Source organism: Pongo pygmaeus, chromosome X, assembly GCF_028885625.2.
Source record: "Pongo pygmaeus isolate AG05252 chromosome X, NHGRI_mPonPyg2-v2.0_pri, whole genome shotgun sequence".
Classification (NCBI taxonomy): Eukaryota; Metazoa; Chordata; class Mammalia; order Primates; family Hominidae; genus Pongo; species Pongo pygmaeus.
This window is the reverse complement of record NC_072396.2, coordinates 86,227,851-86,299,939: the sequence shown is the minus strand read 5'-3', so window position 1 is coordinate 86,299,939 and position 72,089 is coordinate 86,227,851. Positions and strand designations below refer to the sequence as shown.

The 72,089-nt window shown below is 35.8% G+C and overlaps 1 non-coding gene across 1 annotated transcript; it reads right to left on the bottom strand.

The window, feature by feature from the left end:
• Positions 1–42,618: 42,618 nt before the first annotated feature.
• LOC129025550 (small nucleolar RNA SNORA4) lies at positions 42,619–42,765 on the bottom strand. Its single transcript, XR_008497298.1, has one exon. It is a non-coding gene; the product is annotated as a small nucleolar RNA SNORA4 (small nucleolar RNA).
• Between the last annotated feature and the right edge of the window lie 29,324 nt (positions 42,766–72,089).

Genomic DNA, 72,089 nt, shown 5'->3' with positions numbered 1-72,089 from the left:
GCAGACTCAAACACAATAATAGCTGAAGATTTCAATACCACGCTTCCCAGACAGAAAGTCAACAAAGAAATATCAGACTTACTCTGCATTATAGATCAAATAGATCTAATATTTAAAGAACATTTCATCCAACAGCTGAAGAATACATATTCTTTCCCTCAGCACATGGAACATTCTCAAGGATAGACCATATGTTAGGTCACAAAAAGTCTTAAAACAATAAAAGTTTGAAATATCTTCCCTGACCATGTTAGAATAAAACTAGAAATCAATAACAAAAGGAATTTTGGAAACTACACAAAGACATGGAAATTTAAAAAGATGCTCTTGAATCACCAGTGGATCTGTGAAGAAATTAACAAGGAAACTGTACAATTGATTGAAGCAAAGGATAATGGAATGCAGCATAGCAAAACATATGAAATACAAAAAAAAAAAAATAGTACTAAGAGGGAAGCTGATAACTATAAGTGCCTACATCAAAAAAAGAAGAAAAACGTTAAATAAATAACCTAATAATATATCTTGAATAACTAGAAAAGCAAGAGCAAATGAGACCCAAGATTAGTGGGAGAAAAGAAATAATAAAGACCAGAGCAGAAATAAATGAAATCGAAATTAAAAAAACAATGCAAGATATCAATGAAACAAAAGGTTTTTTTGAGGTTAAACGTGACAAACGATTAGCCAGAGTAACTAAGAAAAAAGAAGATACAAGTAAATGAAATCAGAAATGAAAAATGAGACATTGAAGCTTATTCCACAGAAATTGGAAGGATCATTTATGAATACTCTGAGTAACTACATGCTAAGAAATGGAAAAATCTGAAAGAAATTGGCAAATTCTGTGACACATACAATGTACCAAGATTGAACCAGGAAGAAACAAAAAACCTGAACAGATCAATAACAAATAACAAAATCCAAGTCATAATAAAAACTCTCCCAGTAGAGAAAAGCCTAAAGACTTCACTACTAAATTCTACCAAACATTTAAAGAATAATTATTACCATACTACGCAAACTATTCTGAAAAAAAGAGTAGGAGAAAATACCTCCAAACCCATTCTATGAATCCAGGATTACCCTGATACCCTAACCAGACAAAAACACATCAAAATAAAAACTACAGGCCAATATCTCTGATAATATCTCTGATGATTGATGAAAAACTTCTGAACAAACTGAATTAAATAATACATAAAAAATATTTATCCTGATTGAGTAGAATTTATCCCTCAGATGCAAGGATGGTTTAACATATGCAAATCAATCAACATGATACATCATATCAACAGAATAAAGTGAGAAAATCCATATAATCATTTCAAATGATACTAAAAAAGCATTAGATAAAATTAAATATCCTTCATGATAAAAACACTGAAAAAAATGAGTATAGAAGAAACATAACTCAACACAATAAAAACTATAAATGACAGACCCACAGCTAGTATTATAGTGAATGAAAAAAACTGAAAGTCTTTCCTCCTTAGATCTGGAATGAGAGAAGAATGCCCACTTTCATGATTGTTATTCAACATAGGACTGAAAGTCCTAGCTAGGGCAATGAGACAAGAAAAAAATACAAAGGACATCCAAATTAAAAAAAAAAGAAATTATCTTTGTTTGCATCTCGTGCTTTACAATTTGTCACACTGTCTTTTCATTGAAGCATGTAGGCCATTTACTTTCAAAGTTAGTATTTATATGTGAGTTTATTTCCTTCATAATGTTTTTAACTAATAGTTTTGTAGTCTTCATTTGGTACTTGCTTTATTAGGTCTTTGGGATATGTACTTATGTGTGCTTTTGTGGTAACAGGCATCATTCTTTTGTGTCTATATTGAGAATTCCCTTAACCAGCTCCCGTATGGAGGCTCTGGCCATGACAAATCCTCTTAGCATTTGCTTATCTTAGAAAGACTTTATTTCTCTTTAGTTTTTGAAGCTCAGTTTGGTAGAATATGAAAATCTTGGTTGGTACGTCTTTTCTTTAAGAATGCCAAAGATAGACCCTCAATATCTTCTGGCTTGTAAGCTTTGCACTGAGATATCTGCTATCAGTCTGATGGGATTCTCTTTACAGGTAATTTGACTTTGTTCTCTAGCTGCATTTAAGATTTTTTTCTTCCATCTTGAAACTGGAAAGTCTGACAACTATGTGCCTAGAGGATGGTCATCTTGTATAGAAACTTACATGAGTTCTCTTTTATCTTTTATCTGCCTGTTAACATCTATAGCAAGATTGGGTATATTTTTCTGAATTATACCTTCATATATGTTGTCCAATTTGCTTACTTTCTCTTCTTCTCTTCAGGAATGCCAATAAGTCTCAGGTTTGGTCATTTTACATAATCCCATGTTTCTCAAAGATAGTGTTCATTTTTAAAAAAACTTTTTTTTGTCTAACTGGGTTCATTGAAAGGACCAGTATTCAAGTTCTTTAACTTTTTCTTCTGCTTGGTCTAGTCTGTTGTTAAGATTTTCAACTGTATTTTGAAATTCTTGTAGTAATTTTTTTAGTTCTGGAAGTTATGTTTGGTTCTTTCTTTCTTTTCTTGTTTCTTTTTTGGAGACAGAGTCTCACTCTGTTGCCCAGGCTGGAGTGCAGTAGTGTGATCCCTGCTCACTGCAACCTCTGCCTCTCTGGTTCAAGCTATTCTCCTGCCTCAGCCTCCTGAGTAGCTGGGATTACAGGCGAGCGTCACCACGCCCAGTTAATTTTTGTATTTTTAGTAGAGACGGGGTTTCATCATGTTGGTCAGGCTGATCTCGAACTCCTGACCTCGTGATCTGCCCGCCTCGGCCTCCCAAAGTGCTGGGATTACAGGCATGAGCCACCACGTCCAGCTGGTTCTTTCTTATTATAGCTGTATCTTCTTTTACAGCTTGGATCATTTTCCTTGCTTCTTTGTATTGGATTTTTACTTTTTCTTGGATCTCATTGAGTTTCCTTGTCATTAATATTCTGATTTCTATATCTCTCATTTCAAACATTTCAATTTGGTTATGATCCATTGGGGAGAAGCTAAGGCAATCCTTTGGCGGTGATTAAACATTCTGGCTTTTTTGTATTGCCAGAGTTATTGTGCTGTTTTCTTCTCATATGAGGGAACCTAAGCTTCTTTCTTTCTTTCTTTGAATTTGCTATTGTTTGAATGGGGATTTTTATTTATTTTTTCCCTTGAGGCTATGACTGTGGTGTATGTTGTGTATGATCAATTGGCTTTATTTCTGGGTGCTTTCAGAGGGCCAGTGCTCTGTAGGGTTACCTTGCCTGCAGATATATTCATGTGATTTATTTATCAAATGCTGCTTGTTGTAGTGAGGCATTTTTCTTTGGTGGTATAATTCAGGTTGCAGTCCAGTAGATAATGATTAAGAGTAAGATCCAGAAGGTAGGATCTTGTTCAGTGTGCTCACTCTCATTGGGGGTGGAGCTGCCTGAGAAGTGTGAAGAGCATACTCACAAAGAGCGTGTTTTCCTTTGGTAGGGGTAGAGCCACCAGAAATGTGTGAAAAGCAGTTTCATTCAGGGCACACTCAATAGGCCTCAATGGGAAGACCCACTGATGTGTCTACAACAGTGCACTGGTGAGTGGGATGGGGGATGGAGTTGACTCCCTCTCCATGTCTATTCCCAGGCTTTGATGGTGCCCCCTTAAGCGGCTGCTGCCATATCCATATTTCCTTTGTCCTATGGGTGGTCTTGGAAGGCCGTGCTCCCCCATCCCTAAAGGGTTTCCACAATTAAAGTTAAATATTCAGGTGACCTACAACTCACTGGGGACTCACTGGTCCTCTATCCTTGCCAAACTCAGAGTGGGTTGTGGGGTATGGCTGCAGGTGGTGTGGTGGTGCAGTGGCTCAAAGGCAAAAGATTCCTGGGAAGGGCAGTGGCACAATGAGTGCATAACCAGTAGGGCATCTGCTGTCTCAGCCTGGGTTTAAGGAGAGATGTGGCATGGCCACACGAGCTGACCACCTAGTTCTGGCCACACGAGCTGACCACCTAGTTCTCTGTTCCCATGAAGATCTCTAATCACCACCAATATTGTTGCTCTGAGTTGCAGGGGCATAGGTCTCCCCAATACTTGAGTGATCAGCAGATTGTGAGAATTGTGAGGAGCGCAGACCTACTCCTACTTACCCTTTCCACTGAGCTTTAAGCTCCTTTGGGGTTGATTTCAGCCAGACTTTTGCTTCTTTTTTCTTTGCATCACAGTCTCTTCCCATGGGTGTTTGGACAGGTCCTTCCTCTTCTCCCTCTGTTTTCCTCTTAAAACTTGACCATACACTTTCACCTTTTTTCTTCCTTCAGAGGAGAACTAGCCAGTATAGATTTTAAAGGCAATCACATCCAGAAATTGCCAAATTTAGTCTTTATTGGCAATTGAACTACATTTTCCTCTTATTTCTATCTAGCCAATTCCAGTCTGGTTCTCAATTCAGCTCAAGTTTTATTTCTTCCATGGGGTGTTTAACAACTCCAGCCCAGATAAGGTCTTTAGAAAAAATACTTGGTGGAAAGTGTGGACGTAGTGCATGATGAAGGATATGGCAACGAAGCACGTTGTCTAATGAGGCAGAATATTTGGGTTTGACTTCTGGCTCCAATATTTCTAACTTAAATCTTTAGCAAGTAGCATCAATCTAAATTTCCTTATATATAAAATGGTGAGGAAAATAGTAAAGATTGTCAGGATGCTTAAATGAATGCACATGAATTTAAAAAAATCATTCCAGGCTGAGAAAAAATGTTTCGCAAACATCGTTATTATTATTTTCTCTTCTGTGTGCTCCTTGAGAATGTGAGCTCCTTTATAGTGGGGGTGTGTGCTTCATTCATGTATACATTTCCAAGGCTTGGTTTATTTCTTGGCACTGAGTACGCTTTCAGTGATTTTTCTTTTAGTTGTTGAAGACTATGCTAAAGAGCAGGAAGAGACAGATCTCTAGTAAAATAATTGAGTTTCATAAGAGAAAGATCCCATTAGAGTTATATCATCTTTATTCTACAATCTTTTATTGCATACCTATCAAATGCAAGTACTTCAGTAAAAATTTCTCACTTTATAAAATTTTGATCTTTATTATTTTCTAAGAATTTTCACATCAGTTGACAACTTTGGTCCTCAAAATAACGCTGTGAAGTAAATGTGGAAGTAATTATTATCCCCACTCTACATATGAGGAAAATTGTGGAACATAAAAATTATATATTTTGTCCCCTAAGGATACATAGTAGCAAAGCAAGACTTAGCATCCAGATATTGGTTCCCATCTACTTCTCACAGCTACTACATTATCAAATGCTCACAAAGCCAAAAATATCTCTATAATTGTTAGTAATTCACATCTGAAAAGCTACATTCTGCATTCCTATGTTTTTCATGTATTTTTAACAACAAAATATACATTACATGAGGTAAAATTCAGCCTTTTGTTGTATAGCTCCATGTGATCTCACAAATGGATAGTATTGTATAACCACCAGCATAATCAAGACATAGAATACTTCTACAATCACAAAAATTGTAGTCCTTCATAGTCAACACCCTCTTCTCTCCCAGACCCTAGCAAGCACTCATCTGTTCTCTATAACTACTGTTTCCTTTGCTGTTTATACAAATGAAATAATATATTATATTGCCTTTTGAGTGGGCCTATTTTCACTTAGTATAATGCATTTGAGATTTATCCATGCTGCTGTGTGCATCAATAGTTTGTTTTTCTATTGTTGAGTAGTATTCCAATGTATAGAAGAACTACATTTTTTTTTCTGTTCTCGTGATGGAAAATATTTTCTTGGTTTTTTTTTAATTTTTTAAACTATAAATGGAGACACCATAAACGTTGTTGTTTAGATATTTATGTGAATATCAGTTTTCCATTTACCTGAGTTTACATCTAGGAGTGCAATAACAATGTCATATGGAAAGTGTATACTTAATATTACGGGAAGCTTCCAAACTGCTTTCCAGAGTTTTTGTCCTATTTTGCATCCCCTTCATCAATGTCAAGAATGTCAGCACTTGATATTATCAGTTAGTTTTATTTTAGCCATTCTAATAGGCTAGAATATGATAGTATCTCATTTTGATTTCAATTTGTATTTTCCCAATGGCTAATGCTATAGGACATATTTTTACGTGCTCATTTATGATTTTTATTTTCTTTTTTGGTGAAGTGTCTGCTCATGTCTTTCTCACCCTTAAAAATGTTTCTTTTTAATTATTTTGAGTTTTGAATATTATTTATATATTCTGGATACAAGTCTTTTATGATTATGTTTGCTAATATTTTCCCCTTATCTGTAATTTAAACTGTAGTTCTCTTAACAGTGTCTTTGGAGTGCAAAATATTTTTTAAATTAAGTTCAATTGATCATTGTTTTCCTTTTACAGAATCTGATTTTGATGTTGTGCCTAAGCATCACTGCCTGATACAAAATCATAAAGATTTCCTCCTATATATCTTTTTAAAAATAGTAAATTCCTCCAGATCACTAAGAATCTTTCTATGCTCTTCATTTATTCAACATATAGCATATTTATGCTACATATTTTCAGAAATGCTGATAAAAATTAACTACTCATGTGGATTTAATTTTATGGCACAAAAATTACTTACCTGGTTCCAAGCTACTTGAAAATTCCCACATGAATCTGCCGCATAGGGTTAGTAAATTTAGGATATATCATTTCAAATTCCAGGATAGTTTTATCCATAAAGTCATACAGTTGCTCAAGTCATTGAAAAAATAGTATGTTTAATCAGTTATTTCAATAATTTGATGGTTTGATTCAAGCTCTGTCTATATTCAGTCATTGGCTTGATTTCTGCTTAACTTGATACATGAGTAGTCAAATCAATTTGGGAGTTTACATGTAACGCTGAGTGAATTTAGATGTAATCCTGACCTCGATAGTCACAAGTAAATACAACATATATGTAGAATAAAACCTGAGTTTTTTTCAAAAACAACTTGCTTTTATGTGGTTTTCAGCTGTGTATCTAATCCAGTATCAAAAGATACAGGCTAGGCCCACTAAATATATTTTTATATATTTCAGAAAAGCACTCTTTTCCTCTTCCTCCCACATATTGTCTAACTTCACCTCAGGCTATGGAGAGAGTGGGTGACTGAAGGCAGAATAAATTATAGTAATGAGTCATTGAGTTCAAGAGCTTGTATGAGGTTGAAGCAGGAAAGTGAACCCCTAAATATACATTCCCTATTTCTCTACTCCTGGCCAGAGAATGACCATTCTCTAATAGGGATGGTCATCCCCTTCCAGCAGTGTAAGCTTTGAGACAGATGTACTTGGGGGCAGCAAAGTTGGATGGGGCCACCTATTTCAAAAGCCTGATCATCGAAGTCACCTCTGGCAATCAATGCAGTAACAGATGTCTCAGTCTGATTGATCACATGCCTAGGCATAATTGGTAGACTAATAAATGTCACCTGTGATATGTGGTAACATTGGACTAGGATTAACTACATTATTATGACTGAATGTAATGAGTAACATATAAATAAAGTGACAAAAGAAAAGCAAACATCTAAGTAAAACTAAAAAATTATACCATATAGTACCCAGTGAAATTTGACATACTATAGAAGGATTTTTTTGTTGTTATTGTTGCTCCATTGAGAAAACTTAAATTTTTGCAAATGCTGTCCTCCAACCACAAACATTAGGGATTTCACATTTTTAGCTAGAATTCTTAAATATCAGAGGAAAAATGTGACTTATAGGCCAACTCCTCTACACCTTAAATTTCTTTATTACATACAAAAGCTGAGGCCTTGAGAAAAGAATTTCTTCCTGTTTGCAGTTAATGAGTGCAAAACTGGAAAAAACTGGTTTTAAAACTTAGCTCCCTGATTTGCTCATGGTACTTTCCTCTAACTCTCATTTTGACTTCCTACTGCTATGAGCTATCATAATTTATTGAATTTAGTAAGTGTTGCTGAATGATTAAAACTTTTGGATGTGACTTCAGGTTTTTGAAGTGAAAAATATTTATGTTTAAGAAAAATTCTATTCAACACATTTTGTATAGTCATGTATAGACATAACAACATTCTTAGAAACAGGTAAAGTTACAGTTCTGCTTCTCTGGGATATACTGCTTCTTGAGATTGTGCATCAACCATTGAAACACTATATATGGCAAAAATTTTAAATAACAAAACACACTTTAGGGTTGTTACAAAATTCTGCTACTTCAGACATGTTCTGTTAAATTATGTAGTAGCCAAGGAGTAGAAAATCAGATTATAAGAGCCAACTTACCATAATAACAAAACGTATTTCTAATTTTAGTACAACATAAATGTCTAGCCCATTGTTTTCCAAACTGTCTTATATAGAACAGTTGCTCTGTAGAAAATTATAATTATTCTTGGGATGAAAAAGTTACTTTTGTGATCAAATAAATATTGGAAGTGTTGGATGACGTAAAGTTTGCAAGGTTTCTTTATCACAATATTTCTAAAGAAGTGTACACTAAAGTAGCTATAGTCCAGATGGCATAGGACCTGTTATAGTATTGATTGTTTTTACTATTCTAAGTTTTATGAAGAGTTTTAAATAGGAAAATGAAACAATTTTCAATGATACCAATTAAGAAAATATTGCAATAATTTAGGCAAGATATAATGGAGATCTGGACCAGGATAGTGGCAACATTCAACGTGGTCACATTCTAGCTATATTTTTAAGTTACAGTCAACAAAGAGCCAATAAAATTCACTAACAGAATTGATACAGGATATGAGAGATCAAGAGAAGTCAAGAAAGCCTATTAGGTTTTGGATCTAATCAACTGGCAAATGGTTATGTTACTGAGGCAGGGATGACTAAAAGAGGTGTGGGAGTTGCTATTAGGAGGTGGGGTTGGGAGCAATTATTTATTTTTGAACATGTGAAATTTGAGATGCCTATAAGTCATCCAGGTAGAAATGTGAACTAGGCAGTCAGAAATATAAGTCTGAAGGTCAAGGGTGAGTTGATGTCGGAGATATAAATTTTGGAGTCAGTCATGTAAATGTAGAATTTAAAAGCCATGAAACTAGAAAGAATAATCTAAGAAGACAGTACAAACTGAAAATAATTTTAAGGAATAATTCTTGAAATATTCCAAAATTTATTATTCAGGGAGGTGAGGATGAGTCAACAAATGATACTGAATAATAATTATCAGATGAGTTAAGAGCAAAACAAGAAAAGTGTGGTGTCTCAGAACCTTACTCAAAGTGTTTTAAAGAGAAGCGATTGATCCTTTGTGCCAAATGCTGCTCAGAAATCAAAGAAGATGAAGACTGAGACATGACTACTTGGTAACATGAATTTCTGTAACATGAGTACAGTTTTGAGGTGAGAACAAAATCCTGATTGGAGTAGGATGGGAAGGCAAATAAATGGAAATTATAAATATAAACTACTATGTAAGGAGTTTTGCTATGATAAAAAGAGAAATTGGATTTGAAGAATAAAAGGGGTTGAATGACTGAGTCTTTTAGGTTCTCATTGTTTTGCTTTTTGTTTTCTGTTGTTTTGTTTTAACGTGGGAGAAAATACAGCATTTTGTTTGCTTATGGGAAAGATCCTCTAGTGAGGGGGAAAACATGGTGCAGAAGGGACGAGACAAGTAGTGACACCCTTGAGTGCTTCCCAGGTGGAAGAGTTGGAGTTAGGTAGAAACCTAGTTTATCCCTAATAATAAGGAAGCAACACGAAGTAAATATCAACATATGCAAGTATGCAGGTATACTCAATGGTCGGAAGATGAAGCAGCACTCTTCTGATGCCTTGTATTTTCTCAGATATATAAAACAAGATCATCAGTTCAGAGTGGGGAGGAAGAGAGGAAGGACTAGAGTACTAAAGAAAGGAAAGGAAATGTAAAATAGCCACCTTTGGAAACAGGAGAGTGAATTTACTTGGGCAGGAGTTCATACAGTATGGCCTGTAATTTAATCTGGCCACTGCCTGTTTTTGTAAATAAAGTTCTATTGGAACATAGCCATGCTTATTTTTATGTGCTACCTTGGCTGCTTTACAATAGCAAATTTGAATATTTGCAAGAGACCCCATGGCCCACAATCCCTAAAATTTGTACTATTAGATCTTTTGCAGAAAATATTTGCCAATTCCTGAATTAGGGATATGTAGTTAAATTGCTTGGACCCACTTGAGACTTTCTGACATATATTGAAAGTGAGGCGAATAAACATGGTTTTATATTTCCTTTCAACCTTATTGAATTGTTCAGGGACAGTTATGGAGTAGGCAAAGAGTGGAATTTAACCAAGGTTTTATTTTTCCAAGAAATTATATGTGAGAGAAAAAAGGGTCTAAGAAGTTATGGGCCTGGGCAATTATAATAGATTATGGAATCTAGGGAAGGTAATCAATAAAGTGAGAATGAAAATGAAAAAGGGAGTCTGGGAGGGGGACATCAGCAAGATGGTGGACGAAAGCTACAGACATTTCTTTAGCCATGAAGGTAATGATTCAACAACAATACATAAACAATGTCCACTTGTGAAAAATCCACAAACCAGCTAATATGCTTTTGCACCCCCAGGTAAATACAAAACCAGCTGTATTAAAGCCAGTTCATTCATGACATCACTTGCCACAGTTCTTCCTCTTTGCTTAACGTAGAATGATCAAGAGGAAACTCTTAGCTCTCAACTTGTCTCTGGGGAGGAAAAGAGAAGACTGAAACCTACATCCAACATTCAGACTTTTTGGGGGAATGACTAGAGGATATACATCTATTTTGCTTGAATCTAAGAACTAACAGGGAAGGGTGCCCAGTTTGGCATTAAGCAAAGAAAACAGTTCAGAATAGCACAAAACACTTAACATAGTCACTCCCTCCAGTTTCAGCTTCTCCTTGAGCATGGAAAGAGTTCAATCATGAATCCAATATTCTGGCTTTTGGGGGGCTTCCTGGGGGATTTGTTTCTATCCCTCACACAATAAAACAAAGAAAAGAAAAAGAAACTGAGAGAAGATATGCAGTTAAAAACAGGTAGGATAAATACTTGAGGTGATGAATACTTCATTTACCTTGATGTGATTATTACACATTGTATACCTGTATCAAAATATTCCATATACCCTATAAATACATACACCTGGTAGATACCCACAAAAATTAAACATTTAAGAAATAGGGAGAAGAATAAGATTAGATGTTCCTGTGGGATTAAATAATTGTACAGAGGGCATAAGCATGGATAAACTGGAAAGAAGACTTAAAATTGAACAAAGTACATGTAGAACGAGGGAAATGAGTGGTTGTATATGAGGTAAAGGAAGAGAGTTTGGGAGTCAGAATGCTAAAAACATTCCCGTATTGGGATGATAGTATATACTAATCATAGAAGTAAGCCAATTTGATACTTCAAAGGAGCAAATGAGACAGCACAAAAAGTTGGTAGGGATTTTTGGTAAATAGATATTTGAATGTGGATTATGCACAATAATATTTGGGAGATGATGAATAGCATTTCAACCATTAACGAGAATTCTAGAGTTCAGTCACAGAATTCTGCCCTCAAGCCTGTACTATTTAACATTTTTGTTAAATACTTTTAGACAAATATATCTGAGGAATAACATGAAGCTAAAGGGTCCAATGTGTTATTCTGGGGCTATGCTTTGTAATAAGCTCAACCTGAAAAAAATAATATCATTCTCAATTACATTATATGTGTACTTCTGAGGAAAGAAGTATTTAAACTGTTATTTTGATCAAAATAGATACATGTGATAAGATGGGCTGATAGGATTAAAAGAAAAAGAGTCCAGAAAACTCTGTATAGATGCCATGTGGGGCCAATACAATCAAAATGCCTTTCTTGAGCAATCTTGAAGAAGTTAATTACAGTTAATTACATCCATATTCATTTATACAAGTTTTCTTCAGTCTTTCTCCCTCCTCAGGAAGGCAGCATATAGCCTTGCCAATTCATTCACCAGGAACTGCTACTTCCATTTCATCTCATCTCTGCTTTCAGGCTGATGTGTGGCAACTTTCATTGTGATCTATAACCCAAACAGAAAAATATTCCCTGTCTTTGGAAATAACTACATAAGACATTGTTAGAAATTATTTTGTAAAATACTATCTAAGTTATAGGCCTTGATAGGAGAATGTATTTTTCTTTCAGATTAATTATGAGGAAAGGCACATAAATAGTTCTAAAAATAAAAGCAGATAAAATATTTATAAAAAATGACATTTCAGAATTAAAGCCAAATTTTTCTCAAAAAGGCCTGACATTTTATAAAGTTCGAATAATATCACTGTTCCATGATACAGGTTAGCTCTCTGTTAAATTTTTAATTGTTTAAATTGAAGTGATTAACCTAACAATGACAATGAAAGCCTGAAAAACTACACAATGATATTAAGCCATAGCTAAATCTATACAAAGTGAGGTTTGTTGGCCTCTATTTTAAAGAATTTGTTTTGTCTGCTCCGCCAAATGTTCTCTGCAAATCCTGCTTACTTATTCCTCCTGATTCGACTGTCGGGGAATCTCCGTGGTGTGTACAGGAAATGACTCGCAGAACCAGTTATTATTAAAATCTGAGTTCAAAAGAGATTTCAAAAGTTCAATGAACCTCCTCAGTGGTATCATAATTTTTGTTTATTTTTATGCATGTCTATTTTTCTGCAGAAAAGACTATGGATTTTATAAGAATCTTAAGGAGGTAGATGATGTCTCCACATCTCTCCAACACAGAAAAGTTTAAAAGAAAAATTTCTCTAAACATACCGGAACTTAGTGGCCTGTTGTTGTTAGTACTCAAATTCTCTGGCACCTGAACTTTATCATAGAGCAGAAAGGGTTTATGAATTAAAAAAAAACACACACAGATTTGATGCTCATACCTACTGTACTCTGAACACTTTTAAGAAGAGTTCAAACTTTATTTTCAAATTGTGTATGTGTTTTATGGAAGGTTTCTGATGACCTGAGCAACATCCTTCGTGTTTTCATTTTGATATGGAGAAAATATAACTCCAGTAACTCGAGAAAAGCAGTTATGCAGTGCTTTGGGTTCTTAATGTGATCTTACAATCTATAATGTTTAATCTGAATTTCGTTCCTTTTGCCAAACTGTCTTCCTTTTAGTGTAGGCGGGCACAATTTCTTTGTTGTTTTTATCCATTTGAGAATGGCTATAGAAAAAATGAAAAACAAATAAAAAAATAGTTTTGACTACGCTATGGAAGGATTTATAGATGGTATCATACCACTCTTTATAAGAAAGTGATTTCAAGTTATCAAGATATACTGTTAATATAACCAGAAGGAAGGCAACAACTTCCTTAACAACTAAATTGGTTCAATCAATCCTGGCAATCATTAGGGTGCCAGATGTAACAGCCACATCACCCACACATCTCAGGAGTGGACTTGGCTTTCTTCCCATGCAGACAGCTTTAAATTCCACCCACCTGACTATACTAAGAATGCTTAATAGGCAGCTATATGATCAATTCTAACCATAGACTGCATGTTTGCAGTGTTTTAACTAAACACTATTAGAATTTCAAGTTTTATCTCAAAGTATTTTCTAGTGTTCTGATATAGGTTAATGGGTGATACATGGAGAAAGAGTTGACTAAAATGACTTTTTTCTTTTAAATATTTATATCTGTTTAAATAGTCCAGTGTTTTACATTGTAACTACCAGTGAGTTATTCTTCAGACTCTATTTCCCAAAATTTAATAATAATTACAGCCATTCAACTCTCACTTGGTTTTTCATTTTGCTTCAATGGCATTCACATGAACCCAACATAACATTTCAAATTCAAATGGGTTATTTCAGCAATAAAAAATAACACGAAAGAGTAACAAAACATAATAATATATAGATTATAGTGATGTCTTCCAAAAGGTTTGTGACATACAACTTTCACATATAAACCAGTTGTAGATAGTAAAATAGAAACTCAGCCAATCCTAACCCCTTCTCTGCTTTGGCACCAACTCATTACATTTCTGTGTATTTGTATAACTAACTAAGCATATCATCTCATTCGTTCTTCATAAGAAGCCTATGAAGGAGGCAGAGCAAGGATTACATTTACCCAAACTCAGTTCTGGCAACATGGATAGAATTGGAGGCCATTATCTTAAGTGAAATGACTAAAACACAGAAAGACAAATACTGCATGTTCTCAGTTATAAGTGAGAGCTAAACAGTGTACACAAATGTAGGTGGAGTGCTGAATGATAGACAATGGAGACTCAGAAAGGTGGAGGGTGGGAGGGGGGTGGAAGATAAGAAATTACTTAATAAGTACAATGTACATTATACAGGTGATGGATACCCTAAAAACATTGGCTTTACTATGCAATCTATTCATGTAAAAAATTACACTTGTAACCTATAAATTTATGTGAATAAAAATAATAAAAAATAAATGATCAATTAAAAACAAGTAAACAGCAATACTGTGACTAGATCTGGGTCTTTGCATAAGAATATAAGTTATCAATTTTAATGTATTCTTAATTTCTTATGTATGTTGGTCTTGTCATCTTAAATAGATTAGAAAATAAACTCTATGAAATGAAAATGATGTCTGGTACTTTAGGATCCCTTCAACAGTTTCCACCATTATGCTTTGAATCAGCTGAGAACTCAATAAATCATTGTTGATTTCATTTAAGACAAGCTATGGAGACAAACCACTTTAATGTGGTTTTAAATATGAAGACTGAAGGCTTGTAAAGATAAAATGCAACATGTATATTTATAAATGGGGATTCTTGGGATTCTTAAATCTAAAAAGTTAAAAATTATCTCTTCTCCTTAAAAAGTCAACTTCTAATATTTTTACCCTTAAACTGGCATTGGATTAACACAGACTTTATGAAGTAATGTCAGAGATAATGCCTTTTAGTGACATTATTGACTATGATTTAACATTATTTATAAATAAACTATCAAATCTTAATTTTGTAATTCATTGTATAGGTCACAATTTTTCCATATTAAGATGCATATTTCATTGAATATGAACACTGATTTAAGGGAGCTGTTTAAAAAAAGAACTTCCTGGGTACCATGCTGACACAATAGCCTAGTTACTTCATGAATGGGCTTTTAATAAGATCCATTAAATTCTGACATTGAGACTGTTTACTGTGAATACATATTAAGTTTCATATTAGAGGCAAGTACTTCTTTTCTTGATGTGACTCTTATAATAAATCAGCTGAATCCAAGATAAATAAAAAGAATGGTGTTTTCTGAACAAGCTGCCCTGTCAATTTATTCATATGTACAAAAGTAACTGCTATTGTGGCATATAGAGTATGTTTTATCATTTTTCTCCTCTTTGGGCCATGAGAGGAAGAAGAAGAAAGAAAAAAAAACTTTACTGTGTATAAAACCTTTTGCACTTTGACATAAGTCCTTCCAGCCAAACTCTTTTGGATTGAAACAAACTTAAACCATATTCCATTTCAGAAAAGCAAAATGTGCTGAACATGTGGTTTTCAAAATAGAAGCATGTGCATCAACTGTTCTACATGAAGATCCTTTCTGAGAAAGGTCTCTGGGGAAAGTTCATTACCTAAAACTAGAGTACAGGAAAAGAGTGAAACAGACTGAGATCAAGCCTTCCCTTAAGTGGATGGCCCAGGCAGAGGCATAAGTGATATTTAATATGCACACCCAGGGCTCCTGTTGAGTGCCCTGTTTGGTAACCCGGATCAGGATGCTTGTTTAGTGGATAAAAGTGTAACTTTAGAAATTGGCAGGAACTCTTGTGCTTGGCCACCTGTATTCTCAGCCAGAGATGGTGGAAGAAGTTTTAAACAAGCACACATTTCAAACTTCATTCTATTTTGCTTTCTTACGACTTTCTGGTTTCAAAAGAGCCATTTATAAAACTACTGGTTTAAGGATGCATTGACAACACTCAGTGGCCGTTATGGTAAAGTTTATATTCTGTTTTTCCATTGCTAAAATAATACCTTTTAAAGCTGTAAATATAAACTGAGAAAAGTAGACATTATCTTTGTTGCAATAGCTGGGTGAACTGCCATATGAATGGGTGTCTTTGTTGTAGTCTTGGCTACCAATAATACTGTTTTTATCTAAAGTAAATACTGTGAACTCTTAAAGCAGTCAGCACAGTCAATCAACAGTGGATATTAACACTTCAAGAAAACTATCCCTGCCAGTCTAGAAAAAGGGATGGGGCTGTGAATTTTAACCTAATAATATAATAATGTCTTCCTAGATCTCATTATGCCTTATGTCCATTTAAGGCCATCTGGGGCCCAGAATGATGAAAGAGTGGTGTAAATTTATGACCGCCGAGATCTAGCAATAGCTCTTTGGATATTAGGTTGGATTAATAGATTTCCTGCTAATCTAAACACTGTGGGCCAAATTCTGCCTGACACATCTGCACTATCTCTGAAAATTGTAAAACGCTGGGCTTTTGAAAAGCTGACAGTGGCCTTTATGCTCTAGGCACAGGCTGCATATGTTTTCCTATCTAGTACATTTCTTCAAATCTGCATTTCCTACACATTTTCAATAATATCTTCCTCCCACCTCCACCATACACACACACACACACACACACACACACACACACACACACACACACACACACACACTCCATGGTAATGGTCATTGTCAGCAACAAACTTAAATTAGTCATGTTCTTTTCTAAACTAAGCAATTTATGCGGAAAGATATATATTATATTAGAAAATGCACTTTTACTTGTGATGCTTGTCAAAGTTTTAACTAATAGGAAGCTATCTGAAAATAAAATTTTGTATCCATTCCTGCTAAATCAGATTCAACTGCAAATGTGCAGCCATTATTTGAGGATAATCCTTGGAGTGTCTGAATTTTTAAAAATTACTGAGTCTGTGATGTCAAAACACAAATTATTTTCATCTGTGATGTGATAAGGTACAGTTTACAATATAATAATGTGGAAGCATCAGAATGGAAATTATGTCAGCAAGCATTAGACTCAACATAGGAAACGATTCAAGAATTATATGGATGACATTAATTCTACTAAATATAACCTGACCTGTCAGTTATCTGACAAATAAATCTTGCACTAATATTAATAAAAAATGTCATGGTTTGGATGCTCTACTATGTGCCACAATTTCTACATAGATCAGCATTGATCTTCACAAAACAAAATGAAGTAAATATTATCTCCATTTTACATATAAGGAAATGAACTCAGAGGAAATAAATGACTCATCCAGGACCCAAAGTGGAGTCAAAACTTAAACCCCAATATCTCTTTTTCTAAAATTCTCTGTTTTTGACTAAGTCACTGTTATGGGTTGAATTGTGTCCCTCAAAAATGATATGTTGAAGGCCTAACCCACAGTACTGCAGAATGTGTTGTAAATATAATTAGTTAAAATATGGTCATATTGGGTAAAGGGACTCTTAATTCAATATGATTGGTGTACTGATAAGAAAATGACCATGTGAAGATAGACATATACAGAGAGAATGCCTTTTGAAGATGAAGGTATAAAGGAGTGATGCAGCTACAAGGTAAGAAGTGCCAGGGCCTGCTGACTGTTGTCAGGAGCTAGGTGGAAGATATGGAATAGATTCTCCCTCAGAGCCTTCAGAAGGAACCAACCTTCATGACATCTTGATTTCAGACTTCTAGCCTGCAAAACTGTGAGAAAATATATTTCTTCTCTTTTATGCCACCCAATTTGTAATATATTATTAGTTCTGCCCTATGATGTTAATACAGGACGACTACCACAGTAAACAAAACAACAAACCTTTCAACAGTGTTCTGTGACATCATTTCATAAAAGTTATTTTCCACTCTCTTCATGTTATATATGCAATAAAAGTAATTCATCATACTTCAAGCTTCAGAAATTATTTCAGCTTCAGGGAACTTCTGAGATTCTAGGCAAATATCTCTGCCAATTCAAAAATCTCTCTTATTTCATGAGTGACAAATGATGTGCCAGGGTTGCATTGCCCAGGAAATCAGATAATCAGTTGAAGAGATAGAGATAACACCAAGATTGGCATAGCTTACAAACATTTGTTTTCAATAAGTGACATCCTCATGAACTTGCATTTGTACAGAGCTATGTATTTTATACCAAGTACACTCTATTAAAAAAAAAACAAAGTTGATCTCATTTAAGTAAAAAGTAGAACAGAGGACACTAAAGGCTGGGAAAGGTAGGGGAAAGGAGGAGATAAAGAGAAATTTGTTAAAGAATACATAATTACAGCTAGATAGAAGAAATATTAGGTTGGTGCAAAAGTGATTGTGGTTTCTGCCATTACTTTCTTTTTTTAAAATTATACTTTAAGTTCTGGGATACATGTGCAGAATGTGCAGGTTAGTTACATAGGTATACATGTGCCATGGTGGTTTGTTGCACCCATCAAGTCGTCATCTACATTAGGTATTTCTCCCAATGCTATCCCTCCCCTAGCCTCCCATCCCCCAACAGGCCCCGGTGTGTGATGTTCCCCTCCCTTTGTCCATCTGTTCCCATTGTTCAACTCTCACTTATGAGTGAGAACATGCAGTGTTTGGTTTTCTGTTATTCTGATAGTTTGCTGAGAATGATGGTTTCCAGTCTGCCATTACTTTCAATGGCAAAATGGTAGGATGACTATAGTTAACAACAATGTATTATGTAGTTTTAAACAGGTAGAAGGAGGATATTGAACATTCCCAGCATAAAAAATAATACATGTTTGAGGCTGGGCACTGTGGCTCACTTCTGTAATCCCAGCACTTTGGGGGCCTGAGGTGGTTGGATCATTTGAGGTCAGGAGTTCGACACCAGCCTGGCCAACATGGGAAACCCCACTTCTACTAAAAATGCAAAAATTAGCCAGTCGTGGTGGTGAGTACCTCTAGTCCCAGCTACTCAGGAGGCTGAGGCTAGATAATTGCTTGAACCTGGGAGGCGGAGATTCCAGTGAACCGAGATAGCACGATTGCACTACAGCCTGGATAACAGAGCAAGACACTGTCTCAAAAACAATAATAATAATAATACATGTTTGAAATGATGAATACGCTAATTTCCTTGATCTGATCACTATATATTATATGCATTGAAACACCACTATTTACCCCATGAATATGTACAATTATTTTCAATTACAAATTAAATACATATATTTATCTAAAATATGTGCTTTTGAATGCATATTACATTATATAAATATTGTCATTTTAAATAATATAAAATGTCAATATTCAGAAAAAGTAATAGCCATGGGCCAGGTGTGGTGGCTCACGCCTATAATCCCATCACTTTGGGAGGCTGAGGCAGGTGGATCACCAGGTCAGGAGTTTGAGACCAGCCTGGCCAACATGGTGAAACCCTGTCTCTACTAAAAATACAAAAATTAGCTGAGCACAGAGGCACACACCTGTAATCCCAGCTACTTGGGAGGCTGAGGCAGGAGAATCACTTGAACCCGGGAGGTGGACGTTGCAGTGAGCCAAGATCCCGCCATTGCACTCCAGCCTGGGTGGCAGGGTGAGACTCCGTCTCAAAAAAAAAAAAAAAAAAAAAAAACAGCCATGCAGTTGGTAAAATTCATGCCATAAGAAATAAACATTGTTTTGGGTCAAAGGTGATCTTTATTATTTGGAGGAAATTTTAAGCATACAGCAAAGCATAAAAAGGGAAATAAAAATTACCACTAATCCTATTATATGAAGTACAATTAACATTTTATTTTAGATCCTTCTAGTCAATTGTGCGTGTGTATGCACATAAGAGGGTAAGAGACATAACTGGAATCCTTTTATATTTGTATTATTTGACCCTGATTTTTCACTCAATGTTTAATCATGAGAATTTTGTTTATCATAAAATATTATAAAATATGATATATAATGACAACATGGTGTTCTAACAGATGACTGTATCATATTATTTTTTAAATCCCCTAATTTGGTACTTTTATGTTGTTTCAAATAAGTTAGCAATTATAAATGATTTTGTAAGGATTATCTTTTATATAAATCTTTGTGCACAACACTGATAATTTCCTCAGGATAAATTGTAAAAGTGGAATTTCTGAGTAATTTTAAGGCTATTGTCACATATTACCAAATTACTTTCTAAAAAAGTCGAATCAATTTGCACTCCAGTTAGTAGTGTATAAAGTTGTTTTACTCTATCATTATCACATTGGATCCTAAGTTTTAAAATTTAAGTTTATATTCATTAATAAAAATTATGTTAGTGTTTTAAAAGTAAGTCTTCAGGTGGCTGGCAAGATGGCTGAATAGGAACAGCTCCAGTCTGCAGTTCCCAGCAAGATCAAGGCAGAAGGCAGTTGATTTCTGCATTTCTAACTGAGGTACCTGGCTTGTCTCATTGGGACTGGTTAGACAGTGAGTGCAGCCCTCTTGGAGGGCGAGCAAAATCAGGGTGGGGCACCGCATCACCCGGGAAGTTCAAGGGGTCGGGAAACCCCCTCCCCTAGCCAAGAAAAGCCATGAAGGACTGTGCCGTGAGGATTGGTGCATTCCAGATCAAATACTACGCATTTCCAATGGTCTTCAAAATCCGCAGACCAGGAGATATCCTTGGGTGTCTACACCACCAAGGCCCTGGGTTTCAAGCACAAAACTGGGCGGCCATTTGGGCAGACACCAAGCTAGCTGCAGGAGTTTTTTAACACCCCGGTAGCACATGAAATGCCAGCAAGATAGAAGCGTTCATTCCCCTGGAAAGGGGGCTGAAGTCAGGGAGCCAAGAGGTCTAGCTCAGTGGATCCCACCCATATGGAGCCCAGCAAGCTGATATCCACTGGCATGAAATTTTCACCGCCAGCACAGCAGTCTGAAGTCCACCTGGGGCTCTTGAGCTTGGTGGAGGGAGGGATGTCTGCCATTACTGAGACCTGAGTAGGTGTTTTTCCCCTCACAGTGTAAACAAAGCTGCCAGGAAGTTCAAATGGGGTGGAGCCCATCACAGCTCAGCAAAGCCTCTGTAGCCAGACTGACTCTCTAGATTTCTCCTCTCAAGGAAGGGCATCTCTGAAAGAAAGGCAGCAGCCTCAATCAGGATCTTACAGATAAAACTCCCATCTCCCTAGGACAGAGCACCTGGGGGAAGGGGCGGCTGTGGGTACAGCTTCAGCAGACTTCAATGTTCCTGCCTGCTGGCTCTGAAGAGAGCAGAATATCTCCCAGTACAGCGCTCGAGCTCTGCTGAGGGACAGACTGCCTCCTCAAGTGGGTCCCTGACCCCCATGCCTCCTGACTGGGAGACACCTCCCAGCAGGGGTCGACAGACACTTCATACAGGAGAGCTCTGGCTGGCATCTGGCAGGTGCCCCTCTGGGACGAAGCTTTCAGAGGAAGGAACAGGCAGCAATCTTTTCTGTTCTGCAGCCTCCTCTCGTGACACCCAGGCAAACAGGGTCTGGAGTGGATCTCCTACAAACTCCAGCAGACCTGCAGCAGAGAGGCAGGAAAACTAAAAAACAGAAAGGAATAGCATCAACATCAACAAAAAGGACGACCACATAAAAACCCTGTTTGAAGGTCACCAGCAACAAAGACCAAAGGTAGATAAATCCAAGAAGATGTGAAAAAAACAGTGCAAAAGGCTAAAAAATCCAAAAAACAGAATGCGTCTTCTCCTCCAAAGGATCACAACTCCTCACCAGCAAGAGAACAAAACTAAACAGAAAATGAGTTTGATGAACTGACAGAAGTAGGCTTCAGAAGGTGGGTAATAACAAACTCCTCCAAGCTAATGGAGCATGTTCTAACCCAATGCAAGGAAGGTAAGAACCTTGAAAAAAGGTTAGAGGAATTGCTAACTAGAAGATCCTGTTTCGAGAAGAACATAAAGGACCTGATAGAGCTGAAAAACACAGCATGAGAACTTCATGAAGGATACACAAGTATCAATAGCTGAATCGATCAAGTGGAAGAAAGGATATCAGAGATTAAAGATGAACTTAATGAAATAAAGCATGAAGACAAGATTAGAAAAAATAAAAGAATAAAAAGGAAAGAACAAAGCCTCCAAGAAATACGGGACTTTGTGAAAAGACCAAATCTACATTTAATTGGTGTACCTGAAAGTGACGGGGAGAATGGTCAACTGAACAAAGTTGGAACAACTCCAGGATATTATCCAGGAGAAATTTCCCAACCTACCAAGACAGGCCAACAGGAAATAGAGATAACACTACAAACACTACAAAGATACTCCTCGAGAAGAGCAACCCCAAGACACATAATCATCAGATTCACCAAGGTTGGAATGAAGGAAAAAATGTTAAGGACAGCCAGAGAGAAAGGTCTCATTACCTACAAAGGGAAGCCCATTGGACTAACAGCAGATCTCTTGGCAGAAAACCTTCAAACCAGAAGAGAGTGGGGACCAATATTCAACATTCTGAAATAAAATAATTTTCAACCCAGAATTTCATATCCAGCCAAACTAAGCTTTATAAGTGAAGGAGAAATTAGATCCTTTACAGACAAGCAAATGCTGAGAGATTTTGTCACCACCAAGTCTGCCTTACAAGAGCTCCTGAAGAAAGCACTAAATACAGAAAGGAAACACCAGTACCAGCCATTGAAAAAACATACCAAATTGTAAAGACCACTGACACTATGAAGAAACTGCATCAACTAACGGGCAAAATAATCAGCTAGCATCATAATGACAGGATCAAATTCACACATAATAATATTAACCTTAAATGTAAACAGGCTAAATGCCCCAATTAAATGATATAGACTGGCAAATTGGATAAAGAGTCAAGACCTCAAGACCCATCGGTGTGCTGTATTCAGAAGACCCATCTCACATGCAAAGACACACATAGGCTCAAAATACAGGGATGGAGGAAGATCTACCAAGCAAATGGAAAACAAACAAAAAAAAAAAAGACGAAAAAAAAAGGCAGGGTTGTAATCTTAGTCTCTGATAAAACAGATTTTAAATCAACAAAGATAAAAAAGACAAAGGAAAGCATTACATAATGGTAAAGGGATCAATGCAACAAGAAGAGCTAACTGTCCTTAACATATATGCACTCAATCCAGGAGCACCCAGATTTATAAAGCAAGTTCTTAGAGACCTACAAAGAGACAGACTTCCACACAATAATAGTGGGAGATTTTAACACCCCACTGTCAATATTAGACAGATCAACAAGACAGAAAATTAACAAGGATATTCCAGACTTGAACTCAGCTCTGAACCAAGCAGATCTAACAGACATCTACAGAACTCTCCACCTCAAATCAACAGAATATACATTCTTCTCAGCACCACATCACACTTAATCTAAAATTGACCACATAATTGAAAGTAAAACACTCCTCAGCAAATGCAAAAGAATGGAAATTATAACAAACAGTTTCTCAGACCACAGTTCAATCAAATTAGAACTCAGGATTAAGAAGCTCACTCAAAACCGCACAACTCCGTGGAAACTGAACAACCTGCTCCTGAATGACTACTGGGTAAATAACTAAATTAAGGAAGAAATAAAGATGTTCTTTGAAACCAATGAGAACAAAAACACAATGTACTAGAATCTCTGGGACACAGCTAAAGCAGTGTTTAGAGGGAAATTTATAGCACTAAATGCTCACAGGAAAAAGTGGCAAAGATTTAAAATCGACAACCTAACATCACAATTAAAAGAACTAGAGAAGCAAGAGCAAACAAATTCAAAAGCTAGCAGAAGGCAAGAAATAACTAAGATTGGAGCAGAACTGAAGGAGATATAGACACGAAAAACCCTCCAAAAAATTAATGAATCCAGGAGATGGATTTTGAAAAGATTAACACAACAGATAGAAAGCTAGCCAGACTAATACATAAGAAAAAAGAGAAGAATCAAATAGACACAATAAAAAATGATAAAGGGGATATCACCACTGATCCTGCAGAAACACAAACTACCGTCAGAGAATACTATAAACACCTCTGCACAAATAAACTAGAAAATCTGGAAGAAATTTATAAATTGCTGGAAACATACACCCTCTGAAGACTAAACCAGAAAGAAGTTGAGTCCTGAATAGACTAATAGCAAGTTCTGAAATTGAGGCAGCAATTAATAGCCCATCAACCAAAAAAAGCCCAGGACCAGATGGATTCATAGCTGAATTCTACCAGAGGTTTAAAGAGGAGCTGGTACCATTTCTTCTGAAACTATTCCAAACAATAGAAGAAAAGGGGATTCTTCTCTAACTCATTTGATGAGGCCAGCATCATCCTGATACCAAAACCTGCCAGAGACACAACAAAAAAAAGAAAATTTTAGGCCAATATCCCTCATGGACATCGATGCAATAATCCTCCATAAAATACTGGGAAACTGAATCTAGCAGCACATCAAAAAACTTATCCACCACCATCAAGTCAGCTTCATCCCTGGGGTGCAAGGCTGGTTCAACATACACGAATCAAGAAATATAATCCATCACATAAACAGAGCCAATGAAACAAACCCCATGACTATCTCAATGGATGCAGAAAAGGCCTTCAATAATATGTAACACACTTCATGCTAAAAACTCTCAATAAACTAGGTATTGATGGAGTGTATCTCAAAATAATAAGAGCTATTTATGACAAATCCACAGCCAATATCATACTGAATGGGCAAAAGCTGGAAGCATTCCCTTTGAAAACTGGCACAAGACAAAGATGCTCTCTCTCACCACTCCTATTCAACATAGTATTGGAAATTCTGTCCAGGGAAATCAGGCAAGAGAAAGAAAGGAAGCATATTCAAATAGGAAGAGAGGAAGTAAAATTGTCGCTGTTTGCAGATGTCATGACTGTATATTTAGAAAACCCCATGATCTCAACTCAAAATCTCCTTAAGCTGATAAGCAACTTCAGCAAAGTCTTAGGACACAAAATTGATGTGCAAATATCAAAAGCATTCCTATACACCAATAATAGTCAAACAGAGAGCCAAACCATGAGTGAACTCCCACTCACAATTGCTACAAAGAGAATGAAATACAACTTACAAAGGATGTAAATGACCTCTTAGGAGAACGAAAACCACTACTCAAGAAAATAAGAGAGGACACAAACAAATGGAAACACATTCCATGCTCATGAATAGGAAGAATTAATATTGTGAAAGTGGCCATATTGCCCAAAGTAATTTATGGAATCAATGCTATCTCCATTAACCTACCACTGACTTTTTTCACAGAATTAGAAAAAAAAAACTACTTTAAATTTCATGTGGAACCAAAAAAGTGCCCTTGCAATATGGCTGGCCCTTATTTGTGCCAGCTTCTTATTTGGATTACAGTTTCATACTGGGAGAGGCAGACAAATGGCATTCCTCATCTTTTTTCCAGCCCTGTGTTGCAAAAGCTCTATTCCACGTACTCCCACAGAAAGCTGGATCTCCTTTATTCGAAACTTTCATAAGGCGGAAGTTCTAAATTTGGTGTTGCTGGCCAAGATTACTGTGGTTCTGATTATCTATGCCCCAGGTCACTGATAGAATGAGAGTTCTAAACCAGGAGGAGCAAGCCAAGAAGACCAGGGTTTGCTATATCCTCCAAGCAACCAGTCATAGAATGAGGGTGATACTCTGGGAACATTGGGTTACTACTATGAGCTCCTATGCAGTATCTCAGAGGTTTTTTCCATGGGGAAAGGCAGTTCATTAGTATGGAGAGCTCTCAAGTTCTGACTGACAGTTCAACCATTGTAGAAGTCGGTGTGGCGATTCGTCAGGGATCTAGAACTAGAAATACCATTTGACCCAGCCATCCCATTACAGGGTATATACCCAAAGGATTATAAATCATGCTGCTATAAAGACACATGCACACGTATGTTTATTGTGGCACTATTCACAATAGCAAAGACTTGGAACCAACCCAAATATCCAACAATGATAGACTGGATTAAGAAAATGTGGCACATATACACCATGGAATACTATGCAGCCATAAAAAATGATGAGTTCATGTCCTTTGTAGGGACATGGATGAAGCTGGAAACCATCATTCTCAGCAAACTATCGCAAGGACAAAAAACCAAACACTGCACGTTCTCACTCATAGGTGGGAATTGAACAACGAGAACACATGGACACAGGAAGGGGAACATCACACACCGGGGCTTGTTGTGGGGTGGAGGGAGGAGGGAGGGATAGCATTAGGAGATATACCTAATGCTAAATGACGAGTTAATGGGTACAGCACACCAACATGGCACATGTATACATATGTAACAAACCTGCACGTTGCACACATGTATCCTAAAACTTAAAAGTATAATTTAAAAAAAAAGAAATGACTTAAGTTTGAATTGAATAGAGATTTCCATGGTAAAAGTGTTATCAAAATAATGGAGATTTTGATGTAGAAGAAATAAAAGCAGGCCAGTAGCTCTAATACAAGGAAAATGTCAGAACATTCAGAAACTTAATAGAAAGAATCAGACAATAAAGACAGGTGAAATGAATCCTTCTGGGAAGACAGTCAATTTTGGGTTTTGCAAAAGCTGTACATATGTTCTGGACTGTACTACTCAGAAGAAATCAGAGCAAAATATGGGGCAGATTTGAAAGCATACCATAAGCCACACTACCTACCAACAAAAGGCTGAAACCTCACTGTCAAAAGAGACTTAAACACAACCTCTGAGCAAAAACTGACTGAAGAATAAACTACTCAGACCAAGATGCAAATCCGAAAAAGTCAGTCTTAAGCATAATAACACTGTAATTCCTGGAAGTCCAAAAGACTGCACATTACCAAGGTTTTATTCTCTCAGAAGTGATGAGAGAAGGAGTGTGTATGCTACTGGTTCCTGGCTGAATGTAGAACAAAAATACCTTAATTTTTGAAAAAGTAATAGCATCATCCAAACCAAACAAACATCCAATGGTAAAGGGTAAAAATATCACTGGCCAATTGGGTTTAAACAAAACTTTTGCCAATAAGTGGCTTATGGTAATCCAAGGGCAACCCATAGTTAGGAAGGCTAAAATGTTAAACAAAAAGTAAAATGCAAAATATTAAACAAAAAGTAAAATGTCTGAACCAGAACAAAAAAGCTGCACAGTGTGGAAGAGAAATACTTTACAGAATTACTTTAGTTATATCTAGAACAAATAAATAAATGACCAAACAAACAAGCAACAAGCCAACAATAAAACAAAAAATTCAGGGGAGGAGAATAGGTATCCAGGATTGCTACAATATATTATTAATTCATTTAATTTTCAATGAGAAGACCCACACATACAAAGAAACAGGAAAGTGAAACCCATTCACAAGGAAAAAAAGGCAAGTAATAGAACATGCCCTTGAAGGGGCATAGATGGTGAATTTAGTAAACAAAGCCTTAAAAGTAGGTTCTATACATATGTTCAAATACCCAAAAACTAATGCTTAAATAATTAAGTGAAGGTATGATAATAATGTCTCATCAAAAAATACATCAATAAAAAGACAACATTAAAATGAACCAAATAAAAAACCTTGAGTTGAAAAGTATGGTAAGCAAAATAAAAAATTTACCACAGGAGGCCAAAATAAGAATTTAACTTGCAGAAGAAATAATCAAGAATTTTAAAGATAGATTAATAGGTTATGCATTCTGAAGAATAGAAATAAAGAAAATTAAGAAAATAAAGAGTCTTATAGAAATGTGGGACACCGTTAACTGCAACAACATACATATAATGAGAATCCCAGAGAGAACAGAAAGAAAGTGTTAGAAAAAGTATTTGAAAAGAAAATGGCTGAAAACTTCCCAAATTTGACTCTAAAAAATTAATCTACACATTAAAAAAAAAATAGCAAGCTCTATGTAAGACAAATGTAAAGAGCTCTATACCCAAAAACATTATACTAAGAATACTTAAAACCAGCAATTAAGAGAACATCTTGAAAGCAGCAAGAAAATAAACACTTGTCACATGCAAATGAACCCAAATAAGATTAACAGCTGTCTTGATATCAGAAACCAAGATCTGAAGGCAGTTAAATAACATATTCAAAATGGTGAAAGTAAAACAAAACAAAACAAAACAAAACACAACAAATACCCCAGTAAATCAAAAATCTTATATCCAGCAAAACTTTCAAAAATGACGAAAAAAATAAATACATTTTCAGATATACAAAAACTGAGAAAATTATTTGCTACCAGGCCTGTCATATAAGAAATATTACAGGGGGAGGTAGAGGAAGATGGCAGAATAGAAGACTCCAGCAATCATCCAACATGCACACCAATTTAAGAACTATCTACACACACACACACACACACACACACACAAGCCATCTTTATAAAAACCAAAAATCAGGTGAACCCTTGTAGTTCCTGGTGTTAAATTCCTATCACTGAAAGAGAAACTGAAGAGGTAGAAAAAAGTCTTGAATCACTGATGCCAAACCTCCCTCACCACTCCCATCCCCCATGGCAATGGCAGCATGGTGCTGAGAACATCTCTGGAAACCGGGAGAGGAAGAGCACAGAAATTGTGAGGCATTAATCTCAGTGCTGGCCTATTACAGAAGAAAGAAAAACCAGGTGAAACTCAGCTGATGCCTACCCACAGAGGGAGCATTTGAACCAGCCCTAGCCAGAGAGGAATCACCGATCCTAGTTGTCATAACTTGAGTTTCTGCAAACACTTCCACTGAGGGCTACAGTGCTCTGTGTCTCTAAGTAAACTTGAAAGGCAGTCTAGACCATAAGGACTGAAACTCTTAAGTGAATCCTAGTGCTAAACCAGGCCCAGAGACAGTGAAATGGAAGGGAATATGACCTACTGAGACACCAGCTGGGCTTGCTAATGGAGTGCTATCAACACACTTCCCCTAGCCCCAGGCTGCACAGCTTCTGGCTCCAAAAGAGACCTATTCCTTCTTCTGAGAAGATGAGAGGGAAGAGTGAGGAGGACATTGTCTTACATCTTACATACCAGCTCAGCTGCAGCAAAATAGGGCACTGGTCAGAGTTGACAGGCCCCTGTTTGAGGCCCTTGCTCCCAGACAATATTTCTACACACACCCTAGGCCAGAAGGAAATTCACTGCCTTAAAAGGAAGAACCCAGTCCTACTAGCACTCATTACCTGATAACTGAAGACCTTTTGGGCTCTCAATAACTGCAGCAATACACACTGAGGGCCTTGGTTCAGCTTCTGACAGTTGGTGGCTTCAGGTAAAAATCAGCACATTACCAGCTGTTGTGGCTACAGAGTGAAACTTCTCTGCTTGAGAAAATAAGAGAGATAAGTAAAGAAGACATTGTCATGAGTATTAGGTACCAGCATGGCCACAGTGGGGTAGAGCACCAAGCAGGTTCTTGTATTCTCCAGTATCAAGACTTTACTCTTGGATGACATTTCTCAACCTGCCTTGGGCCAGAGGTTGGGGAGCCCACTGCCCCGAAGGATGAGTCCCAGGCTAGGCAGTATTCACCATAAGCTGACTTAAGAGCCCTTGGGCCTTAAGGAAACATCAGCAGTGGTCTGGCAGCACTTCCCATGGCCTGTGGTGTTGGGGGGTATGGGGTGAGGCTCCTCTGCTTTTGAAAAGGGGAGGGATAAGTGGGAGAAACTGCATCTTTTGGTTTGAGTGCCAGCTCAGACACAGCACAATAGAATACCAGGTTGCCTTCTAAGGTTTCGGACTCTAGACCTTCACTCCCAAATGGCACCTCTAGCACACCTGTGGCCTGGGGGGACTTGTTGTCCTGAAAGAAAGGACACAGGCTTGGCTGGCTTTGACACCTGATAATTGTAGAGCCCAAGGGCCTCTAGCAAACATAGGAACTAGCTAGGGGGTGGTAACAGCATGCCTTGAGTGAAACTCAGTGCTGTGCTAGTTTCAGGTCTGATGTAGTGCAGTCAGAGTGGTGGTGGCCACAGGGGTGCTTGGTGTCACTCCACCCCCAACTTTAGGTGGCTTAGCACAGAGAGAGAAACTTTATTATTTTTATTTATTCATTTATTTTTGTCAGGGGAAAGAAAGGGAGGATAACAATAATCTCTGTCTGTTAATCCAGAAAATTCTTCTGAATTTTGTCCAAGACCTACAAGGTGGTATCACTAAGAGTCTGCAAAACCCATAGTGTTACTGGGATTGTGGTGCCCCCTAAACTGGATACAGCTTAGATCACGACACCCAAGTTTTTCTAGGTATCTGGAAAGCCTTCCCTGGAAGGATGGGTACAAATAAGCCCATACGGTGAAGACTACAGTAAATACCTAATTCTGCAATACACAGACACTGAAGCACATCTAGTAGCATCAACACCATCCAGGAAAGCATGTCCTCACAAAATTAAATAAGGCACAAGGGACCAATCCTGCAAAAAAAAAGATATGCGACTTTTCAGACAGAGAATTAAAAAATGCTGTATTGAAGAAACAAATAAATTCAGGATAACAAATAGAAGTAATTCAGAATTCTATCAAATAAATTTAACAAAGGAATTGAAATAATTAAAAGAATTAAAAAGAAATTCTGGAAATGAAAAATGCAATTGGCATACTGAAGACTGACTGCATCAGAGTATTTTAATAGCAGAACTGATCAAATAGAAGAAAGAATTAGTGAGCTTGAAGACAGGCTACTTGAAAATACACAGTGTCAAAAGACAAAAGAAACAAGAATAAAAACCAACAAATCATGCCTACAAGATCTAGAAAATAGCCTCAAAATGGGCAAATTGAAGAGTTATTGGCCTTAAAGAAGAGGTAGAGAAAGAGAGAGGAATAGAAAGTATATTTTAATAGATCATAACAGAGAATTTTCCAAACCTAGAGAAAGATGTCAATATCTAAATACAAGAATGTTGTAGAACACCAAGCATATTTAACCCAAAGAAATATACCTCAAGCCATTTAATAATCAAAATTTCAAAGACCAAGAATAAAGGATTCTAAAAGCAGAAAGATAAACAAATAACATACAACAGAGCTTTAATGCATTTTGCAGCAGACTTTTCAGTGGAAACAGTACAGGCCAGGAGAAAGCAACATGAAATATTTAAAGTGCTGGCCAAAAACAAACAAACAAACAACAACAACAAAAGAAACTTTTAGCCTAGAATAGCACATGCAATGAAAATATTCTTCCCACATGAAGGAGAAATAAAGACTTTTCAGGACAAACAAAACCTGAGGTATTTCATTAATACAAGACCTGTTCTACAAGAAATGCTGAAGGGAAAACTTCAATCAGAAAAAAGAAAATATTAATAAGCAATAAGTCACTGCCTGAAAATACAAAACTTCACTGGTAATAGCATAAAGAAAAAACACAGAATAATATAACCATATAACTGTGCTGTGTAAATTATTCTTAATTAGAAAAAATAAATAATGAACCATTAAAAATAGTAACTACAACTTTTAAAGACATAGGCAGTACAATGAGATATAAATGGAAACAACAAAAAGTTAAAAAGCAGCTACACAAAGTTAAGATGTACAGGTTTTATTAGTTTTTTTAGATATTTGTTTGTTTATGCAGATTTTGCTATGCTGTTATCAGCTCAAAATAATAGGTTATAAGATATTATTTGTAAGCCTCATGATAACTTCGAACCAAAAAAAAAAAAACAACAGATACACAAAAAATAAAAGGCAAGAAACTGAATCTTATCACAAAACAAAATTACCTTCACTAAATTAAGACAGAAAAGAAGGAAGAGATCATAAACTAACCAGGAAACAAATAACAAAATGGCAGGAGTAAGTCTTTACTTATCAATAATAACATGGACTAAACTCTCCAATTAAAAGAAATAAACTGACTGATCAGATGAAAAAACAGACTCATTGATCTGTTGCCTACAAGAGCACACTTCACCTTTAAAGACACAGATAGGCTGAAAATAAAGGGATAGAAAAAGAAATTACATTCAAATAGAAACCAAAAAAAAAGCAGGATTGGCTATACTTATATAAAAGAATAGATTTCAAGACAAAAACCATAAAAATAGATTTAAAACTTCACTATATATTGATAAAGGGGTCAATTCAGAAATAAGATATGACAATATTAATTATATATGCACCAAACACTGCAGCACCCTGATATATAAATGAAATATTATTAGAGCTAAAGAGAGAGATAGGACCCAACACAATAATAACTGGAGACATCAATGCCCCACTTTCAGCATTGGACAAATCAATTAGACAGAAAATCTACCAAGAAACATCAGACAAGTTGCACTATAGACTAAATGGATTTAATAGATAACTACAGAACATTTCATCCAATGGCTACAGACTACACTTTTTTTTTTCACAAGAACATGGATCATTCTTAAAGAAAGACCATTTTTTCATGTGTTTTTTGGCTGCATAAATGTCTTCTTTTGAGAAGTGTCTGTTCATGTCCTTCGCCCACTTTTTGATGGGATTGTTTGTTTTTTTCTTGTAAATTTGTTGGAGTTAATTGTAGATTCTGGATATTAGCCCTTTGTCAGATGAGTAGGTTGCGAAAATTTTCTCCCATTTTGTAGGTTGCCTGTTCACTCTGATGGTAGTTTCTTTTGCTGTGCAGAAGCTCTTGAGTTTAATTAGATCCCATTTGTCAATTTTGGCTTTTGTTGCCATTGCTTTTGGTGTTTTAGACATGAAGTCCTTGCCCATGCCTATGTCCTGAATGGTAATGCCTAGGTTTTCTTCTAGGGTTTTTATGGTTTTAGGTCTAACATTTAAGTCTTTAATCCATCTTGAATTGATTTTTGTATAAGGTGTAAGGAAGGGATCCAGTTTCAGCTTTCTACATATGGCTAGCCAGTTTTCCCAGCACCATTTATTAAATAGGGAATCCTTTCCCCATTTCTTGTTTTTGTCAGGTTTGTCAAAGATGAGATACTTGTAGATATGTGGCATTATTTCTGACGGCTCTGTTCTGTTCCATTGATCTATATCTCTGTTTTGGTACCAGTACCATGCTGTTTTGGTTACTGTAGCCTTGTAGTATAGTTTGAAGTCAGGTAGTGTGATGCCTCCAGCTTTGTTCTTTTGGCTTAGGACTGACTTGGCGATGCGGGCTCTTTTTTGGTTCCATATGAACTTTAAAGTAGTTTTTTCCAATTCTGTGAAGAAAGTCATTGGTAGCTTGATGGGGATGGCATTGAATCTGTAAATTACCTTGGGAAGGATGGCCATTTTCATGATATTGATTCTTCCTACCCATGAGCATGGAATGTTCTTCCATTTGTTTGTATCCTCTTTTATTTCCTTGAGCAGTGGTTTGTAGTTCTCCTTGAAGAGGTCTTTCACATCCCTTGTAAGTTGGATTCCTAGGTATTTTTATGCAGCCAAAAAACACATGAAAAAATGCTCACCGTCACTGGCCATCAGAGAAATGCAAATCAAAACCACAATGAGATACCATCTCACACCAGTTAGAATGGCAATCATTAAAAAGTCAGGAAACAACAGGTGCTGGAGAGGATGTGGAGAAATAGGAACACTTTTACACTGTTGGTGGGACTGTAAACTAGTTCAACCCTTGTGGAAGTCAGTGTGGCGATTCCTCAGGGATCTAGAACTAGAAATTCCATTCGACCCAGCCATCCCATTACTGGGTATATACCCAAAGGACTATAAATCATGCTGCTATAAAGACACAGGCACACGTATGTTTATTGCGGCATTATTCACAATAGCAAAGACTTGGAACCAACCCAAATGTCCAACAATGATAGACTGGATTAAGAAAATGTGGCACATATACACCATGGAATACTATGCAGCCATAAAAAATGATGAGTTCACGTCCTTTGTAGGGACATGGATGAAATTGGAAATCATCATTCTCAGTAAACTATCGCAAGAACAAAAAACCAAACACCGCATATTCTCACTCATAGGTGGGAACTGAACAATGAGAACACATGGACACAGGAAGGGGAACATCACACTCTGGGGACTGTTGTGGGGTGGGGGGAGGGGGGAGGGATAGCATTGGGAGATATACCTAATGCTAGATGACGAGTTGGTGGGTGCAGCGCACCAGCATGGCACATGTATACATATGTAACTTACCTGCACATTGCGCACATGTACCATAAAACCTAAAGTATAATAATAATAATAATAATAATAATAATAATAATAAAAGAAAAAAATAAAAAATAAATAAAAAAAAAAAAAAAAAGAAAGACCATATGTTAGGTCACAAAGATAGTCTTAAAACATTCAAAACATTGAAATAATATCAAGCATCTTCTCTGACCACATGGAATAAAATTAGAAATCAATTACAAGATAAATTTTGGAAACTATAAAAATACATGGAAATTAAACAATATGCTCCTGAATTACCAGTGGGCCAATACATAAATTGAGAAAAAAAAATGAAAAATTTGAAACAAGTGATAATGGAAACATAACATCCCATAATCTGAGGAAGCATAGCAAAAAAGTAAAAGAAACAAAAGAAAAAATAAAGCATGCCCAAATTTAAAAACCTATTAGATACAGCAAAAGCAGTACTAAGGAAAAGGTTTATAGCTATAAGTATCTCCATCAAAAAAGATGAAGAACTTCAAATAAATAATGTCACAATGCTTCTTAAATAATTAGAAAAGCAAGTGCAAACCTACCCCAAAATTAATAGAAGAAACAAATAATAAAAGCAGAAATAAATGAAATTAAAGTGAAGTAAACAATAGAAAACATCAATGAAAAAAATTGGTTTCTGTGAAAGTTAAACAAAATTTACAAGCCTTATCCAGACTAAGAAACAGAGACGATCCAACTAAATAAAATAATAGATAAAAATGGAGGTATGACAACTGACACTGCAGAAATTCCCAAAATTATTACTGGTTATTATGAGCAACTATATGCCAATACATTGGAACATCTAGCAGAAATGGACAAACTCTTAGACATGTACAACCTACCAAGGTTGAACCAGGAAGAAAGCCAAAACCTGAACAAGTATTGACAACAAGACATGAGAGCAAAGCCACAATAAAAAGCCTCCCATATAAGAAACACCAAGGACCCAAAGGATTTACTGCTGAATTCTTCTAAAGAATAACAAATTTATTCAAAGAATAACCAATATCAGGTTATTCAATATCAGGCCTACTCAAACCATTCTGAAAAATGGAGTAAGTGGGATTCCTTCTGAATTAATGTTATGAGTCCAGTCTTATCCTGATAACAAAATGAGACAAAGGCATATCAAGAAAGAAAATTACACACCAACATCCTTGATCAATATTGATGCAAGTATTCTCAACAAAATACTAGCAAACCAAATTCAACAGTAAAATAGAAAAATCATTTATTATAACCAAGTCAGATTTATTCCTGCAATGCAAGGATGGTTTAATATACACAAATGAATCCATGTGATACATCATATTAAAAGAATAAAGTACATAAAGCATATGATAATTTCAATTGATGCTGAACAAACATTTAATAAAATTCAACATCTTTTCGTTATAAAAAACAAAAAAAGACCATTATTAAATGTTCATGGATTAAAAGGGTTATTCTTGTTAAAATGTTGATACTACCCAAAGTAATCCACAGAGTCAATGCAATCCCTATCAAAATAACAATGACATTCTTCACAGAAATAGAATAATCCTAAAATTTATATGGAATTAATAAACAACCAAAAAAGCCAAAGCTTGTCTAAGAAAAAAACAAATGAAGGAATCACATTACCTAACTTCAAATTATACTACGGAGCTATAGTAACCAAAACAGCATGGTCTGGCATAACAACACACATACACCAGTGGAACAGAATATACAACCCAGAAAAATAATCCACACACCTACAGTGGACTCATTGTCTACAAAGGTGCCAAGAAAATATACTGGGGAAAAGACAGTTTCTTCATTCAATGGTGCTGGAAAAACTGAATATTCATATGCAGAAGAATGAAACTAGGCCCACATCTTTCACGGTATACAAAAATCGAATCTAAATAAATTTTAGACTTAAATCTAAGACCTCAAACCATAAAACTACTACAAGAAAACCTTGAGGAAAGTCTCTAGTACATTGGTCTGGGCAAAAATTTCTTTGGCAATACCCCACAAGCACAGGCAACCAAACCAAAAATGGAAAAATGGAATCACATCAACTTAAAAGGTTTCTGCACAACACAGGATACAATTAACAAAGAGAAGAGAAAACCCACAGAATGGGAGAAAATATTTGCAAATTACCCATCTGACAAGGAAGGGATTAATAACCAGAATATAATAAGGACCTCAAACAATTCTATAGAAAAAATATAATAATCTGATCAAACATGGGCAAAAGATTTGAATAGACCTTTCTTAAAAGAAGACATGAGAATGGCAAACAGGCGTTTGAAAAGATTCTAAACATCACTGATCATCAGAAAAATGCAAATCAAAATGATGAGATATTATCTCATGCCAGTTAAAACGATTTATATACAAAAGACAGGCAATAACAAATGCTGGCGAGGATGTGGAGAAAAGGAAACTCTTGTACACTGTTGGTGGGAATGTAAATTAGTATAAGTACTGTGGAGAACAGTATGTGTGGAAGTTCTTTCAAAAACTAAAAGTTGTGCTACCATATGATTCAGCAATCCTACTACTAGGTATGTATCCCACAAAAAAATATCAGTATATCGAAGAGATGTCTGCACTCTCATGTTTGTTGATGCATTGTTCACAATAGCTAAGATTTGGAAGCAATCTAAGTATCCATCAACAGATAAATGGATGAAGAAAATGTGGTACATATACACAATGGAGCACTATGCAGCCATAAAAATAATGAGGTCCACTCTTTTGCAGCAACATGGATGGAACTGGAGATAATTGTGTTAAGTGAAATAAGTTGCACCAGGGGCGAGACTTCTGCCTGCTCCCAGCCCCCAAGAGCACAGGGAGGCCCAGGTCTATAACCTTGACTTGTGCGGCTGCAGTCACGTTCAGGATGGGGCTGCTGCTTGATCCCGGCTCCTGCTGGCTCCGTGGAGTGTGCAGCCTGGGCCAGCCTCCTTGCAGCATTGTGGGACTATAACATAGAGATTATGTATGTATTATTGATGGCAGAGGTGGGCCATCTGGATTGGCCCTGCCATCACTCTAGCCTCTGCAGGGAGGGTGCCAGAAGGCGGTCGACAGCCCCCCCCCCGCAGCCCCTCGCAGCCTGCTGTACTGGGGACTGCCACAATGGGTCTGGGCAGGGTTGCCCGCTGGTGGGGGAGAAGCACAGTCAGGCAGAGAGGATTCCTGAAGTGGAGATACACCCGGGATGATGCTGCAGTTGCACATGGAGCACAGGGGCTGGCACAGGGTGCAAAGCTGGGGCCACGCTTCAGGGCCATGGGAAGTGAGAGAGGCACCCGATTCAGGGATCCAGCCAGTGGTGCAGCCACTGCGCCCACCCCATCTTATCCAAATCAGTTGAAGGCCTTAATAGAAAAAATGAAAAAGGAAAAAACCGGACCTCTCCAGAGGAAAAGAAAATTCTGCCAGCAGAGCACTCTCAGATTTGAACTCTACCGTGGGTCACCAGGCTGCAAGCCTACCCTGCAGATTTCAGAATTGCCAACATCCACAATCATGTAAGCTAATTTCTTAAATTCTTTTGCTCTCCCTCTTCTTCTTCCTCTCCCTCTCTTAAATACCCAAAATACATGCACCATCATACAGAGTGGTGAGAAACTGAATGTGTTTGCCCAAAGTCAGGAGCAAGACAACATGTTCATTCTCACCATTTCTATGTAATATTTTACTAGAAGTACTAGTCTAAAAATTAGATAAGACAATGAAGTAAAAGGTAGCCAGAGCAAAAAGGAAGAAGAAAAATTATCTCTATTTGCAGTTGACATGAAGTTTTATATAAACATTTCTAAAGAATCCACAAAAAATATTAAAACTAGTAAATGAATTAGCAAGGTTTCACAGTACAAGATGCATATACATATCAAATGTAATTTTATATATTATCAATTAACAATTTAAAAGGAATTTAAGGATAAAATCCATACAAAATATGTTTAAAAAATAAAATTCCTTACTATGCAGCCATAAAAAAAAGATGAGTTCACGTTCTTTGCAGGGACATGGATGAAGCTGGAAACCATCATTCTCAGCAAACTATCACAAGAACAGAAAAACCAAACACCTCATGTTCTCACTCATAAGTAAGAGTTGAACAATGAGGACACATGGACGTAGGGAGGGGAACATTACACACTGGGACCCGTCAGGGGTGGGGGGCTACGGGAGGGATAACATTAGGAGAAATACCTGATGTAGGTGATGGGTTGACGGGTGCAGCAAACCACCATGGTATATGTATACCTATGTAACAAAACGGCACGTTCAGCACATGTACTGCAGAACTTAAAGTATATAAAAAATAAATAAATAAAAAAGTCCTCAAAAGCAAATGTAACAAAAGTAGTACTAAACATGTACATTTAAAAATATAAAATAATATTGAAACAAATTAGATCTAGTAAATGGGAATAGATTCCACGTTCATGTATCAAACTATTTAATATTATTTAGATGCCAATACTCCCCAAATTAATCTACAAAGCCAAAAAATCCTATAAAAATAACAGCTGGCTTCCTTGCAAAAAAAAAGGTAATATAATCCAAAAATTCTTATGGAAAGGCAAATAACTCAGAATAGGCAAAACAAGTTTGAAAAATAAGTATAAAAGTTCACATGCAAACTTTCTGATTTCATAACAGATTATATAAAACTACATTAAGCAAGACAGTATGTTAATGATATCAAGACAATATATTAGATCAATGGAATAGAATTAAGAGTCCAGAAATAAACCCACAGATTTTCGGTCAATTGATTTTCCACAAGGATGACAAACTATTCAATGGGAAAAGAACAGTCTTTTCAAAAAATAGTACTGATACAACTGTATATCCACGTGCAAAATAAATACACACTATACACAAAAACTAAAATGTATCAAAGATGTAAATGTAAGAGCTTTTTAGCTCTTTTTTTAATATAAAAATCTTAGAAGGGTATGTATGAACGAATCTTCCTTGACCTTTGATATAGGTAATTGTTTTTCAGGCATAATAGCAAAAAACTTGTGACAAAAAACAAAATAAATATACTGGACTATATTAAAATTAAAAGCTTTTCTTCTGAAAATTATGGCATAAACAAAACAGCCCTCAAGATGTAAGAAGATATTTGCAAATCATAACTTTTATAATAGATATATGACATATATCCAGAGTAAAATTAACAATGTTTACAACTCAACAATAAAAACCAAAATAACCCCATTAAAATATGGGCCAAGGATGTAAGTAGACCTTTTTCTAAAGAAGATCTACAAATGGCTAATATATACATAGTTTCTATGTATCATTAATCATTAGGGAAACGTAAATGGAAGTCCTGATGGAATTCATCTTCACAGCCATTAGGATGGTTCTAATAGAAAAGGCAGACAATAAAATGTGTTGGTAGGGATATAGAGAAATTGGGACGCACATACATTGCTGGTGGGATTATAAAATGGTGAAGCTCCTCAAAATGTTAAATATTAAAAGTAATTGCAAACATTACTTTTTAAATTGCATTAAAAGTAATAGCAAAAAACGCAATTACTTTTGCACCAACTTAATACAATGTTGCCTTATGAGCCAGCAATTCCACTAAATATATACCCATGAGAAATGAGAACATATGTCCACAAGAACTTATATGTCAGTGCTTACAGCATTGTTATTCATAACAGGCTCAAAATGGAAAACAGCTCCAATGTCTATAAACTGATGAGTGAAAAAAATGAGGTATATTAATGCACTAGAATGTATTTCATTAAATCATTAATTAATTTATTTTTAATTTTAAATTATTCATTTTTAACTTTTATTTTAGGTTCATGGGTACATGTGAAGATTTGTTATATAGGTAAACTCATGTCATGGAAGCTTGTTGTACAGGTTACTTCATCACCCAAGTATGAAGTCTAGTACCCAAAAGGTTTTTTTTCTTCTCCTCTCCCTCTTCACAACATCCATCCTCATGTAGACACCAGTGCCTGTTTCCTTCTTTGTGTTCATGAGTCCTCATCGTTTAGCTCCAACTTATAAATGAGAACATCTGGTATTAGATTTTCTGTTTCTGCATTAGCTTGCTAAGAATAGTAGCCCCCAGCTTCATCCATGTTCCCACAAAGACATGATCTTGTTCTTTTTTATGGCTGCATAGTATTCCATGGTGTATATGTACCACATTTTCTTTATCCGATTTTTCACTGATAGGTATTTAGATTGACTCCATGTCTTAACTATTGTGAATAGTGCTGCATGAACATATGTATGCATATATCTTTATAATAGAACTATTTATATTCCTTTGGGTATATACCCAGGAATGAGGTTGCTGGGTAAAGTAGTAGTTCTGTTTTCATGGCTCTTTGAAGAGTAGCCACAATTTTTTCCAAAATGGTTGTACTAATTGAAATTCCTAACAACATTGTGTAAACATTCCCTTTTCTCCACAACCTTAGCAGCATCTGCTATTTTTTGGCTTTTTATTAATAGCCATTCTGACTGGTGTGAGATGGTATCTCATTGTGGTTTTAACGTTTCTGTAATATTGAACTTTTTGTCATGTGCTTGTTGGCCACAGGTATGTCTTCTTTTGAAATATGTCTGTTTATGTCCTTTGACCACTTTTTAATGGAGTGGTTTGTTTTTCTTTTGTAAATTTGTTTAAATTACTCACAGATGCTGGATATTAGACCTTTGTCAGATGCATAGTTTGCAAAGATATTCTTCCATTCTGTAGGTTGTCTCTTTATCTTGTTGATGGTTTATTTTGCTGTGCAGAGAATCTTAAGTTTGGTTAGATCTCATTTGTCAATTTTTCCTTTTGTTGTGATTGCTTTTAGTGTCTGTCTTAAAATCTTTGCCTGTTCCTATGTTCAGGATTGTGTTACCTATGTTGTCTTCCAGTTTTTTTTTATGGTTTTACATTTAAGTATTTAGTCCATCTTTAATTGATTTTGGTATATGGTGTAAGAAAGGGGTCTAGCTTCAATCTTCTGCATATGGCTAGCCAGTTATCCCAGCACCATTTATTGAATAGGGAATCTATTCCACATTGTTTGTTTTTGTGAGCTTTGTCAAAGATCAGATGGTCATAGGTGTACAGCCTTATTTCTGGACTCTCTATTCTGTCCCATTCATTTACATGCATGTTTTTGTACCAGTACCATGCTTTTTTGGTTACTATGGCCCTGTAGTATAGTTTGAAGTCAGGTAGTGTGATGCCTCCAGTTTTCTTCTTTTTGCTTAGTACGGCATTGGCTATTCAAGCTCTTTTTCGGTCCCATATGAATATTAAATAGTGTTTTGTAGTTCTGTGAAGAATGCTGTTGGTAATTGGATAAGAATAGCATTTAATCTGTAAATTGCTTTGGGCAATATGTCCATTTTAATAATATTGATTCTTCCTATCCCTGAGCATGGGATGTTTTTTTCATTTGTTTGTGTCTTCTCTGATTTCTTTGAGCAGTGTTTTGTAATTCTCATTGTAGAGATTTTTCACCTTCCTGGTTAGCTGCAATACCTAGGTGTTTTATTCTTTTTGTGGCAATTGTAAATGAGACTACCTTCCTGGTTTGGCTCTCTGTTTGGCTGTTGTTTGTGTGTAGAAATGCTAGTGATTTTTTGTACGTTGATTTTGTATCCTGAAACTTTGCTGAAGTATTTTATCAGCTGAAGGAGCTTTTCTGCTTAGACTATGGGGTTTTCTAGATACAGGATCATGTTGTCTGCAAACAGGAACAATTCGATTTCCTCTCTTCCTACGTGAATGCCATTTTTACTTTCTCTTGCCTGATTGCTCTGGCAAATATATAATTTAATGCTACACATTTTCCTTTAAGAATGGCTAACTTTGCATCCCACAAATTCTGATTATATTTTTGTTTTCATGTATCCGAAATGATTTTTACATTTATCTTTAATTTTTTTGAACCGTGGGTTATTTGAAAACATATTAATATTTAAAGTAAATTTTTAAAAAATTGATTCATATTTACTGTGGTCTAGAACATACTTTATTTTTTATTTGATACAGTCTTTCAAATTTGTTAAGATGTGTTTTATAGCACAAAATGTGGTCTTTTTAATATTTCATGTGTGTTTTTGAAGAATGTGTATTATGCTCTTTTCATATGGATAATTCTATAACTGCTAAGTGATCAAATTGATTGAAATGATGCTCAGGCCATCTTTATTCTCACTGATATTTTACCTGCTTAATCTGTCAATTACTTACATTGAGTTGTTGATGTCTCCAACTATAAAAGTAGATTTGTCTGTTTATCTTTGCAGTGCCATCAGTTCTTGCCTCATATACTCCACTTTTTAGGTGTGTACATGTTTTGGATTGTTATATTCTCTTAGAGAATTGACCGTTTATCATTTAAAAATGCCTCTTCATTTCTGATCATTTTACTTTCTCTGAAGTCTGCCTTTTCAGAAAAATAATATAGCTACTCACACTTTTTTTACACTTATGTAATGTAGATTACAAACTAGTAGTGAATTATATGTATATTAATGTTATAACCCACTGTGGAAAGTGGTCAACATTATTATCCCAAACAGCCCAAGTTGGTAAAGGCTTTTTAACAAAAGCATTCTCTGAAAACATTAACTTTTGGTAACATGCTTTGTTTTGATAAATGTTAACACCGTATACCTTTCTTTACCTCTTTATTTTTAAATTATCTGTGTCTTTACATTGAAAGTGTCTCTCTTTTAGACATATACGGTTGATTTTGTCCTTTCCCCACTCTGACAATTTCTATCTTTAGTTAGTATATTTGGACCTTCATATTTAAAGTAATTATTTATGCTAATATCTATTTATATTAATATACATGATTGATATATTTCACCCTTATAAATATTTTCTATTCATTTCATTCGTTCTTTGTTTCTTTTTTTCTTCCTCTTTTTTTTTGAGACAGGGTATGTCTTTGTCACCCAGGCTGGAGTGCAGTCATGCAAACATGGCTCACTGCAGCCTTGTCCTCGTAGGCTAAAGTGATCCTTCACCTTTGCCCCCCAAGTAACTGGAATTGTAACCACCCAAGAAGTTCACCTTGCTGGCTGCCTAGACAGAGCTGATTTACCAAGGCAGGGGAATTGCAATGAAGAATGTATAATTCACACTGAGCCAGCTGTGTAGGAAAGTGGAGTTTTATTATTACTCAAATCAGTCTCCCTGAGCATTCAGAGATCAAGGTTTTAAAGATAATTTGGTGGGTAGGGGCTCAGGAAGTGGGGAGTGCTGATTGGTCAGGTTGGAGATGGAATCATAGGGGGCTAAAGTGACGTTTCCTCACTGTATTCTGTTTCTGGTTGGGATTGCAGAACTGGTTGAGTCAGATTACCAGTCTGGGTGGTGTCAGCTAATTCATCGAGTGCAGGGTCTGTAAAATATCTCAAGCACTGACCTTAGGTTCTACAGTGGTAATGTTACCCCCAAGATCAATTTGGGAAGGTTCAGACTCTTGCAGCCAGAAGCTGCATAACCCCTAAAGCATAATTTCTAATCTTGTAGCTAATTTGTTAGTCCTGCAAAGGCAGATTGGTCCCTAGGCAAGAAAGGCATCTTTTCAAGAAAGAGCTATTATCAATTTCGTTTCAGAGTCAGACCATAAAAGGAATTCCTTCCCAAGGTTAGTGTGGCCTATGCCCAAGAATAAACAAGAACAGCTTAAAGGTTAAAAACAAGAGGCAGGGCGCGGTGGCTCACGCCTGTAATTCCAGCACTTTGGGAGGGCGAGGTGGGCAGATCACAAGGTCAGGAGATCAAGACCATCCTGGCCAGCATGGTGAAAACCCATCTCTACTAAAAATAAAAAAGTTAGCTGGGAGTGGTGGCACGTGCCTATAATCCCAGCTACTCAGGAGGCTGATTCAGGAGAATGGCTTAAACCAGGGAGTGAGCCAAGATCATGCCACTGCTCTCCAGCCTGGCACCAAATCGAGACTCTGTCTCAAAAACAAAATAAATAATAAAATAAAAAAGAGAAACAAGATGGAGTTGATTAGGTCTGATCTCTATCACTGTCATGATTTCCTCAGTTATAATTTTTTCAAAGGTGGTCTCAATCCCTGCTTTTTGGTTTTATAGCACCTTATTCTTAAGGTATGGGCAATGAAGATGGAGAAAGGCTATCAATCGCTCTGGCTTCTTCCTGCTGACAGGGTGTATAGTGGGGGTAGGGGTTGACTCCAAGGTGAGAGACGTGGAACTGTTTTGCAGCTGTCTGAGCTTGCTCACACAGACCACGCTGGGATTCCAAGGCTTTCACGACAAAGGTGTTAGTATTCTCATCTATAGTTTTAATACAGCATTTAAGTGGACAGTGTACTATAAATAGTAAGTTCTAGGATAACGAGTGCAATTTCCGGTTTTAAAATTAAAGATTTAAAGCATTTGTTTGATAGCTTGTAGGCAACCAAAAATATTTAATCTGACTTGTACAGAAAAAAATAAAATAAAGACTCAAAAACAACTAACAACAGGTATACTATAATTATTGAAACAATTTTTTTCTCCCAGTCTTTATTTTTATTTAAAAAAATCATACTACTGATTTGCTTGCAAAATAAACTTTAGTTTTATTATACTTAGCCTGATTATTTGCATAGAGTGCAACAAGAGTAATTATTTTTCACATAGGCCTTTTAAATTGGCTGTGATGGAACTCTGTTGCATAAGGAATCTCAGATAAGACTTTTTAAGAAACCAAGTCCAGCCGTGGGTTTGTACCCTCAAATACCTATGATTGGGTAAAAATTCTTCTCCTCTTGAGGTTTCAAGATAACTTGGGGCTCCTGGGCCTGTTAGAAAGTGACATTCTTTACTTACCACAGATCAGGAACCCTGTATAGGAACTGCATAGACAAAGTATGAGGCCAGTTTTCCCAATGGGCTTTTATTTGCTCTATAAGTCAAATTTGATTCCTTGAAGGACAACACACTGTTCTAGTCAAAGCCTTGGTAAAATAACCAGTTTCTCCGATTGTGTTCTGTTGTGAAAGAAAACATTCTTATTGCATTTATGCAAATAACTATATTGCCATAATTTAAGAATACTCACATAGTTTCCAAATTCTGGGGAAATCAGACAGAGAGAAGCAAATATGGCTCTAATTTTCTTCAGAGCAGTATACTTTACTCAGTTGTTAAAACCTGTAAATAGCTCAAAAAATAAGTTTCCTTGGCTCTGAAAAAAACAAAAAGGATCAGCAAAGTTTTTAGCAAAACATAAAAGTAAAATAAAAAGGTTACTTCAGTTTTCTATCAGCTCAGTCCATTAAGTCAACTCCTGTTCTGCTTGATATTCATGAACATTTTAGCTTTCCATGACAGTCCTGAGAGCTTATTTCCTTTATTCTAATGTCACAATCTCGAGTTATCTAAGAAACTTGCATTCAAGAGCTCCTGTCAATGTTTTATAGCTGATTGTGAAATCATCTTCTAAAGATGACCAAAACAAAACAACAATTGTCTGTGGATGAAAAGAACATTTTAAGGCAGCCACAGTTAAAGACACAATTGACAAGAAAATTTGTTATTTCTGTGGCACACAATAATTTAACATAACAAGTTTAATTATTACTGATAGCATATACTGAGGCATATCAGAATTATAGGAATCTTATAGAATTTCATAACACATACTACTAACCTCTTTATACAAATATAACCCATAGAAAGTTAAAAACAATTTTATATTTGATAGTGCTTCCTGTGTTTGAAACACATGATTTCACAAAATAGAATCCCAGGTCACCATAAGTCATTCATTTAACCAAACTGACAACTCAAAAATTTAAAAAAAGGAGAAACTTCTACTCTGATAGAGAGGGGACTCAGCTTTCCAAACAACAAGACTCAATGAAGATAGTATAAAGCCACCAGAATCTCTCTTCTCTCTCCCCTCATACTTTTTTGTTTAGTTTACTTAAAAGGTAAACAAAAACCTTTCATTATCTTTTAATATTACATAAAAATCATTTTCAAAATAGAAAACCATATTTTATGTTTGCATTTGTGCATCTTTAATGCTAAATTTAGTTTTAATAACATTTTTAGTAACAGTTTTAATTAATTTGATGATAAGGTAAGATTTTCATAAACCTTTTATACCCTTTTACAATTTTTTTTTTGTTAAACAGCAGAACAATGTTGTAAAAAACTCTGTTGTGCTTTTATTCCAATGTTCAATTTATGGAAAAACTGAATAATACCCCTTTAACTTTAGCCAATATATTTATACACAGTAATTTTTAAAATAAAACTTCCACAACTTGCTTAAACCTTTAGATTTTTTCTGCCTCACTTAACACAACCCTTTAACCCTCTAAACTTAGACGAGAAATTCATATTCCCATGCCTTTATATAATCTTTTATTTTTTATTTTTTAAGTTTTTTTTGATATGGAGTCTCACTCTGTCACCCAGGCTACAGTGCAGTGGCACAATCTAGGCTCACTGAAAGCTCCACCTCCTGGGTTCAAGCAATTCTCCTACCTCAGCCTCCCTAGTAGCTGGGACTACAAGCGTGCACCACCACACCAAACTAATTTTTGTATTTTTAGTAGAGACGGGGTTTCTCCATGTTGGCCAGGCTGGTCTTGAACACCTGACCTCATGATCCACCCACCTTGGCCTCCCAAAGTGCTGGGATTACAGGCATGAGCCACTGTGCCAGGCCATCTTTATATGATCTTTTACCAAAAGTACATTCTACTTTCCTTACATGCCTTGTTTGTAAAACTGTTTCTTCAGTAGTCTCACATACATGTTACACTGTTAAGTCTTAGCAACTATTACTTTTGGTGAAAAACCTGGTTTGTAAGTGATTTTAATTATGTACCAGGTGTGGAACCTAGGATGCCAGTCAAAAGTGCAGATAAGGTCTGACTGTTTCCAGCATAGCTAGGGGGTGTGGCTAACTCCACATGTTCCCAGGCCTTATCTAGCTTTAAAGCAGGTAGGTTGTACAGTTAAGAGTCATAGTGGCATTTTATGAAATATTTAGGAGGCCTCACAACCTTCAAATTGTACAACATTTCTTGCATAAATTTCCTTTCAGAAATCCTTTCACAACTTACACAGACCATCTGTGACATGCTTAGATTTTCTGACTTGTCCTAAACATCCCTTTTTTTAAACAACCAATCACTTTATTTTAGGACAAGAATTTACCATACAAGATCCTTTTTTATATAAAATATATTTTCTTTAAACATTCTTTGCATAGCTAGGGAGCTAATTTCACATGTCCCCAGGCCTTATCTAGCACAAAATGACACATCTTTCAGATGTGCCAAGAAGTTATAGATTTGGTCTCTTTGCATTATCCCATATTTCTTCAGGGTTTTGTTTATTTTTAAAATTAATTTTTCTTTATTTTTGTTGAATGAGTTGATTCAAAGAATTAGTCTTTGAGCTGTGAGATTCTTTTCTCAGCTTGGTCTATTCTGCTCTTAATACTAGCAATTGTACTGTGAAATTCTCATAGGGAATTTTTCAGCTCAAAAGGTTAAGTTTTGGTCTTTCTTAAAACGGAAATTTCATCTTTCAGCTCTTGAATTATTATGATGATTGCTTGGCTTCCTTGGATTGGGTTTGAACTTTCTCCAGGATCTCAGTGAGCTTCCTTGCAATCCAGATTCTGAATTTCAGGTCTGTCATTTCAGTTATCTTAGACTGGTTAAGAATCATTGCTGGGGAGCTAGTAGGCTTGTTTGGAGGTAAGGGTACACTCTGGCTTTTTGAATTCACAGAGTTCTTGCACTGATTGTTTCTCATCTGGGAGGGCTGTTGTTCCTTCAGCTGCAGTGCAAATTGAGTATAGTAAGTTGGTTCCATTTCAAGCCTCTATACAAGGTCTTTGTATTTTTTATCTTGGTGTCTCATGGGGGGTGACGTAGTGAAGTGTTTTTTGCTGTTGTTAGTTTGGCCTGTGTTACCTGTAGATAGCACTTAAGAGCAATGGGTGCTAAATAGGCTCTTACTCAACCACGTGGCTCTTCTGTGTTTCCTAATATTTCCAGCTATGTTCCCTTCCCCAGGATCATTCAGGTCCAGGAATCAGCCCTAGCATTCAAGCCCCCCACATAGGGTTCCTCACTTTCTCCCTCTTCAGCCTCAACATCTGCCTCTTTTCTCCATTTGCATTTGGCATTTTATCTCTAAAGATCTGCTCAAACTACAGTGGTTTAGTCCAAATCTCAGTCTCTGTCAGTGAGAGTGGCACTTCCTAGCTGCATCTAGTTGGTCATCTTGCCCTTTTTTTCAGTTGGACGCTTTAAAATGGTTAATTCTGTTATGTGATTTCTTTCTCAATAACATTTTTTAAAATAAAATATTACAACTAAGAAGAATCTAAAGAGTTATTTTAACTAAATATAATGTGGCTTCACGGATGAGATTGGGAAACTGAAAATGGATATTTAGTAAAAACTAAGGAAACTTAAATAAACTATGGGCTTTAATTAATAAAAATACTAAGAACTGAATGGTAGTTGATATTAACATGGAAAAGATGTTAGAACTCAGAGAAAATGTTGGCTCAAAGTAAATATGAATTTCAAGTGAATCCCCAAGCAACAAAAAACAGTTTTTATATTTTTTGGAATGATAATGTAGACTGAAAAATGTGACTATAATAATGAATGTAATCATAATTATTATTAATGTATTGTATTATTAATATAAATTTTTGTGTTTATCCCCAACATCTAGAATAGTGTCAAGTACACAGTAGGTACTTAATAAACATTTGTAAAATGAATGAATGCATTTATTGTGGTCATTTCTATTTATAAAAACGTACCAGATCAAAAAGGAGCCAAAATAATATTTTTGACTATCTTTTTTAGCTAATGTAGATTTATTGCACAGCTGGTCCATTTGACTGCTTCGGGATTAGGCAGTAAGATGAGAAAAAGGAAAACAGCAATTTCCACTGAAAAATAACTGATTCTTGACCCTGTGTATTCATAATCTAAGCTTGCTAAATATTCAGTCTGTGAAACTTAATACACAAGGAACAAATTTCAAATGAGGCCCAAGTTTTAACTAGAATGTTAAAAGAAAGCCTTCTTTTGCAGAATAGTACATGGAATAAAGTTCCATTTGTGAAAATAAGAGAATATACATAGATATGTCTGTATAACCCAAGTACAATTTCTGGAAAGTTTTAGTTATTTCCCTTAAGGTGTAGAACTGTGCTGGGGGTGAGTTTTACTTTTAATTTTATATCCTTCTATATAATGTGTGATTGTCTTTTTACCATGAGCTTGAATTACACTATAGTTTTTAATATTACTAAAAATATGTTTGTCATTATACTTTGCTCTTCATCGAACCTTATAAAAGTTCCACCTTTGAAAAAAAAAAAAAAAAAGTTCCACCTTTGAAAGAAGTTACTCAAGATTCTTTTTCTTCTTTGAGTCTCTATGAAACCACTAAACCATTTAGTTCTCAGAGCTTATCCATACCCTGAAATTATAACTTAATCTGCCTCATTTTTACAACTTCAAATCTTTTATATTTTCATTCTTTTATAAGACTTTATGGACACTATTATTTCAGTAAAAACAAAAAAAAACCCTATTCCAGATAAAAGTGAAAAACAAAACAAGGCAAATTTGCATTTGTGAAAACTCTGTGTGTAACCACACTCTGTCTATAAAGCACATTCTCATATTTATGAAATTCCTCACATTTTGAATTTACCCAAATTTACATGGTGAAAAAGTTTATGCAATTTTTAGACATGGGAAAGTTAGTGTTATAATATGCCCTTCAGGAAGGTTGGGGAAATGAAAGCAAAGTCCTAACCACTCATCAGAAATAATAAACATGATTTTAAATACAGGATAATCTCTCTTCAAGTTGTATTGTTTGGTTGCTTCTTTTTAAGGCCATAGTACCTTGAGTTGTGTTACAGAGGACTGTTAACAATTAACTATGATTCTCACTCAATTGAGGTTATTGAGGAGGAAATCCTATGTTGAAATTGCAATTATCTTCCTGCTTTCAGAATCTTTCTTATTCCCCTACACCATGATTATCATTAAAGCTATAGCGAGTTATCTTTCTAAAATACAACTTTGGTACTCTCACAGCAGATAACCAACTGTACCAGTTTGCTTGAGACTGAGATAATTTCCATGGCATGGGACTGTCAGTGCTAAAACCAGGATAGTCCCTGGCCGACCAGGACTGTCATTTATCCTGTTTTAAACCTGCTCACAATCAGAATCACTCCTCAGTTTTTACAAAATGAAAATTCACATTTTTTAGTCTGGAATACAAGACTTTGTAGTACAAAGCTTCTGCTTAGCTCTTCTGTTTCTTCTAGTGTCTATTCTGGCAGTGTATTAGTCCATTTTCACACTGCTATAAAGAACTTCCCTGAGACTGGGTAATTTATAAAGAAAAGAGGTTTAATAGACTTACAGTTTCATATGGCTGGGGAAGCCTCAGGAAACGTGCAATCATGGCAGAAGGCAAAGGGGAAGCAAGCACCCTCTTAACAAGGTGGCAGGATAGAGAGAGAGAGAGAGGGCCGGGGAAACCGCCACTTATAAAACCATCAGATCTGTGAGAACTCATTATCAAGAGAACAGTATTGGAGAAACTGCCCCCATAATCCAGTCACCTCCCACCAGGTCTCTCCCTTGACACGGGGGGATTACAATTGGAGATGAGATTTGGGTGGGGACATAGAGCCAAACTGTATCAGGCAGGTACACTCTAGCTGTACTTTATAATTTCTGGGCAAATATTGCAGCAAATATCATTTCTTTCATGATTCTTTCATATGCCCGTATTGTTTCCCTACCAAGGACACCTTTCCCCTTTTTCTTTACCTGCAGAATTTATATTCATCTTTCAAGTTTCTTTTTACTGTTTCCATAAAGCTTTTCTTAACTCTCCAATACATTCATTTGCATATAAGGCTCCCACAGCACTTGTGTACATCTCTATTAGGACTCATCACATTGTTTAAATTTTCTGTCTGCAAGACTATCTTTTCTACTAGGATGCAAAATACTACCAGAAACCCAAGAATCTTTTTATTTATTTCTGTAACCAAGATATCTGACATAGAGTAGGCATTCAATGGCAAGTTAATTATCTAAGGCAAATGAATTCTTAATTTTACAACATCTATCAGTAACTATTAAATAAACACCCACTAGTTTTGTGCTAGTTGCTGTTGCAAATGAAAAAAAAAACCAGTTTAAGATCAAATTTCTTCCTTCAAATGACATAAAATCTTGAATAAAGCAGGAATCTTCAGAAAGGAGTTTCTGGTCACAGTCAGTTCACAAATATGCTTTATGTAACTAGTGTAACCTTTTGTACCTTTTTATTTTAGAATAATTACAGTTTCTCATGTAGTTATAATAAAAATACAGAGAGATTCAATCTGTTGCATTTTAATATTTGCGTGCATATTTTTGATTGAACATTAAGTTTTTATTTCTATGGGATAAATGTTCAAGAGTACAGTTGCTGGGTTGTGTGATAATTGCATGTTTAGTTTAATAGGAAACTTTCAAACTGTCTTCCAAAATGGTACATTCCAAAGTAAAATGTACTTCTTAATATTCCCATCAGCATTCTGTCAGTGGTCCAGTTTATGTCCATCCATGACAGCATTTTGTGTTGCCACTGTTCTTTTTATTTATAAGCCAATTTGAAAGGTTAATGTAGTGATATCTCATTGTGATTTTAAATTTCATTTTCTTGATGGCTATTGATGCCGAACATTTTTTAATGTGCTTATTTGGTATTTGTATATCCTTCTCAGTGAAATGTCTTTTCATGTTATTTTTTCATTTTCTAATCCAATTGGCTTTTTTACCCCTTTTAATGTTGCATTTCGAGAGATCTTCATATATTCTAGGCATTAGTCTTTTGATGGCTATGTGGATTTCAAATATTTTCTTCCAGACAGCAAGTTGTCCCTTTTGTTTTCTTAACAATGTCTCTCAAAGGGCAGACTATTTTATAATTCTGATGAAATATGATTTATTGTTTTTTTCTTTTATGGGTAATATTTCTGCCCAAGTATCCTTTACCTAGCCCTAGACTCTGAAGATTTTCTTTTGTGCTTTCTTCTAACGACTTTATAGATCTATATTTTATATTTTAGTCTGTGATACATTTTGAGCTAACTTTATTTTTTTAGAGACAGGAACTTGACTTCTTGCCCAGGCTGGTCTTGAACTCCTGAGTTCAAGCAATCTGCCCACCTCTGCCTCCCAACCCACTGAGATTACAGGCATGAACGACTATGCCCATTTTGAGCTAATTTTTGTATTAGGTGTGAGACTTAGATTGAGACTTAGACTTAGATTCATTTGTTTACCTATAAACATGCAATTTTTCTAGCCCGTTTGTTGAATAGGTTATGCCATCCTCTGCATTAATTGCTTCTTCATCTTTGTCAAAAATCAGTAATATTCACCTGAGTCTATTTCTATGTCTTCTGTTATTTTCTCTTGATCTATGAGTCTATTCCTCCACCAATGCTTCATTGTTTTGATCAATATAGCTATATAGTAAGCCTCAATATTGATTTGATTATATACTAAGAATTATTTCTTCCACTTCATACTTTTTAAAGATTGTTTTAACTCTTTTAGATTCTGTGCCTTACCGTAAAAATTTTATAAAAACATTTTCTATATCTACAAGGAAATTATGCTGGGATTTTGATAGAAATTGCATGAAACCTACAGATTAATTTAGGGTGAATTGACGTCTTCAACATTTTGGGGCTTCTAATTCATGTGCTTGATTTGTGCCTCGATTTGGAGAGTTTTACAAATTCTTTTCAGGTCAGGCGCGGTGGCTCACACCTGTAATCTCAACACTTTGGGAGGCCGAGGCAGGTGAATCATGAGGTCAGGAGTTTGAGAACAATATGTCCTGAGGCCAATATGGTGAAACCCCATCTCTACCAAGAATACAAAAATTTGCCAGGTGTGATGGCATGCAACTGTGGTCCCAGCTACTCAGGAAGCTGAGGCAGGAGAATAACTTGAACCAGGGAAGTGGAGGTTGCAGTGAGCTGAGATCTTGCCACTGCACTCCAGCCTGGGTGACAGAGCAAAATTCTGTCTCAAAAGAAAAAAAAATTCCTTTCAACAGAGTTAATAATTTTCAGCCTATAGATCCTGTACATGTTTTTAAAATTGTATACATAAGTATTTCTTTCTCACTGCAACAATCTAGAGTAATTATAAATGATGCTGTGGTTATAGTGTCAATGTCTGCACATTAATTATTAGTATATAGAAATGTAATAATCTTTTTTATGTTGATGTGTTATTTTGTAACCTTGCTAAACTCACTTACTAAGTTAGTTTACTAGCTTACTTGCCAACCTCCGCGCCTTTTCTTTTTCTTGCCTTGTTGTGGCTAAAACATTTAGTACTATGTTGACTAATACTAGTAAGAGCAGATATGTTTTGCTTCTTCTGTATCTTAAGAAAATCATTCAGACCTTCATCATTAATTATGATCCCTGCTACAGTTTTTTATAGATGCAACTTTTCAAGTTGAGAGTGTTTCCATCTATTCCACAAATTCTAAAAGGCTGTTATGAATAGATGAAGAAAGTCATGTCAAATATGATACAGGGGATGTATAAGTAAAACATTGGAGAAATATATGCCATGCAAATATTTTAAAAATTAAAAATATCTATATTATTAATAATATCATAAAAGTAGATTATAGGGAAAAAATTATTAGCGTAAAAGAGAGATGTCACATAATTATACAATTATCAATCTACTGGGACTGTAGAATGATCCAGTGTACATACCAAAAAGAGCCTCAGAATACCTAAAGAAAAACTGATGAAACTAAAATGAAAAAATAGATAAGTCTATAATTATATGTGAGGATTTTAACATCTTATTCACAGTAATTGATAGAACTCCTTAGACAGAACATCATCAAGGAAAGAGAAGATCTAAACAACACAGTAAACCTACAGGAATAAATTAACATTCATAGAGCATTCCACACACAAAAAAAACTAGCAGAATATACATTTGTGTATGTGTGAGCCTGTGGAATGTTCACCAAAATCAATAATATTTTAGGCTATAACAAAAATCTCAAAAATTGCAAAATAATTAAAATTATATGCTGTGCTCATTGATCTGTTCTTTATTTTGTTATTTTAGATTCAAAGATATTTGTGCAGGTTTGTTACGTGGGCATATTGTGTAATAGTGAGGTTTTAGCTTTTAGTGAACCCATCACCCAAATAGGGAACATTGTACCCAATAGGAAATTTTTGAATGCTTGTGCCCCTTCCACCCACCCCTTCTGGGGTCCTCAGTGCCTATTATTTGTATCTTTATATCCATGTGTACCCATTGCTTATCTCTAACTTATAAATGAGAACGTGTGGTATTTGATTTTCTGTTTCTGAATTATTCCACTTAGGATAATGACCTCCAGCTCATCCATGTTGATACAAAGGATATAATTTAATTTTTTTTATGGCTTCATAGTATTCCATGGTGTATATATGCCATATTTTCTTTACCCAAACAATCATTGATAGATACTTAGGTTGATTCTATGACTGTGTTATTATAAATAGTGCTACAATAAACAATATAAATGCAAGTGTTTTTTGATAAAACAACTTATTTTCCTTAGGGTAGTTATACAGTAGTGGGATTACTGGGTCGAATGATAGTTCCCTTTTTAGTTCTTTGAGAGATCTTCATACCGTTTTCCATGGGGATTCAACTAATCTATATTCCCACCAGCAGTGTCTAAGCATTCCCTTTTCTCCACAAGGCTGCCAGCATCTGTTGTTTTTTGACTTTTTTAATAATAGCCATTCTAACTGATATAACACGGTATCACACTGTGGTTTTGATTTGCATTTCTCTGATAATTGGGGATAATGAGCATTTTTATATGTTTGTTGGCTGTTGGAATGTCTTCTTTTAAGAGGTAAGTGGATCACCTGAGGTCAGGAGTTTGAGACCAGCCTGACCAACATGGTGAAAGCCCGTCTCTACTAAAAAAAAATACAAAAATTAGCCGGGCATGGTGGTGGGCGCCTGTAGTCCCAGCTACTCGGGAGGCTGAGGCAGGAGAATCACTTGAACCTGGGAGGTGGAGGTTGTGGTGAGCCGAGATCGTGGCACTGCACTTCAGCCTGGGCAATAGAGTGAAATTCCATCTCAAAAAAAAAAGGGGGGGGGAGTCTGTTTATATTATTTGCCCACTTTTTAACTAGATTATTTGTTTTTTGCTTGTTGATTTATTTAAGTTCTTTATTGATTCTGGATATTATTTTTTTATCAGATGAATACTTTGCAAATATTTTCTCCCATTCTGTAGGTTGTTTGTCTGCTCTGTGGATAGTTTATTTTGCTGTGCAGAAGCTCTTCAGTTTAATTAAGTCCCATTTGTCTACTTTTATTTTTGTTATATTTGCTTTTGAAGTCTTAGTCATAAATTCTTTTCCTAGGCCAATGTCTAGAAGAGTATTTTCTAGGTTTTCTTCTGGAATGTTTTCCATTTTATGTCTTATATTTAAGTCTTTAATCCATCTTGAATTAATTTTCAAATACGATGAGAGATCGGGTTCCAATTTCATTCTTCTACATATGGCTAGCCAGTTTTTTCAGCACAATTTATTGAATAGGATGTTCTTTCCTCATTGTTTGCTTTTGTCAACTTTGTCTAAAAGCAGTTGGCTGCAGGTATGTGGCTTTATTTCTGGGCTCTCTGTTCTGTTTCATTGATCTATGTGTGTTTACTGATCTTGGTGAAATCACACTATAATTCAGTAACAGAAAGACAACAGAACATCTCTAAACACTTGGAACCTTAACAATACATTTTTAAGAACTTTATTCTACATTTTTAAAAACTTTTAAGTTCAGATGTTCCTAATCTTCTCCCTCCTCCCACCCTTCACCCTCCAAAAGACCCCAGTATGTGTTGGGGGAAGGGTGGGAGGGGATGAGGGATAAGAGACTACACGATGGGTACAGTGTACACTGCTCAGGTGATGGGTGCACCAAAATCTCACAAGTCACCACTAAAGAACTTATCCATGTAACTAAACAACACATTTTGAAATAATTTATGGATCAAGAATAAGTCGCAAAGGAAATTTTTAAATATGCTATTACTGAAAATAAATGAAAATAAAACATATTAAAAGCTGTACTGAAAGGAAAATGCATAACACTAAGTACTTATATTTTTAAAAGTGGAAAAGCATCTATTGTGTTCAGGGGTCTTGCGTTGGCCCATTTGGCCAGCTTCCTCACAGGCAATTTTTTTCCCTATGGTCCAATCATATCAATGATGGGTCTTAGGCAACACCTAATGTTCAGGCAGCTTATTCTGGCAGTACACTTACAAGATGGACAGTGGGAACAAGCCAGTGGTATGGACCAGTTACAGTCAGGGATCTGATGACTGCCTCACCAGAAGAGTCTCCAACTGGAGAACATTCTCAGAGTTAGAGGAATATTTCCCCTTTCTTACACTTGTATTGAGTCTGGGTCAGTTACGAAGCGTTTCTTTCATAAAGGCAGTTTAAGCTATTCTTATACAGATACGCTTTGTTCTGATGTTCTTAAAGTTGACTCTGTGCTGAGGTGGCCTTTTCTCTAGGGCAACCAGTGTTTTTTGGCCCCATTGTGAAAGAGAACGTGTAATCTTCAGGGCTATAGTGCTGAAAATCCCCCAGCCAGGATATATCATATTATTAGTTAACATGTAGGGTAGGTCCTATGAGATGTTCAATTGGGCCTTATGATTATTATTAATCTTATAGTCACAGTATGTCTCATAGTATACTATAGCATCACATTATTTATTATTATTATTATTATTATTATTATTATTATTATTTTATTAGAGACAAGGTCTTATTCTGTCACCCAGGCTGGAGTGCAGTGTCCCAATCATGGCTTAGTGCAGCCTCAAGTGATCCTCCAGCCTCAGCCTCTGGAGCAGTTGGGACTACAGGTGCAAACGATTATGCCTGGCTAATTTTTCAATATTTTCTAGAGACAGGATCTCACTATGTTGCCCAAGCTTGCAGGCTCAAAATATTAATCTATATTAGGAAACTAAGAAAATAAGATAAAAATAAACCAAAGAGAGGAAGTAAGGAAATAATAAAGATAAGGGCAAAAGTTGATGAAATTGAATAAAAGCAAGCAAGAGCAGCAAATAAACTCCAATTAAATCAAAATATTGTATTAATATAATAAATAAAATGTATGAATCTGTAGGAAAACTGACAAAAATTGAAAAAGAAAAGAAAAAAACCACTGATACCTAGAATGCAGCAGGAGCTATCACTGAAGATCCTACAACCATTAAATGAAAAATAAGAAAATACTGCAAACATTTTTTATTCATAAATTTGACAACATAGAAGAAATGGACCAATTTCTCTAAAAGCATAGACTACTAAAATTCAATCAAGATAAAATAGATCATCTGAATAGTCATTTAATTATTGAAGAAGTTAAATCTGTAACTAAAAGGCTTTCAAAAATGAAATCTCCAGGCCCTAATGGTTTCATTGGTGAATTCTACAGATGATTTCAGAAAGAATTGACGAGAATTTTACACAAATACTTGCAGAAAATAGAAAAGAAAGGAATAGTTTCCAATTAAGAATCTAGTATTGCACTTACATGACAATGAGACAAGTACAGTATAAAATATTACTAACAAAATAGTTTGTTATTAGAATTATTAACAAAATATTAGTAAATTAAATGCAATCATGCATAAAAGAAATTATACACCATGACCAAGTAGGATATAGTCCAGTTATTCAAGGCTAGTTCAATATTTGAAAATCAATCAATTTAATGCAGCATATCCACGGGCTTAAGAAGAAAACATCATGTGATCATATTAATTGATGAAACAAAATAACCAAATCTAGCACTCATTTATGATAAAAATCCAGCATACCTTATAGCAATAAAATTTGAAAAACTTTTTAGTAAGTTTTCAAAAAGTCCCCACCATTTTCCATTGTACGCTTGTTACCAGCTTGCCCCTAAAAACGTTTATGTGTAAAACCTTTGCTAGAACATAGCCTACTAGAATTCTCATTTTCCTTAAACTGTCTGGATCCAGAAGGTGTTTATACTGCCTCATGGAGCTATCAGTTGTTATGTGTATTTTTAAATTTCTTATTGGGGTTAAAATACACATGACATAAAATTTACCATTTTTTATCATTTGAAGTGTAAAATTTAGTGGCATTATGTAAATTAACAATGTTGTATAACCACCACCACTATCTAGATTAAATATTTTAATCACCTCCCCCCAAAAATTCTCATCCATTAAGCAGTCATGTCCTGGTCTTTCTTCCACCATTTCCCCCAACCACTAATCTATTTTTTATTTATTTGGATTTACCTCTTCTGAATATTTTATATGAAGAAAATAGTAAAATATGTGGCCTTTTTTGTGTGGCTTCTTTCTCTTAGTATAATTTTCTCAAGGTTCATCTATGTTGAAGCATGTACCATACTTCATTCTTTTTTATGGTTAAATAATAGTCCATTGTATGGACATACCACAATTTATTTATCCATTTTTCTCCTGATAGGCATTTGCATTGTTTCCACTTTTTGGTTATTGTGAATAGTACTCCTATGAATATTCATCTACATGTTTGTATTTCATCACTTTTTTTCAATTCTCGAGTATATACTTAGAAATGGAATTGCTGGGTCATATGGTAATTCTATGATTAACTTCTTGATGAACTGCTAAACTGTTTTCCACTGCAGCACACCATTTTACATTTCCACCAGCAATGTAAAAGATGTTAGTCCTTATTAAGGATATAATGTAGCTTAAACATACTGTGCAAAATATAAGGCATGATCAGCATTCTCAAAGAACTTCTATACCACTTATCAGCCTAATTAAATTATGAAGATAAGTCAAGAAGTCAAGAATCATAATGTATATGACCTTTATTATTGCCTGGTGCCTAGAAGAAAATCTTATACATAGAACACTTTTTATATTTATTTACTGATTGGGTGTCTAGATAAGATGAAGAAAATAAACACTAAATGAAAGGCAACCTAGAGGACTTCAAGTACACGATATTCTCTGATTAAAAAAAAAACATGAGGATCAATTAAGGACAATAAAATTGAAGAAGAGAATGACAACTTGAAAGACTAAGTGTTCTAAGAGATTAGATAGTAGGTGCAAAATGACGCACGAGAGACAAGTTTTTCAGCACTAGCTTTGTGTTCCATTAGTTGCAATTTATAGTAACCTGGGATAATCCACTCATCCCAAGAAACATTTTAAAATCCACAAAATCATTATTTGAATGCTTCATTCTGCTTGTGTTACATTAAGAAAACTGCACAGTAAGAGACATGTTTAAAAGTTAAGAAAGTTGGTGGGCGTGGTGGCTCATGCCTGTAATCCCAGCACCTTGGGAGGCTGAGGTGGGGAGATCACCTGAGGTCAGGAGTTCAAGACCAGCCTGGCCAACATGGTGAAACCCCGTCTCTACTAAAAATACAAAAATTAGCTGGATATGGTGGTGGGTGCCTGTAATCCTAGCTACTCAGCAGACTGAGGCAGGAGAATGGCTTGAGCCTGGGAGGCAGAGGTTGCAGTGAGCTGAGATCTTGACACTGCACTCCAGTCTGGGCTAATGAGCAAGATTCTGTCTCAAAAAAATAAAAATAAAAAGGTAAGAAAGTTTATTAGATAAATAAAAAGGCTAATTCCAGGTAAGAAAAATATTATTACAACAATTGCTATTGACAAAGTGCTTCCACACAAATTACGCCATTAGCTTCACTACATAAATGCTAACTAAAAATATATAATTATACACTAAATGATCAAGATAATCATATTTTCCTTGTACATGAAAATAATTCAATAAATCTTCCACACTGATAACAATTTTATATGTTACATACAATTAAAGTAATTAAACATTTTTAAAAACATGAATTTAACCTCCATTGTACTAGGACAGTACAGAACAAAGAAATTCATTCTTCATTTGGCCAGTGAAGAGATAGAGTTTGAAACATTACTCGTAGGCTTAGCTGATTAGTCCAAAACAGTACACAGGATTTTTATTATCCCCTATCTCTGTAACTACTTTTCTTTTAAAACATCACAGAGTGTCAAATACAAATGACTGTCTATTAAATTTCATTCTGATTAATGAACCCACAAATGTTAGAATTATTTTAACATTGAAATGAAAGAAACTCCCAATATTATTTTAAATCATAGAATAAAAAGAAGGAATATTTGTATTAAATCACTAGCCTAAGTCCCTTAAAAAGTCAGCAGATCACAGTGCTTAACAATGTAGCAGTTAGGAATGATCATGGGTAGGAAGAATCAATATCATGAAAATGGCCATACTGCCCAAGGTAATTTACAGATTCAATGCCATCCCCATCAAGCTACCAATGACTTTCTTCACAGAATTGGAAAAAACTACTTTAAAGTTCATATGGAACCAAAAAAGAGCCCACATCGCCAAGTCAATCCTAAGCCAAAAGAACAAAGCTGGAGGCATCACGCTACCTGACTTCAAACTATACTACAAGGCTACAGTAACCAAAACAGCATGGTACTGGTACGAAAACAGAGATATAGACCAATGGAACAGAACAGAGTTCTCAGAAATAATGCCACATATCTACAGACATCTGATCTTTGACAAACCTGACAAAAACAAGAAATGGGGAAAGGATTCCCTATTTAATAAATGGTGCTGAGAAAATTGGCTAGCCATATGTAGAAAGCTGAAACTGGATCCCATCCTTACACCTTATACAAAAATTAATTCAAGATGGATTAAAGACTTAAATGTTAGACCTAAAACCATAAAAACCCTAGAAGAAAACCTAGGCAATACCATTCAGGACACAGGCATGGGAAAGGACTTCATGTCTAAAACACCAAAAGCAATGGCAGCAAAAGCCAAAATTGACAAATGGGATCTAATTAAACTCAAGAGCTTCTGCACAGCAAAAGAAACTACCATCAGAGTGAACAGGCAGCCTACAGAATGGGAGAAAATTTTTGCAATGTACTCATCTGAAAAAGGGCTAATATCCAGAATCTACAATGAACTCAAACAAATCTACAAGAAAAAACAAAGAACCCCCTCAAAAAGTGGGCAAAGGATATGAACAGACACTTCTCGAAAGAAGACATTTATGCAGCCAAAAGACACATGAAAAAATGCTCATCATCACTGGCCATCAGAGAAATGCAAATCAAAATCACAATGAGATACCATCTCACACCAGTTAGAATGGCAATTATTAAAAAGTTGGGAAACAACAGGTGCTGGAGAGGATGTGGAGAAATAGGAACACTTTTACACTGTTGGTAGGACTGTAAACTAGTTCAACCATTGTGAAAGTCAGTGTGGCGATTCCTCAGGGATCTAGAACTAGAAATACCATTTGACCCAGCCATCCCATTACTGGATATGTACCCAAAGGATTATAAATCATGCTGCTATAAAGACACAGGCACACGTATGTTTATTGCGGCACTATTCACAATAGTAGACTTGGAACCAACCCAAATGTCCAATAATGATAGACTGGATTAAGAAAATGTGGCACATATACACTGTGGAATACTATGCAGCCATTAAAAAGGAGGAGTTCATGTCTTTTGCAGGGACATGGATGAAGCTAGAAACCATCATTCTCAGCAAACTATCGCAAGGACAAAAAACCAAACACCGCATGTTCTCACTCATAGGTGGGAATTGAACAATGAGAACACATGGACACAGGAAGGGGAACATCACACACCGGGGCCTGTTGTGGGGTGGGGGGAGGTGGGAGGGATAGCATTAGGAGATATACCTAATGTTAAATGACGAGTTAATGGATGCAGCACACCAACATGGCACATGTATACATATGTAACTAACCTGCACGTTGTTCACATGTGCCCTAAAACTTAAAGTATAATTTAAAAAAACAAAAACAACAGCAGCAACAACAACAACAAAAAATTTTAAAAAATAGCAGTTAAAAGTGGTTATGGAGCCTACTGCCTGGTGTTACACTCTCACTTTCCCAACCACTAGCTGTGTGACCTCAGATAAGTTGTTTAACTTCTCTTTGACTTGGTTGCCTCACGTGTAAAACGAAAGTAATTATGGGTATGCCATAGAATTATTTGTGGATTAAATGAGTTAATAAATGTGAAACTGCTTATAATAGGGATTGTTAATGTTATATAAATGTTATGATTGTTATGCTGAATGTTCAAAATTTACAGGCAGTATCATCTATGCAATCAGAAGTGAATAAGGGAAGACTTTGTTTTTCTTCCTTCAGGGGCATTCAAAATATAGAAGTCTCTCCTTGTCTGAGACGTCAGAAGAGCTACTGTTGTACCCTATAGTCCCAACAGAAAAGAAAGCTGAAGAATTTATATATTTTGTAAAATTTAATTCATTCACCAAGTTACTTTATGAGAGAACAAATGTCAATTCCTATTTTATAGCAAATAAAACAAGAAAGAGAAAAACAGTGGGAATCCTTTATAGCCCTGCTGCAGGGAGGCAGGAAGACCACCTGCCTTATAGCCGCACCATATTCTCTCAGGCTTTCCCTGCTAAAAGTTGTTAGATTTACAGTATAAGATATGACCCACAGTATGTTTAAATCCTAAAGAAAAAAAAAAAAAGAAAAAAAGTTGGATTAAAACAGTGTTGTACTGTATTTCTGAATTTAAGGAAATATTAGCACTACAGAAACAGTAATATTTTCAAGGACCATTATATTTTATTATTTTCTAAGTCTAATTCTTTTATTCCACAAAAAATCTCCTATTGGGCCAAGTTATTGGACTTTTGGCTAAGAAGGACAAAAAAGTGCACCTTTGAAGCCAATGTTGAACCAGGTATAGAGAAGTTATCTAGTAAAGAAAGGACATCTTAACAATTAATTTAAACCTCTAAAGGGAAGAAACAATTTTTTCCTCCTGATTTATCCAGATTGTCTGTTGGTGTGTTACCAATTTTACTATGAAATAGTAAAAAACTCTCTGTTCTCTCCTAGCTGAAGAAAAACAGCTTATATATTGTTCTTTTAACTCTTCTGAGATAATGTGACCCAAGCAATATCATCGATGTTCTTTTTCTTCTTTCATATCCCTATCTGTTTTATCCTTAACATAGCATAAATCTTAGTTGTTTTAAGCTTAGGGCTGTATATGAAAACACCAACACCCCACTGTCGTGCAGCTGCATACATATTCTCTCTTACCTCTGAAGTTTTCCTCATCTACAGCAGCAGTGCTAGGGGTCAAACACACAAAGGTGCTGTCCCTCAACGCAGCAAACACCGCCATGTGTTGTATGTTTGATGAATTAAAAGGATGCTGCCAACTTAATTACACTGTAACCCTTCAATAAAGGAAGGGCAGAGCTGATTAACTAGTGAATAATTGGGGGCTGATTGATGGCTCTCTCCCTCACTGCTGAAGGCTGTATATATAATTATTTTGCCTTTGGGCCTAATTTTGCCACTGTTAGCTTCCACTTTTGTCATCAGTTGTAATTTATAGTTGAGTCCTGCAGCCTTAAAGAAAAAAGGGGAATACAAAATGTAATAGCTCTGATCCTTAGATATGTCACCTGCAAAAGGCCAGCAGGAAGCCTTGAACATCAACATTTGCCGTCATTTAATAGTATTAACACTTCATGCTTAGCTAAAAAAATTATAATTTTTCAATGATCATAATATCGATTTCTTTGAGCTTAAAATGATATTGTGTCATCTAGTAGGTTTGGATGCACTTTTAGTTCAAGATTGATTTGTTAAAAGTCAAAAGAATTACATAATGCTCTTTTTTCTCCAAATGTTCCCTCTTTTTAATGTACTAGCAAAGCTGTGAATATTTTTTAAAGGCAGCAGGGTATAATTTCTTCAACAGAAAGTTTTTAAAAATCAGACATCTTCAGCCATCATAAATATTAGCATAAAATGATCACTATGACTAAAAAATAAATCCAGTACCAGAGTGTATATGAAAAATACAATATCTATTAAGCATTTATCATGTACAAGGTACCATGCACAATTTGAAAAATATATACAAAGTAATAACAGTCATGTGCTAAAACCTCAGTATATCAAATCCTTAACTTAAAATGTAGTACATGAAATATTTCACTCATAAAGCTGTTGTTAAACACTGTGATTCAAATAAAGCAGACCAGTCATAGCAAAGGGCCTTATTGTGGATACTCCAAATTTTATGAAGAGACCAACCCCTTACCATAAAGGGGGAAAATAAGACTAAAGAAATAACTTAAAGATTGCTATTTTCCTCACCATGCTAAAACAATGCAGATGGCTTTATATTCCAGATTTTTATTTCCTTAGTGGTCATAACATCTTACATGCATATTTTTTGGTAACTCATTTTTAAAATACTGCAGTGGCAAAGTTTCTAAATTATAAGCCAAGATATACAAATTTTCCCTCTCAGATTTCCTTTGTTGTTTTGTCCTCACGGAGAACTTTCTAGCCTGTGACTCACAGGACAATTTGAAGAATCTTTCAGTCAAAGCTCAGTAGTGTGCCAGTGGGCATAGGCTAGGAAAAAAAAAAGATTGATATTTGCCCTCTCTTCTTATCTGCACTTAATTTATAAGTCAATGTGGGTATACAGGAGAAATAAAGGCAGAGACCTTGATGCCTCCCCGTGGAGAATATGCACCATTTGGATTGAAAGCATGAAAGAGGGGAAATTAATGGTAAGCTGTTCATCTGTCACTACTGCCAGCCTGATGTTTTTGCAGAGAAAGCGAGGACTTATATGACATGTCCTCCAGTGAAGGGCAAGTCTGTCTGCTATTCTATTATAAACACAGTGCTCTGGGTTTCAGAGGGATTTAAATGTACAATAAGACTGTACTTTGGATAGATGAGTATTTACACAATTTTATTTTGCAAAAGTATTAACTTGTAGAATTCTGCTTGTTTTAAGAGGAAATCATATTTTCTCCCTCTCCCCATTTTTCTTCTGTCTTCATTTCCTTCTTTTCCTTAAAAATTAAGTCAAACCTTCTGTTTGACGATGTGGCTTGGGCCTTTTACATTTGGCTGAATTTTTCTTGTATTTTCACATTGCAGTAAAATGTAAATAGATCCTAAAGTTTAGGCACATGAAAAGTGGAGAAGACTTAGTTATATTTCACTGTACAAAATGTAGAAAATGACTACAAAATTTAAAATGTAAGGTGTGATTTTTTATTTCCATTGAATATAAGCACAACTATGAACATATTGTGAAGTACCCAATTGACAGAGGGAAACATAAATAAAAATTTGATCTTGTGTGGAAGACAAAGGAAGTCATATTTCCTTATTATTGCCATGATTTATCATGTTAAGAATTGATATATTATCGGAACACTCGATGCTTTCAGTGGGAAATGGAGTAGTACATAAATTGATGGCAGAAATTAAAGTTTAATATTCCTCACTCAACTTTCCAATGTAACAAAAAAACTCTATATTCTTTATTATAAGTAAAAGGGAATTTGGTATATGTATTTACTTTTGTTATTTATATTATCTTTATTATTGAATAATTGTTTTACAGAAAATTAACCAAAACAAGAGAACAAGAAAATACATTAGCATTGTTTTAAAGTAGAAGAAAAACATAAAAAAGAAACAAAGTAAACTTTTGGTAATTTGGTGAGTGTCTAATCCATTACTATGTTCTAACTAGGGAAACATTTTCAGTAGACATCAAGTAAACCTCAATAGAGAAAGGCAGAGACATTTCAATTTCCTTACAAATGCATGAAATAACAACTATAATATAAATAATTCAAGAAACCTTTTATTTCATGGTAATTAAATTTTTTTTCGTAAATATATATAAAAGGTACTTCAGCTTCTGTTCTGATATATACCCATACATGTGAAGACCCAGTATGCTTCCTTCAAGAAGATTACATTTTAGTAACAGAATAAAGTAAGACAAATATGCAAGTAACTAAAACAATGGCAAAAGCAATATTTCCATGTGAGCAGTAAACAAAACAAAATGAAAATGTTAAAAGTTCTGTGAACTCAGCTGCAAGACAAATTAATCCTGAGTATAAAAGAGTAACATGAACAAAGTGGCATTTTCTATGAACTTTAGACAGTTGGGAGGATTTAGAGTTCATGAATGAGGAAGAGGATTCTCAACTAGGGAAAGATAATGCTGGTGTAGAGGAAGTTCAGGAAATAGCAGGTAGTCCAATTTGCTGGAGTAGGGAAAATATAAAGGAGAGTTGTGGGTAATAAAACTGGAAAAGAAGAGTTGATTTGTGCTATATAGAATTTTGAATGCCATGATAAAAACTAAGTTCCTTATTTGGTAAGCATGGAAAATCACAGAAGAGGGTAAACATGATGAATTTGATTATTTAGTAAGATTGATTTAGTAGGAGATTATAGCACAGATCGAAGTAGAGGGAGATGGAGAACCAGAGGCCACTTAGAAGGCAATTGTAACTATGGATATGATAGGTAATAATAGTCTGGATAAGTGGATAAGCAGTGGAAATGAAAGAAAAGAATACCTTTCAGCATTCAGTGGAGGTTGAATTCATAGGGCTTTTGTAGCTGAATGATGGCTTGTATTGAACTTGGATGATAGAACAATGGAAGAATCATACAAAAAATAGGAAAAAATAGGAGGAAGGTGGAAATACCTTTGAATTTAATTAAAAATTCAGGACTGGAGCCCACAGGAGAGGTCGAGATTACATATTGAGCTTTAAGAAGTATCAGCACCAAACCAAAAAACATTTTAACATCACTCATTTTGATTTTTAAAATTAACCTCTGAAACATTGTGTCGCACACAGTACCCTGTGTTTAGAAATAGCTGTAGCAATCAACCACATCAGAACCCCTTTTTGGTCATCTCTTAATGGAGTATTGACAAATCAACTCCCCTGGGGTGAATTTCAGTGTAAAAGAATTATACACTGTTGATTTATCTGGCCTGTTTGCTTGGGTTGAAACATTTATTTCTCTGGAAAAAAAAAAATGAAACCCTCTCGGCAGAGAGTCAGTTACTAGTTTAGTATTATTTATTTTTTTTAAAAATTCTATCTGCTTAAGATGCCTTATATGTGTGTATGTGTGACAGAGAGACAGGGGAAAGAGAGAGGGAATCAGAGAGGAAGAGAGACAGGGGAAAGAGAGAGGGAATCAGAGAGGAAGAGAGACAGAGAAAGAGGGAGAGGGAGAAAAAGGGGTAAAAGAGAGGGAGACACACAGACCAATACAGAAAGACACAGAGAAAAAAGAGACAGAGAGAGAATCAATATGCAAAGATGCACTAACATGTAGGCAAAATAACATTTTTGTCCATGAATGATCAGAGACAAAACTCTTATTTGAAGATGTATATTTTCAACTACAGTAGTCTTCTGACAAAAATTTATTTCTTTTGTAGTTTAGGGAAAAGGTCTTTGTAAATATTATAAACTGAAATGCCATTCCTCAGTTTCACCCTTTGTATTATTCCCAAGACCTCATTTGGTGGATTTCTGTATAATAATAGATAACAAACATTTCAGCTCTTTAAAAAACCCTGGAATAAGCGATGTTATAGATGAGGATGTTGGTAGATCTAGGACCCACCAGATCTCAGAGCTAGGCCACAAGCAAACTCTCAAAATCTACTTCTAGACATTAGTATTTGCAATGGTGAAACAAAAAAATTACTTTTACAATAAATATTTAAATGCTTAAAACTGTTTAATGCTATGACTATCTCTGTGGAATTACCGTTGAGATTCAGAAAGGTACCTAGTTTGTTTGTAATTAACTGTCATAGCCATATGTCTTGGTCGATTATCTCAGTTATAGTACTAATGAGGATAAAGTTACAAGTTTGATTACATGAGTCAGTTAGCATCCAGTTCTAATTTCTACAATGTCACAGCCTGAACCTAAACTCCATATCTCAGTCATTATGAGAGAGAAAACCGTCATAACACTAGTCCCAACAGAGGTGACATAGGTCAAATAACATGAGAATCAAAAAACATCAATGCACAGGGCTTATTACAAGATTGTTTCCTTTACATAAGGATATAGACACAAGTGCTTCTTGGAAAGGGAAATATTTCAGACTATTTATAAACAATTATTCAATGATTATGAATATTCAAAAAGTTCAGAATGTGGTATCTGTTACATGGAAGGAACAGTTGGTTAGTTTCTATAACTCAAGCCATCTTGCAATTCCTCATTACATGTCTTTTGCACTTGTAAAAATCCCTTTGACAAAATTCTATTGTTCATTTTGGAAAATAAAATACCAGTGTATTTGATCCACATTTGCTTTATAATGTATTTCAGTAAAGGGATATTAACATCACTCGTGCTACTGAAAGGCAAGGACTGAATTTTTCTATTATGTTAATCTTCGTATTCCTATAAGCATATTATATGGTTAACTAATTGTTTCTATGCTGGTTTAAAATTATGAATCAAACCACCTAAGAAACCATGGAGTCACTTTAATCCCTGGGAATCAGCTTTTCAAAACACAATTCAGATTTGTTTCTTTGTTTGTTTGTTCCTTTTTGTAGGCCCCAGAGTGGCTAGAATAGAGCCAGGTACACAATAGGTGTGCAGTAAAGAAAGAATGGATGGATGGATGGACGGAAGGATGGATAGAAGAATGCAAGCATTTCCTATCAGGCCTTGGCCTCTGGTCTTCTGTGCCTTTCCCATGCTTTTAAAGTGGTGGTGATTTGTATTTAGATTTTACAATCTTCTTTACATATATTGCTTCATCTTATATTTTTTGAAATGTTTTAATCAGCAATGTAGGCATTGAAACTAAGTGCTTTGAGGCCCACCTCAGGGCTAGGTTTGCACCTGTGGACATCAGCTTCAAGCTGGCCCCCACAGTACCAGGCTCCATACTGGCCTTGGTGACTCCAGGCTTAAAGGCTTTAGGCCCATCCAGTGCCACATCAGCAGAAAGCTCCAAGCTGACCCCTGAAGCCTTAGGCTACAGGCTCATTCACAGCATCAAGCCAGCCCCTGCATCCCCAGGCTCCAAACCAGCACTTATGGACCCAGGTTCTAGGCTTATCCTTATGCCAGAACAGCACCCAATGATCTCACCTCCCAGCTGGATATCACAGACTCAGTCACCACGCTAGTGCTGATAGACTCAGCCTACAGGCCAGCTCCTGCAAATATGGTCTGCAGGCTGGAACCAACATCAGACCAGCCCATGAGATCCTGTGCTTCTGCAACCCAGGGTCCAGGCTCATCCTACTATACCTTAGGCCAAGGTTAGACCCATCAAAGCCATTCTTCAGGCCCACCTCAGCACCAGAACAATCCCTGTAGCATCAGATTATAGGCCAATCCCCAAGGACCTATATTCCAGGCTAACATTTGCAGAGCCAAGATTCAGACTGGATCCCATAAACTCAGGCTCCAATTCTGCCCCAGTTCCCAGTCAGCTCCCATGAAGTTAGGCTTCAGGCCAATCCCTGTGGACTCAGGGACTAGGACCATCCCTGAACCAGGCCTGACCCCATGGACCCAGGCTTCAGGATGGACACCAAAAACATGTACTTCAGGCTTCTTCCTACAGATCCAGTTGACAAGTCCACTCTGGTGGACTCCAGTACTAGGCTTGCACCACAAACCCAGGATTCAGGTCTATGCAGAAGGCCCAAGCCCCAGGCCAGCGCCTTTAGAATCAGATGCCAGCTTTACCCACCTGCTGACTCAGGCATCAGGTCAGCTGGCTTAAGTACTTGACTAGAAGCACTACATGTGGACCCCACCTGACAGCCTGCCCAGAATCTCTGGACTATCTTATTGATGAAGGGTTTTCCCTGTCAAAACCAGTCTGCAAAGACTGGGATAGGTGTATACTTCTTCCAATGTGCAGATACTAGTGCATGACTGAAGGAATGACGAACAATCAGGGAAACATGACACTACCAAAGGAAGAAAATAAAGCAACGGTAACCAACCCTAAAGAAATGAGGATTTATTGACTGCCTGAAAAAGAGTTCAAAATAACCTTCATGAAGAAGCTCAGTGAGCAGCAAGAGAACAGAAAGACAAATAAAAAAAATCCGAAAAATAATAGTGAACAAAAATTAAAAGATAGAAATGACAGTAGTCCCTACTTATTTGTGAGTTTTCTTTTCACATTTTCAGTTAATTGAATTCAACCATGGTCCAAAAATATTAAATTAAAGTTTCCAGAAATAAAAAATTCATAAGTTTTAAATTGTGTTGCATTCTGCTTAGCATGATGAAGCCTCATGCCATCTTGCTGTGTCCCACCTGGGACACGAATCGTTTTCCTTTGTGCAGCATATTCCTGCTATCTATGCTACTTTCCCATTAGTCACTTAGTAACCCTCTCACTTGTCAGATTGACAGTTGCAGTATGTCAGTACTTGTGTTCAAGTAACCCTTATTTTACTTAATAATTACTCAAAATGGCAAGCATAATGATGCTGGCATATTGTTATGATTGTTCTATTTTATTATTGTTTTTTGTTGTTAATCTCTTACTGTGCCTAATTTATAAATTCAACTTTATCATAGGTATGAATGCATAAGAATAAACAATATCTATAGGGATTTGTATAAGCTGCAGTTTCAGGCATTCACTGAGAGTCTTGAAATATATCTTTCATGTATAAGGGGAGACAACTGTATAGAATAGAAACACACAAGTTGTATAAAATAGAAACACACAAATTCTGGATCTGAGGAAAACAAAGACATGGCCTTGCAACAAAATGTTTTGATATGACCTCCAAAATTTTTGATAAAATAAAAAACAGACAAATGGGGCTGCATCAAACTAAAAAGCTTTGGCACAGCAAAGGAAACAATCAACAAAATCAAGAGACAACCTATGGAATGGGAGAAAACATTAGCAAAATCTACATTGTATAAGGAATAAATATACATCCAAAATATATGGAACTCAAACAACTCAACTGAAAAAAAATCTGATACATAAATAGGCAAAAGAGCTTGTGATAGCTAATATTAGGTGTCAATTAGACTCGTTTGAGAAATTGTCAGATGGCTGGTACGCGTTGTTTCTGGCTGTGACTGAGAGGGTGTTTACAAGAAGATTGACTCTGGAATCAGTGGATTGAAAGAAAGACCTGCTTTCAGTGTGGGCAGGCACCATCAAATCAGCTGGGAGCCTGAGCACAATAAGGTGGGTGGGAAAAGAGGGATACTCACCTCAATTTTGCTTTCTCTTTCTCTACCTTCTGGAGCAGGATGCTTTTTTCATCTCCTGTTTTTGAATATCAGGGTCCAGGTTCTTCAGCTTTTGCACTCTAGAACTTGCAATAGTTGCCTCCTATAGGCAACTCAGGCCTTTAGCCTCAGACTTGAGGCTACATTTTTCATTTCCCTGGTTTGGAAGCTTTCAGACTTGGGCTGAGCCCCATTAGCAGCTTCTTTGGAAGCCACACTACTGATCTCTCCAGGAATCACACTACTAGCTCTCCTGATTCTTCAGCTTGCAGTTGGCCAGCTGTGGGACTTTACCTTCATGGTCATGTGAGTCAATTCACCTCTAATAAATCTTCTTTCACACACACATACACACACACACACACACACACACCACCCATATTTATCCTATTGGTTCTGCCCCTCCAGAGAACCCTATATAATACAGACCTAAATAGACATTTCTCAAAAAAGACATAAAAACGGCCAACAGGAATGTTATAAAATGCTCAAACACATTATTCACGAAAGAAATACAAATTAAAACCACAATGAGTTATCACCTAACACCCCTTAGAAGGGCTGTCATCAAAAAGACAAAATA